Genomic DNA, 72,089 nt, shown 5'->3' on the forward strand with positions numbered 1-72,089 from the left:
AGCTGCCAAGCCTAGTACCACACGATAGAAGACATTTTCACTACCGGAGAAAATATATCATCAAAATCAATACCCTTTCTCTGACCGAATCCCTTAACAACCAATCTAGCTTTGTACCGTGGTTGTAAAATATGTTCATCTTGCTTCAACCTATATACCCACTTTTTCTTCAAAGCTCTTTTACCTTTAGGTAACTTCACCAATTCAAAAGTATGATTATCATAAAGTGACTGCATCTCATCTCGCATAGCATCAAACCAATTGCTTTTGTACTCATCTTCTATTGCTTCTGCATAACACTCTGGTTCACCTACATCAGTCAATAATACATACTCATCTTCAGAATACCTGGTGGAAGGTCGTCGGTCTCTAACGGATCTCCGGACTGGAACATCCAATGGAACATCTAATTGAGCCTCTGGTTCATGAATAGTATTATCTATTTCAACATGTTCAAGAACATGCGCGTTATTTGGAACATTGACTTCCTGCTGCTCTTCATCAACCTGTGTAGGAATTTTTGTAAGAGGAACTGGATCTAAATCAACCAAATTATCATTAACCTGTGGTGCTGAAATTATCTTTGATTTCTCAATATCCTCTATTGTTTGATCTTCCATAAACACAACGTCTCTGCTTCTTACAATTTTCTTTTCAAGTGGATCATAAAATTTGTAGCCAAACATATCCTGTCCATAACCAATAAATATGCACTGTCGCGTTTTCACATCAAGTTTAGACCTCTCATCTTTGGGAACATGCACAAATGCTTTGCACCCAAATACACGCAAATAATCATAAGAAACTTCTTTGCATGTCCAAACTCTATTAGGAACATCAAACTCTAAAGGAACGGAGTAAGATTTAATACATGCACAACTCGTAGTTAAAGCCTCACCCCAAAAGGATCCAGGTAGCTTTGACTGTGAAAGTAAGCATCTTACCCTTTCAACCAATGTTCTGTTCATTCTCTCAGCTAAGCCATTTAACTGAGGCGTCTTAGGAGGTGTCTTTTGATGTCGAATACCTTGTCGTCTGCAATATTCATCAAAAGGTCCAATATACTCTCCCCCGTTATCAGTTCTAATGCATTTCAATTTCTTTCCAGTCTGTCTCTCAACTGAAGCCTGAAATTGCTTAAAAGCATCTAACACCTGATTTTTAGTTTTCAAGGTATAAATCCAAATTTTCCTTGAAAAATCATCTATAAAAGTAACAAAATAAAGAGAGCCACCAAGTGATTTTGTTTTCATAGGACCACAAACATTAGAATGCACTAAATACAGTATACCTGACTTTCTTGAAGGAGGGGAGCTTTTAAATGCAACTCTATTATGTTTTCCTGCTAAACAATGAGCACACCTCTTTAGCGCTGAACTTTTCAATCCTGAGAGGAGCTTCTTCTTGGCCAATATTGACAAACCCTTCTCACTGATGTGACTGAGCCTCTTATGCCATAACTCAGCTACATCTTCTCTATCTACTGCATTAATTTTGTCTATAGACAACTTTGCCTGCATAATGTGTAACGAAGAATATTTTTCACCTCTAGCCACAACAAGAGAACCTTTTGTAAGTTTCCATTGACCATTACTGAAGGTGCTGCAATACCCCTCATCATCCAACTTGCCTGTAGAAATCAAATTCAAGCGGATATCGGTATATGTTTAACATTATTCAATACTAACCTCGTGCCATTGCTGGTTTCTAGGCACACATCACCGATGCCTACAGCTTGAGCTAGTCCATTGTTTCCCATCTTCACAGATCCAAAGTCACCTAACCTGTATGATGTAAAGAAATCCCTACGAGACGTAGCATGAACGGATGCACCACTATCAATTACCCAACTGGTCTCATGAGATACAAAATTCACCACATCACCATAAAAAATAGTGAGAAAGTCTTCTTTAAGTGCAGCGACACGATTGTCATCACTTTGTCATTATCACTTATCTTCTCTTTACCTTTCTCCTTTTGTTTCTCCCTTTTAACCGGCGACAAAACCTCTGAATATGTCCCTTCTGATGACAATAAAGGCACTCAACATTAGCAAATTTATTATACTTACCTTTGCTTTTGTCTCGACTTTTATCTCTATTTCTCGGACCTCGAGACTCACTTCTCCCCCTTTTCTCAACAACCAAGGCATCAGAATGTGAAGAGGATGATCCCCGTGTCTTCCTTCTCATCTCTTCATTCAAAATACTACTCTTGGCTAAATCCATGGTAATTGTACCATTCGGGGCAGAATTAGACAAAGATGTTCGGAACGTCTCCCATGAGTCCGACAAAGTACCAAGCAACCATAGTGCTTGTATCTCATTATCAAACTTGATTCCTATCGTAGCCAACTGATTTATAATTCCTTGAAAAGAATTTAAATGATCAGTCAAACGAGAACCATCATGATATCTCAGAGCCATCATCTGTTTTATAAAAAATAACTTATTATTCTCAGTCTTTTGAGCATATAACTATTCGAGCTTATCCCATAAACTGTGTGCATGTGTTTCCTCAATAATATGGTTTAAAACATTATCATCTACCCACTACCTGATATAACCATACACTTGACGATGAAATATAGACCATTCAACATCAGTTTTATTCTCTCGGTTTCTCCTCAAAGAAATACGAGGCAAATAAAAATCTTTCACATATAAAAGATCTTCCATCTTCCCTTTCCAGATATGATAATTCGAACCATTCAGTGTAACCATTCTACTCGTATTCGTTTCCATTGTTTAACACAAGGCAGAAAAATCAAGTAATAACATGTTGCTCTGATACCACTCTGATGGGAGAACGGTAATAATTTGAACAATATCAAATCAACGCAGCGGAATAAATAATCTCCTCTCTTGTGTAAACCTAATAGCAATTGATATAGTAGAGTAAAATAAATATCAAGCACGCGAACACAAGACGATTTTTTTACGTAGAAAACCTCCTCGATGTGAGGAGATAAAAAACCACAGGACCGGAGTCCACCCGAAAATCTTCACTATCAATAAAATTGTTCTTCTCTAGCAAATACTAGAAGTACATAGCAGCAAACACCTCAAGAACATAATTCTTGGCAATACACATGAACTTCACAAGAGATCAAGGATAAATCTGACTAAAAACGCAGGTTTGATCAATCCACGAAAAACCTGATGTATGGAGCTTCAAACGAAAATCAAACCGTTTAGATTCGATTAAATTGCGCCACGAACATGCTGACAAAATTTCAGCTCAATCGGACCACAAATCGACCTTCGACGCTAGCTTGATGTAAATCAGATATTGCCAAAACCCTAGATTTTCTCTTTCTTTTTCTCTTAATATCTTGTTTCCTTTTCGCTACTGCCTCTTTATATAGATAGTGAGAAACCCTATTTCCTCATATAACTTATTATATGGGCTCAAGTCCTTTTTTGGCTTACAGAATCATCGTGAAACTTCCTCCACATAGGAGTGAACCCAGCTAACAATATGTTGTGCAACTCTTTTAAATAACTGCCATAATATGTATATCTTGTACATGGTCGGATGTGCTTATAAATTCATAATGGAATATTATACTGAATTTTCTGTGATTTTGTTTGGTGGTTATAAATAGGCCACGGTTGTAATTTCGAATTAAGTAATTCATTTGTTCCATTATTCTTCTGACTTTTTCATAGCTAGGAATCGGTACACGCCCGAATACCCCTGCCAAGTCAATACAACTGTTCATAACATGCATCTGTCCTCATCAGTTCTCTCTAGCAAAGGCGCCAAACAAGTCCTCTAGGCCTCGCCATGTACTATATCAACCTTGTCGCATTGGCCCCAACACAACTTAATTTGGATCCTTGTCATGCAATTGACACCAAGAGATGTCCTTCATTGCATGCTTTTTTTAAAGAATGTTTTGCTATTTTGAAGGCTAGTCCAAATCGCACTCAATTTCAATTGGAGTCGGTATCATCTGCCTATAAGCAAAACTAAGTCGCGCTAGCTTTCAAACAGTGTTAGTTATCATATGTTCGCGTTGTTTACTAAAGGACTCATTAGGACAATGCTTACTTTTTAGACGATGCTATTGCATATTGACATGATCTATTGGAAAAGCTAATGTTGACTGCACTAGCAGAACAATGGTAGAACAATATTCATGAGGGATTTTGATAGAATTAAGGTTGACAGGACTTGAACATAGGAGGATGTGGAAGTTCCTTTTCGAGAGCTTTTTGGCTAGCTCTAGAAACGGAGCTATGTGACCATGAGCAAGCCATGGAAGCATGAGAATCCTAATGGATCTTCTTGTCGTAGCCATGCTCAATATAATTTTTCGCTTTTGTGTGACTCTCTCGGCTTATTATTGTTGGCTCCAAGGTTTGATTTCAAATGGCCATTTATAGAAGAATGCCGCATTTGATCATCTGTCATGGGTTTTTTTTCTTTTTCCTTTTACATTTCTTCCTCAACATATATATGACACATCAGATCGAGACACTTTTGTCTCTGTCCAAATAAAAAGGCCGAGTCCGAGTTGGATTTGGCATTTACGAAATGGCATATGCGGGAGAGATTTGATCGTCGCTCGTGATTCCAGGAGAAATATGACATTTTATGAAGTTTGTAAACTTCTTCATGCCATGGGAGAGAGGACGGCATTTATAAAATATCCAATGATTTCTAGACACTTTGATTCGATGGGTTCCCATTCCTGAAATCGCATCAGATGGATTATAAATGGAACTCAACAATTGTCCTAGATAAAAATGGTAAATAAATTCTAATCCACCACTAAGGACATGAGATTAGACTCAACAACGGAATAAATTATTTTGTACCATGTCAACTTTTGGAGTGAGCACAAGTTTTTGCCTCCGAACTAGAAAGAAGCTAGCTTCCTACGTAACTTGATCATAGTCCATCCAAGGCGATTTACTATATATGTAATAGCCACTTGCATATAGTCGAATTTATGTAGGAGCTCATGATGCATACGAACCCAATTCACATTTGTCCGTCAATACAGATGTGAGATTCCCGTGAGACTTACTGATTTGACGATGCAGTTGAGCTGGGTAAATATACATAGGTATTAGCCAATGCCACCTTCGTCGAAGGAAGAGGCTAGACAGCTTGCACTTTTTTTTGGGTCGAAGTGTAGTATATTCCTTTTGAAATGGCGTTGAGAATCAGATATTGTTGATGGGTTCACGAATTTTCATCAACGTGGCGGAAGTGATATATGTGTATAAATGCTTGATCTTATGAATTAATAAAGAAAGAGAGCAAAGCTTGCTCTTACGTGTATGTGTATATGTATATGTATATGTATATCTAAGACATTATGATACATTTTAAAAAGAGTTATAAAAAAATGAACAATCTTAAAGTACTAAAGTTCATAACTATCATAAACATTCTAATTATTATATTAGTATATAATTTTAAAAGATCAATGAATTTTTTCTCCACATGGGCACGGTGTCCCACGGGGTGTCGGTGCCCCATTAGGACATGTCCTACCCACCCTACACCCTACGTGGGGCAAAGCTCACCTCACGAGGTGTGGATAAGGAATATGATCCCAGGCCCCACAATAGGCTAATGCAGAGTGAGCCATCTCTATTTATAAGATGTTGACGCTAGAATTTTTCCCTCGAATCTAACATACATAGCCCATCTAAGTTTTAATGCATTGGTCATATGTGCATTCCATAACAATTGATAATTTAATTCATCATTAATAATGTAATTCGACCCCCAATTGAAATCGTTATCATTTCGTCATCCTACATTTATCTTTTTAGCCCGACTTCTTCTACACTTTTAAACTAGGGACATCGTAGTTTTGAGACTTCGGACCAACAACCAAAGTTTTGCCCGATGAGGCACGGAAGCCAATCAATCCCACAGCCGCCAAATTTCCAATCGCCTTAAGCCTAATTTCTTGACTCATCAAGCTTCCAAACTGGCCTAGGCTTAATTAGTACAAGATATAGGAAGCGCACTCGCTCTCGATCTTTCTCCTTTTTAACTTCCACCGACTCTCTCTATCTCTCCTTATTTTGTCTTTCATTTTTCACTTTCCCACAAGCTTCAAGACACACATTGCTCCCTCTCCTCTTCCTCTTCGTGATGGATGTAATATCATTGTGCAAATTAACAATGCATGGTCATATAGATAATTAAATTTAGGATCTCTAACATGAGCAAGATTGCATGTCCAAATGTTTTCAAAAAGAAAGAATGAACCCAAATCCCAGCGTTAAATAGATTTTAGCGTAACACAAAATCCCCTCATTTGAATCTTTAGAAGTACTGGAACAAATCTGTTTAATTAATATAAAAAAAACCTGAGTTATCATCGGTAGGGTTCAGGAAGACCCCTGCTAAATGTACGTATCACATTGCGTTGGGTAGGGATGAGCACGGTTCCTAGTTCCAGGGAGGGAGGTTCTAGTTCTCCGTTCTACTTTTTTTCAGAACCGGTAGTTCCTGGTTCAATTCTCGATTCCTATAGGAATTGAAACTGGAATCGGAAACCGAGATTCCTAAACCGAAAATCCCTAATTTCTTCAATCTTCAGGTCTTCATGTGACATCCTAAAATTTTCAGTTTTGCTTTCAATTAAATAAATCAGGCCTTTCATCGATGTACCTATAGTGCTATTTTTGAACTGATCACTCCTGAAATAACTAGACTATATAGAGAAGTCATTAAGGGATTTTAATGCAATAGACTTGAGAATTCGACTAGGAATCGACTACTCGACAGTGTTTATCTACAAAGATCATTACAGCACAATTAAAAATTGATTAGAGATCAAAGATAGGTCGGTTCGACAGAGATGTGTAGCTAAACGTGGGTGATTCTACAAATTGCAAAATTCTCGTCGATCGGTACTAGACTGATTTTTCTATCATTTTGATACCTTGTGTCCGTATTTGAAATCTCGGGACTTTCACAAACACCGAGAGTCGCTAATGTGTCAAAGAGATCCATTTTGGTTCGAAGAAAATCGATCACGGGTCAATTGCACTAAAAATTTCTGAAAGCTACCCCATAGCCTAGGTCACGCTAAAATTGTGTCAAATTAAAATTAGCCGCGAATTTGAATCCGATTTCAGAAATTGAAAATTCTATCATGACAGGAGTCATTTTAGGAATATCGACTCATCCTCCGAAATTTTTTTCGCAAACCAAGATTTTGGGCAAAATTTCAAAGTGAGGCCGTTTTCAACCGGAAAATTCAGAGAACCGTTTTTTATCGCATTTTTGGGATGCAAGTCGGTTCTATTGGCGAGGAAAAATACCAATTTAATCATGGACTTGATGGTGGAATTTATGGGGACCGAATTGAATTAATTCAAAAATGAATTGAACTAGTTTTGGGAGAATACTTGTGCAAATTCGTAGCCCCCATGCCCCTCAACCTTTTAAGACCTCTTAGGACTTGTTCTAGGGAGAATGGGGTGCACAAAATTGGCTGAGTGGTCTGTCAATGGTGGTGGGGTAGGGTCAATGGGACAAAGGGATAAGTAGAAGCCAAGAGGGCCCCTCCACAGTAGTTGTTGTGAAAGCTAGTATGAGTACCTAGAGGGGGGTGAATAGGTGTAAAAACAATTTTACGAGATAAGTGTGCAACACTAATCAACAATAGTTTATGAAAAGAAAATTCGACTTTTGTAAACAAAACGAGTTACGATCAAGGTAAAAGAGCGTAGGGAAGAGAATATGAACACAGAGATTATAGTGATTCGGTTTAATCCAAGCCTACGTCCACTCTTCCGCACTGATAGCCCACCGACTGGATTTCACTATGAACAAAAGAGTTGTTACAGAAAAGCTCTTCCTTAATTTCACAGTGTAGAGATTCTACTACACTTCCTCAAGGTCTCTCAAAGATATAGACTCTCTTTTGCATACAAGATTTCGCTCAACGGTTTAATTGACAAAGAATAAGGAGCTTCAGACTTTGGAATTCTTCTATCGTGCACACACTCGAATAACTAGAACGTCTTCCTTATATACTCCTTTATGCCATCATACTCGTTGGCACTTACCAAAGGAATTCTTCCAATCTACTCGTTGGACAGAATCAATTAGGAAGATTTTCGAGATATTTAAGGAACATGACGATAGCTCATCAATCCTGCTCGCTCATATAATCATGATCTAGGATTCCATAAGTAGATACTTCCAAGTATACTTCTCCAATCAACGGATCCATAATCCCTGAATCAATCTTGATTTGAATAATGAATTCCGGCATGCTATATCCAGCCAGGAAATCTTCTCCAGTCAATAAAGTCAAATCCTTAACGAAACATCCAGTTCTAGATAAGCCTTCTTCGACGGTCTAAAAACTGTTAATGAGGATAGACTTTGAGTCTTGAGTCTGGCAGTTCGGAGTTTTCAGACTTTGATGGAAGAGTCTGCAAGTCTTCATACTAGACTGATGGAAACGTTTTATCAACTTCAAAACACTCAATGAAGTTTTCTCCAACAATCTCCCCCTTTTTTATGGTGACAAAACTTTCCTGCAAATTTGGATAACTTTGACCTGCAAAACATTACTCAAGCAAATATGGATATCTTACAAAGATAAATGGCTTAGTAAAAAAAAAAAACGCTAGAATCTGCATCCACAGAAAATAGGTTAGTCTTGTAAATGAACAAAGCCATGAGATATCAATAGTACTTAAGATAAACAAATGTTCAAACAGTCAAATCCAAATCCAATTCAAATCCAAATAGCCAAACACAAAAGTCAAGTCACTCAAACATAATCGATACAAAAGTTTAAAAAAAAAATGAGTTCAAAGTTCAAAATCAAATCTGCACCACATCTCCCCCTTTTTGTCATCATTAAAAAAATATAGATGAAAAAAGAATGGAATTAAGATTGCTTGGGAATACGAACAAACTGAAAATCTCCCATTGACTGGATCCCTTCCAGCTTTTTCAAATCCTCCTTCAGTTGCGCCACATCTTCACCCTTAGCATTTGCTTGAACTTGAAGAGCAAGGGCATGTATTTGATCATTCAAATAAACTGAAGAATCATGTTCTGCATTCTGCAAGTTCTGTACTTCACATCCTAGAGCATATATTTGACCCCGCATCTCTAAGAGAATATCAAGAATTCTACAAAAATATGTTGAATTATCAGTTTAAGTACTAGCTTCTGCATGATCAGATGGAGCATAGGCAGATGATGGCAAATCAGCATGGTCACACAAATTGGGGGATGAAACATCATGTCCCTCCTCAGGAAATTGAGAGGCATAGATGTCCTTTGGATCTACTGGAGAACGACTTATTCCTTCACCGGTGGCAGGGAATGAGGACGTTCCTCTTTTCTCAAGATCTCCCCCTATTTCCATGCCTTTAGGTGGAGAAAAGTGTTTCTCATGCTCTGCTTCCGCTTGATCTCCTCCCTCCTCCTCTTCTTCTTCTTCCTCAATTCTTTCCCCCCTACTTCTCTCTCCTCTACTTCTTTCTCCAAAACTTCTTTCTCTCCAATCCTCTGTTCTGTCTCATCTGTGTCTTTTTCCTGTCTCTCCGTCGATTTTGGAACAGAACGACTCAAGTTCTTCAATGCCATAGCAGAAATGGTGATATCATCCTCATCCTCTTCATCCTCAATAATGAGAGCTCTTCTTTTTCGTGGATGGAACAACCATGGGCTCCTTCCCTTTCCTCTTTGCAGCCGAAGAGATTTGATGAGTCTTGACAGGGGTTTTCTCCTTGAATTGTTCCAACGCCTTGTTGAGTTCTTTCATACGCATTTTAGAGACAATTTTCAATCCCACCACCATTTGATCGCATGATCGAACACAGAAAATCCGGGGAAGCTGAACATTCAAATGTCTGAATAACTTAGTCACAAGAGCTGGATAAGGAAGTTGACCATTGTCCTTCACCACTGCTCTGTACATGTGGAACATAATAATGTGTGGAAGAGAGAACTTTACATCAGCTTTGCCTCCAAGTTTGAAACGTCGGTTTTTGAAGTAGATTTTCGTCTGAGGCAGTTAATCACTTAATCACAATCATGTGAAGCAAAATGTTGGACGCATTCATCCTCAAATAGGAAATCTTTCCTTCCGTCCTTCAATCATTAACAAGTTCCAACGTTGCATGAGCAATAGACACACTGATAGGTTGATATCCCCCTCTTTCAACCCCAATCACATCAGCCAATGTATTCATGTCAACCACATAGTCCTGATCTCGAACACTAAAAGAGAACCTATTCGCATCCAAGAAACTGAGATTCGAATAGAAATAAGCAGTAAGTTCAGCATAAGCTTCTGTAGTTTCAGAACAAAACTGTTTGAGTTGAAGAAAACTAAATTTTTCCCGCAGATTGACATTCATAGAGTCAAGAAAATCAAAGTCCACACTTCTAGAGTTTATCACCCCACGCTTCAGCAACTTAGAGTACAGTTGCTTGTGTTCCTCCGATCGAAATAAATCCATCATTTTGCTTCGGATTTTTGCTGCAACACCAATTCTAGGTTTAAACTGACTGTACATCCTATCATCGTCATTTCCATTTGGTTGACTCAGCCCTCCAACACGTGGATCGCTTGGGATATTTGCTAATGCCTCTTATGCCGACCCAGCATGGGCAATTCCCAATCGTTCCATTGTGTGTAAAAAGAAAATTTCATTTCTATGCCCTTTGTCTTTAAGAAATTCATCAATGTAGTTCAACGGAGTACCACCCCTCTTCAAAGCATGATAAAGCTTGTAGGTAAAAGTGGGCTTAAGAGTTCTTACAGGTTCCACGTCTTCAATGATTTCTTCCTCTTCTCGATGTTCAACATCCTGAGGTCTAGATGGAGGAGATGGACGCTACTGAGAATGTTGTGGGCTTTGCTACTGTCTAGGAGATTCTTCTTTCTCGGTGAGATCAAAGTGCGTAGGCCCCTCACGCATTTGCTATGGTCCACTGTTCGCGATTCTCAAAGACTTTCTTTGAGACGACACTTTTCACAGTCTTTGAGAGATTCCAAGCTTGTTTCCCAAGAAAGATGAAAACTTTTCGAGGATTAAACAAGAAAAAAAGACCGAAATGGAAGATCTGTGCTCTCTTAGGGTTTTTGTGAGTAAAACAAAGAAGAACCGACAATATATAAGGCAGTCGAAGCGAGGCATATGGAACGTCGTAAAAAAGAAAATATAAATATGCATTTTTGAAAAATAACTGCCTTTTAAAAAAAAATAGATAACTGTCATTTTAAATAACTTCTTTTTCGAAAAAAAAAAAAAAGGATTGCAATAAACAAGGAAACTGGAAATAACACCAATCAATTTCGGATAGAAGATCGTACCTTTTCAAGATTTGATTCGAGAAATAAATTTCTAAAATAGAAATAACTTATAGTCGTAGAGTCTTGATTGTCTGAGTCTGAGAGACTTTAGACTTTCATTCTGAGTCTAAACATCTTCAGATTTTAAGATATTGAGACTGGAACGAATAATTTCAAATTGACTTTTCTCCGAAGACTTTGTAAATATATCTGCCAGTTGATTCTTTGAGTTAATAAACTGAATTGAAACTTCTCCATTTTGAACATGATCTTTAATGAAATGATGCAGAATCTCTATATGTTTTGCTCTTGAGTGAAGAATTGGATTCTTGGTGAGATTGATTGCACTGGTGTTGTCACATTTAATTTGAGTGCATGAATCTTCAATTCCAAAGTCTCTTAACTGTTGTTTTATCCACAGAATTTGTGAACAACAACTTCCAAGAGCTACATACTATGCTTCTACTGTAGAAAGAGATACTGTACTCTGCTTCCTTGAAAACCAAGATATTGTCCAGCTTCCAAGTAGTTGACAGGTGCTCGAGGTACTCTTTCTATCAACTCTGCATTCCGCTAGGTCTGCGTCTGAGTATCCAAGAAGAGTAAAGTCTCATTCTTTAGGATACTAGAGACCCAAATTTGAAGTTAAGGTAATGTATTTGATAATACGCTTTGCAGCACTTAGATGAGATTCTTTAGGGTCTGCTTGAAATCTGGCACACATACAAACACTAAATAATATGTCAGGTCTAGAAGTAGTTAGATAAAGAAGTGAACCAATGATACTCATGTATAGCTTCTTGTCAACTTTCTTCCGTTATTCATCTTTGTCCATCTTCAAAGAACTTGACATTGGTATATCAGTCTTTTTGCAATTTTCTAATCCAAACTTTTTGACAAGTTCTTTAGCATATTTTTCTTGATGAATAAAGATTCATTCCTTCTGTTGTTTCACTTGAAACCCAAGAAAGAAGGTTAGCTCACCCATCATACTCATTTCAAACTCATCCTACATAGACTTAGAAAATTTCTTGCACAGATTTTCATTAGAAGATCCAAAAATAATATTATCAATATAAATTTGAACGAGTAGAAACCTTTTGCTTTCTCTTTTGATAAACAATGTAGTATCTACTTTACCTTTGATAAAACCGTTCTGAATTAAAAACTTACTTAGTCTGTCGTACCAAGCTCGAGGTGCTTGCTTTAAACCATATAAAGCCTTTTTTCAGTCTGAATACAAAGTCTGGTTTTCTTGGATCTTCAAAACCGGGAGGTTGTTTCACATAGACTTCCTCTTGGATAAATCCATTTAGGAAAGCACTTTTGACGTCCATTTGGAATAACCTGAAATTCTTGTGACAAGCAAAAACAAGTAATAATCTAATTGCTTCTAACCTTACTACTAGTGCATAAGTTTCATCATAGTCTATCCCTTCTTCTTGTGTATATCCATTGGCCACAAGTCTTGCTTTGTTTCTTACGACCTTTCCTTTCTCGTTCATCTTGTTCCTGAAAACCCATTTAGTTCCAATGATAAACTTACCTTTCGGTTTATGAGTCAATTCCCATACATCATTAATGCTGAATTGCCTGAGTTCTTCTTACATAGTTTCAATCCAGCTTTCATCAGTTAAAGCTTCTTCTATGTTTTTGGGTTCTATTTCAGAAATACGAGCCACAGCACTAGACTCTTCGCGCCTTTTGGATCTTGTGCGAATTCCTTCATTAATATCGCCAATAATGAGATATTTTGGATGACTGGACTTATGCTTCTAGTTGCTGATTGATTTGTTAGAATGTTGATCATTTTTCTTATTTGAATCTTCGACGATCATTTGATGTTGGTCTTCTGAAGTCTGAGCTGCTTCTGAAGATTTAGACTTTGTAGAGTCTGGAGGAGGTTCAGATTCTTCAGGTTGAGTCTGAATTGATTAGTTTTACATAAAGTCTTGAAATTTGACGTTCATTGATTCCTCCACAGATTGAGTTTTCTTGTTGTAAACTCTATAAGCTTTGCTTGTGATAGAATATCCAACGAAGATGCCTTCATCTGATTTTTCTTCAAACTTACCAACTCGATCATTAGCATATTTCAATATAAAACATTTACATGAAAATACGAAACAATTGGCTTCTTTCCTTTGAATAACTCGTAGGGAGTTTTCTCTAGAATAGGCCTTAGAAAGACTCTATTAATAATATAACATGCTGTAGAAACTGTTTCAGCCCAAAAACGTGAAGAAATGTTACTTTCAATTAAAAGAGTTCTAGCCATTTCTTGAAGCGATCTATTCTTTCTTTCCACGACTCCATTTTGCTCTGGAGTATATGGAGAAGAGAACACATGCTGAAAACCAGATTCATCACGGAATTTTGTAAAGTCTTGATTTTCAAATTCACCTCCATGGTCTGTTCGTATACTCAAAATAACACACCATTTCTCATTTTGAATCTTTTTAGCAAACTTTGTAAAATAAGAAAATGTTTCAGACTTACTTGCCAAAAAATACTCAAGTGAATCGTGAATAATCATCTACAATCACTAAACAATATTTCTTACCTCCAATGCTCTGAGTTCTGTTTTCCCAACACACATGGTGTGCATAGATCAGACTTTTGGTATGACAAATTGGGTAGACCATGAACAAGCTTTTTTGCTGAAATTTTGGCTATTTGCATCATGTTGATGTGCCCAAGTTTTATGTGCCATAATTTTGCTTCTTCTTGAATTGAGATTAGACATTGGGTTTCATCTGATTTAACATTCAAGAGGTAGATATTTCCATGTCTACGACCTGTGAAAGACTGAGAGGAGTCTTTACTGGTTCTTGAACATATTCCCTCTTGAAAATTGATTTTGAAACCGGTGTCGCACAGCTGACTGATACTTAGCAAATTGTAGTTGAGTCCTTCCACTAAGGAAACATTACTGATCGTGAGGCTTCCAATCTTTACAGTTCCGTATCCCACAATTCTTCCTTTGCTGTTTCCTCCAAATGAAACTTTTCCATCATTAACTTGAACAATCTTTATGAAGCAATTTGAATCTCCTATCATATGCCTTGAGCATCCACTATCTAGGTACCATTTAATCTTTTTCTTGATAGTGACCTGCATTTAGAAAAGAGACTCAATCTTTCTTTGGTACCCATATTTTCTTGGGTCCATTGGTGTTAGTGTAATATATGGTCTTTGCCCATACATTCTTAACAAGTTTCCAAACCATAGGACATTCTTTCTCAAAATGGTTTGAGCTATTGCACTTAGAACATCTAAGAGCACTTCAACCTACTGGTTTTATAAAAAAAAATTTGGAAATGATTTTGTAAACATCTCTTGTAGGTATTTGCTTAATTCTTTCATTTACTTTAGGAAAATCAATTAGATGAATGGTTTCAGCAGTCATTCCTAAACCTGAATTGTTAAATTAAGGTCTTTGTGCTGAAAGAATTTTTTCAAGTTTCTCAGATCCTATAAAAAAATCTTTTAGAAATATTTGAGATGTCATTTTTCAAGAATGCATTTTCTTTTGAAAGATTATCTGTATTTTCTTTCAAAGTAGTAACACTATTGTCTAGACTTTTGACCTTTTCTTTCCAAACATTTTCCTGTTGCTTTAGTGCAGAATTTTCTCTTTTGAGTTCGGAAATCCTTTTGAGAGAAGTTTTGAGACTAAGACACAATTCATCAATGTATCTGGAGACTTTAGAATGAATATTTAAATTACTTAACTCGAATTCATTGTCTGAATCTGAGTCTATCTCGGAGTTTGAATCTGAGTCTGATTGTGCCATGAGACAAATATTGGCATAATCATCATCACTTTCTTCACATTCTGTATCACTCCAAGTTTCTGCTTTGAGTACCTTTCGATATTTCTCAGCTTTTCCTTTCTTTTTCCTCATAAGGGGACAATTGGGTCGATGTGTCCATTTTTCTTATATTCATCCTCAACAGACTTAGTCTGTTACTTTTGAAAACTTTGTTTCTTTGGATTGAATCTTCTCACATTTCTATTTAGCTTTCTAAATCTTCTTATCATGAGAGCAAGCTCCTCATAATCCATATCGTATTGAGAATCTGTGACATCAGAATCATCATTAGATTTTAATATAATGGATTTCTTACCTTTAGGATCTTCATCTTCATTGATTCACTTCACTTCATAAGACTGAAGAGTCCCAACAAATTCATCGACAGAAAGTGGCATAATTCTTTGTGTCTCCCTTATTAAGGTCTTTATGTGATTCAAATCCTTAGAAAGTCCACGCAGTAGCTTGTTTACTTTCATGAGATCAGAAATTGGTTGACCTTGATTTTCAAGATCATTCACGATTTGTGTAAAACGACTAAACATGTCAGTGATAGATTCTCCTGATTTCATTTTGAATGCTTCGTATTGACTAAGTAGAATGTTGATTCTGGTTTCTTTTACTCGATCAGTTCATTCATAGGTGATGTGTAATCCATCCCAGACTTCTTTAGTTGTATTACAAGAAGATATTCCGTTATATTCAGAGGGTGATAATGCACAATATAAAGAATAAATTGCTTTTGCATCAAGAGCTTGTCTCTTGGTTATCTCTTCTTGAGTCATTTCACTAGACTCAACGGCTTCTTTTCCTTTTTCTGAGACAGATACAGCTTTAGGAATAATTCCTTTGTCTACCACATCCCATTCCAGAGGATCCTTTGATCTTAAAAATGCCTTCATCTTGTTTTTTCATATGATGTATTCATTTCCATCAAAATAAGGTGGTCTGGTATTGCTTTGCCCTTCAACCAGTCTTGGAGCCAACATACTAGCCATGGATCTTTAACTCTGAACTAAAACACTTCAACTTAAGTGAGTACACAAGCTCTGATACCAATTGTGAAAGCTAGTATAAGCACCTAGAGGGGGATGAATAGGTGTAAAAACAATTTTATGAGATAAGTGTGCAGCACTAATCAACAATAGATTATGAAAAGAAAATTTGACTCTTATAAACAAAACGAGTTACGATCAAGGTAAAAGAGCGTAGGGAATAGAATATGAACACGGAGATTATAGTGGTTCAGCTTAATCCAAGCCTACGTCCACTCTTCCGCACTGACAGCCCACCGGTTGGATTTCACTATAAACAAAAGAGTTGTTATAGAAAAGCTCTTCCTTGATTCCACAGTGTAGAGACTTTACTACACTTCCTCAAGGTCTCTCAAAGATATAGACTCTCTTTTGCGTACAAGATTTCACTCAACAGTTTAATTGACAAAGAACAAGGGGCTTCAGACTTTGGAATTCTTCTATCGCGCACACGCTCGAACAACTGGAACGTCTTCCTTATATACTCATTTATGCCATCACACCCGTTGGCACTTACCAAATGATTTTTTCCAATCTACCCGTTGGACAAAATCAATTAGGAAGATCTTCGAGCTATTTAAGGAACATGACGATAGCCCATCAATCCTGCTCACCCATACAATCATGATCTAGGTTTCTATAAGTAGAACTTTCCAAGTATACTTCGCCAATCAACGGATCCATAATCCCTGAATCAATCTTGATTTGAATAATGAATTTCGGCATGCTATATCCAGCCAAGAGATCTTCTCCAGTCAATAAAGTCAAATCCTTAACGAAACATCCAGTTCTGGATAAGTCTTCTTCGACGGTCTAAAAACTGTCAATGAGGATAGACTTTGAGTCTTGAGTTTGGCACTCCGGAGTCTTCAAACTTTGATGGAAGAGTTTGCAAGTTTTCAGACTAGACTGATGGAAACGTTTTGTCAGCTTCAAAACACTCAATGAAGTTTTCTCCAACAACTATCCCCTTTTTTTTCTCCACTTCAACCGGCTTTCTCCATTGTTGAGAGGTCTTGAGAGCTTGAGAGAACCACAGGAAGGTAGCTAGCAACTGTTCGACCAAGCCCCTTACCTGTCCAAGCCTGCCGCCACCGTCCAGTGCCGCCACAAGCTCATGCACTAGCCATACGCCTGTGCTCGTTGTCCCGCCTCTCTGCTCGACATCCGCGCGCCTTCGTCCGTCCTAATCGCTGCTCGAGGTCGTCAGACCACCATTCGGCCATCTGTTGCTCGCCTACACCGCTGCAACCACCGTCATCCCTCCTTCGTTGTTTTAGCCACCAGTTCAGCCTCTGTCGACCAAGATTAGAAGCTAAAGACCAGCAAGGGTCTTAAAGCTTCGAGGCTGCTTTGGAGCCTTTCCCAGCCTTGAAAGGTGTTGCCACTTCGGAGTTTATTGATCCTCTCCGCCTTGCCGCCATTGTGATCCCATCGGATCGCTAATTCAGTGAGTTTACTCACTAATCTCCACTTAGTAAGTTAATTATGCTTAAGGGTTGATTAGTTTAGGTTAAACTCAAGTTAGGTGGTTAGTTAGAACAGATTAGCAATTTAGTTATTTGATATTGCATGTTAAGTGGTTAGAGTAGTGCAATTAGCAAGTAAATAAGTCGTAGTATTTATTTAGATAAGTTTGAAAAATTTTCGAGCCCATCTCGGCTTTTAATTAGGCTTTTTTGGCCTACGTTGCTATTTTTGGTATTTATTGAAAATTAATAATTAATTTTGGTAATTATTTAATTAATTATTATTTTCTGGAAATTAGACTGAGATAGCTGGTGACTAGAATTTCATGTTGATTGCAATGGTGTGATTGGTTTATTTAATTGAGTGCTGGTTTGTGCAATTTGAGTGTGAATTGTGATTTTGGGTATTTGTCCCAAAATTTAATAATTTTGATATTAATTAGAAAATACCGAGCATTGATTTACAACGTCAAAAATGTGTTTATGGACTATTAGAAATAATGGGATTTTCAAAAGGAAAAGTATTGTATTTTGGCTAAGGCCAACCATGTACCCACACATGATTATTTTTGTCAAGAATGATAAAAATGATGAAATTGTTAGATGATCAAGACAATATACTATATCAACCTGCGGGCTTTGATAAGTCAGCTTAGCGCAAGAAGTATACTGGTGTACTATATTAACGTGAGAGCTTGATATGTCAACTTAGCGCGAGCAGTATACCTCAGCAGTTTCTGGTGAGCATCGTTAGTATACTATATCAGCCTAAAGGCCTCGATATATCAGCTTAGCGCGAGCAATGGCCTCGATATATTAGCTTAGCGCGAGCAATGGCTTCGATATATCAGCTTAGAGTGAGCAATTTTTGATGTGATCGAACTTAATAAATAGTATTGAATGAGTGGAACGAGAGATAGTCTTGATGACATGGAATCGACCAAGTCAATTGATTGATGACTCGATCTGATTTGATGCCTTGATGTGCTAAAATGATTCGTTGAATTTATAAATTATATTGACTTGCAAGAGGGAATGGAGGCAAAGGCAAGTCCTCTAACTTGTCTTTGTGCTTAAGCAGCCCTTAAGGCATATTTTCTTCCTAGTCGGGACTTAGGGGGTGAACTTGTTGAGACGTTGTCTCACCCCATTGTGGGATAACATTTTCAGGTCCCTAAATGGCAGCTCCTCCCGAGCATTTTGGTCAGCCAAAGAAGGTCACAGAATATATAGTTTATATTCCACTTCATGGGAACCCATGGGGATGGGTCTATGAGCTCGTAAAGTCCGTGGTCTGGGTTGATGCGGGTCTACCCCGTAAGATATCCCATCGATACAGATCATGGTACCGTTGTGAGCGGAATGGGCAAAAAGAGAGCCCCATACCGGAATCTAAGATACGTGTGTATGTGTTGGAGGTTGCTTTTGGAAAAGGCACAGCGGATCCTCCCGGTGATTCGATGATAGACCCGAATCTTTCGGATCTAGGGACTCTAGAGTATTCAGCTGAAGACTCCAATGAGGAAGAGGATTTGTAGTTCTCTGAAACCCCCTCCCCTTTTTGCAGACCGTGTATATATCAACTAGTATTGTATATGACATAGTTTGATATATGTATATATATATAAGTGTGTTGTGGTTTGAAAAATTTATGGTCTTGCTTTTTTATCCCATATTGTTGTTTTTTAGGGATTTATTATCCGCTTCCGCATGCGCATTGAAATGAATGGGTCGGCGACGCGTCTTGGGACGTCACTATTTAATCAACCATAGAGCGATGCACGCTCGACGATCGGGGTGTGACACTTCATGTTCCCTCTGCCATTACCTTCCTCTCTAGTCTCTGCTCTCTCCTCTCTACAACGCTGCGACGCCCCCGAACAACAACTTGATGCTGCTCACCGCCCTTGATGCCGCCGTCACAACCCATGACGTCACCGCCAACGAAGGCACAAGCAGCATGGGCGTTCTTGCTTTCTACCAGTGGCTCATCGATTGGTACCCGAGCTCGATCGCAAGCGTCATCGAGGAAGAGCCACCCCTCAACGCGAACGGCGTTGTATAGCTAATTGACCCCTACAGGCCAAACCCTAACACTTGTGTTGTCGAGTTCTTTTGAATTTTGGTGGTCTTGAGCTAGAATTGTGAGAGGATTTACGTTGAAGGTAAAGAGAGAGAGTGAGAGAGAGAGAGAGTTCGTACAAATTTTTTTCAGCACACATGCTCAAGAAGTGAAGTTACCAAATTATTGACACTATTTTTTATTGTCTTTTGTGCCGAATGACGTTACTTATGGGGCCTCCAGGTTCTAGAAAGACCACATTACTTCTAGCATTAGCTAGGAAGCTCAGCAAAGCTGCAAAAGTAAGTATAAAGAAAGTACTTACAGAGTTGTCTTACTTTAGTAGTGAAATCTTTTGTATGAGTCACACAAAGAGCTTCTGAATCTCAATTCTCGAAAAGAGTCGCGTACAATGGACATGGGATGGACGAATTTGTGCTACAGAGGACATCAACTTATATAAATCAATATGATCTCCATATAGGAGAAATGACTATTAGAGAAACTCTGGCTTTCTTAGCCAGGTGTCAAGGTGTTAGCCACCGTTATGGTGAGTTTGCTCTATTTTTCTTGTTACCATGATTCAAAAAGTAAATTCTAGAAAAGTGCAAGGATTTAGAGGTATGGTACTATCGTTGTTTTTCAGATATGCTAGCGGAGTTATCAAGAAGAGAGACGGAGGCAAACACTAGACCTAATCCTAATATAGATATCTTTATGAAGGTGAGATATGAGACCGCAACTAAGGAACAGTCGAACAGCTTTCTGATTGCAAATTTTTCATGCTTATTCCTTTAATCTGATATGGAAAATATGGTCAAAAACATGGATTGATGTCTTTAAGAGCTTCTATGTATCTTAACCTTCTACAGGCAATTGCCTTAGAAGGGCAGAAGACTAATATTGTTACCAATTAAATACTCAAGGTACGAGCAAGAAAAAATACCTTTAGCCCATTATTTTGTCTTTTTTCCACGAGGACAAGGAGAAAACACAAACTAAAAATTTCTATTCTTTTTGCCATGCTTAAAATTTACTTTCCGGGACTTGAAATTTGCACCGACACGATGGTGGGAGATGAAATGATACAAGGCATGTCTGGTGGACAAAAGAAACGAGTCACAACCTGTAAGACCCAGAAGGCCGCTTTAGTATCCCATTTTGTTGGCTGATTGCAATGACGTTCTATAAAGTTCAGTTGGTTTTGTTCAGTTTCGTGTTGATATAAAATAGGGGAGATGCTAGTCACTCCAGCCAAAGCACTCTTTATGGACAAAATATCGACCAGCTCGGATAGTTCGGTAACATTCCAAATAGTGAACTCACGCAGATAGTCCATACACATCCTCAATGGGACTGCTCTAATAACCCTCCTCCAGCCTGCACCAAAAACTTACAACCCGTTTGATGATATCATCCTTCTCACGGATGGGCAAATAGTGTATCAAGATCCCCGAGAAAACGTGCTTGAGTTCTTCGATCACATGGGTTTTAAATGTCCTGAAAGGAAAGGAGCAGCTGATTTCTTGCAAGAAGTTCAGAGCACTAGGTGGTCTCGAGCTGGAATGATCATCCATCCTAGAATTTGTGCTATATGGAGGTAATGTTGTTGAGTTATAATCCAGCCAAGAACTTCTTGCATGGGAAATAATCTGCTTAAATTGCTGATTTTAGTGTGATGGTAGATGACTGTGTAGTTGTAATTTTAGATTCGAGAATTGTTGGAAGGTGCCAATCTTGATCTATTATGATTTGGATTTTATGATTGTAATGTGTGTTTTCACTATGCTTGGCTTATTGATGGATGCTTTGCTTCAAAATTTATTTGCCAAATGTTTAAATTCTAAGCTGAGGGTACTTTGTAACTATAGAAAATTCCAGAGTGATGGCGTTGTGGGTCCTATTATGGAGAAGTACGTCTTGGAAGTAAAAGTGCCGTCATAAGTTGGTGTAGCTATTTCTCGAGATAAGTGTTATGAAAGTTTTGTTTAACTAAAGATTAAAAAAAAAAGATAGTTAGAATCTAGAACAGACTTGGAATCTGTAATAGATAGGTTCCAAGTTTCAAGTTTCAACAAGTAAGTTCCTAATTTCAAAATATGAGAAATTTATACTCAAAAATAGGTTTCAGATTTCAAATTGAATTTATAAAAAAAACCTGAAATCGCTCACCTTTAACGCTGGGCGTCGGTACCCATGGCAATTCATCAAATTTCCTAGCAGATCTCGCCTCGGGAGGGTTTCCATATCGGCCACCGTCAAATCTGGGCTTGAAAAGATCTATCAGCGTGGAAGTCCGGCAGAGGTCATTTTCTTAACTTGACGTGGACGGCTCTGGCATTTCCCATTGGAAGATTCCATCAAGAGCGGGGCAGTTAGGTGATAACTTGTACTACTATATTGAAACGATATATTAATCCCGGGCGTTGCTTAGCGATTGCGCTTTTAGGACAAGTAAATCAATGATATTAAAACCAAAATCTATAGTTCAAATTCTTATAATCCTTTCAGCATTTATGAATTTATAGGATCACCAAGTATGCACTCAATGCTAGAGTTTCGCATTATGATGCTACGCTTCATGACAGGCTAGATTAAATGCAATTGTAATTTATGCCCACTTGTACGTTGTCCGTTATACTTCCACTTTTTGGTAAGAAAAGATCATTGTTTGACAAAGGTAAACAGATGCAAGATCCAGAAATAATCGCAAACTCTTTAGTACATGCATACATATAGCATGGGTTCAGTCTCATTACTATTATAGGATCTCATAGAATGCAACTATTTCAATCAAAGTAATTAACGCCAGATTATAGCAAATACTACAGCACAGCATTGCAAGGACTACGATAGACGCACCCCATACCCATTCACATACACATTCACATGCCTATAATGTGGCTTCATTTGACGAATGTTATTCTTCACCTCACACAAAGTTGGACCAATGCATCAGCCACTTCATCTAATTCTGCCTCTCCTTTCTTCCTAATACTGTCGCTCATTTCTTTTGTCTTCTTCCTCATGCTATCTCCATCTTTCTCCACCACCACATCTTTGATCACCTTCGCTATCTCCGACCTCTCAAGCTCTCCGCTCTTATTTCTCTTCACCTCCAATCCAACCCCAACCTGCTCAACCAACCGAGCATTCATTGGCTGATCGAGTTGCATTGGCATCGCGATGATCGGGACCCCAGACTTCATGCTCTCCATGACGGAGCCCCATCCACAATGACTCACAAACCCACCGATGCTTGGATGCTCCAGAATCTTTCCTTGTGGTGCCCATCCATCTATCACCGATCCTCTATCTCTTACTCTTTCCAAGAAGCCCCCGGGCAATGCCTCTTCAAGCTCAATGCTCTCTCCTACAGGAAACCTAATGACCCAAAGGAAGTTGACATTACTGAGCTCCAATCCATGAGCAATCTCTTCTCTATCTTTCTCAGTGAGAAAATATTCAGTACCAAATGACACGAAAACTGTAGATAGTTTATCTCTCTTGTCAAGCCACTCAATGATGCTATCTCCATCTTCTATATTGCTAGGGTCTTCCACAAGTGGACCAACAGGCACCACTTTTTTCCCCGAGTAACTTGAGAGATAATCTATGTACTTCCCTTCCAGCTCTCTAAAGGTCTTCGTCAAGATGAAGTTGGAGGACCTCTCAACACATTGTGGAGCCCTATAATCCGCAGCATCCCGAGAGTCTTCTGCTGCCTTAATGATTTTCGCCAGCTCGTAATCATGGAGAAAAATTTCTCCAAACGGGAACTCATTGCAGGTGTTCTTCAACACATGGAGCATAAATGAAGACGACCCTGCACCAGACATGAAGAAGACGACCGACGGCACGCCATGAGATTTTGCTACTTCTGGTGCCCATGGTTGGAGAAAGTCATAGACGAGCAAATCGGGGCTGAGACTCTTGACGATATTGTTGAAGCCAGGGCTCGCCATGTCAAAGGCCAACATGAGGGTTTTCATGAGGTGGGGAGGCAAGCCTTTGGTTGTGTGATAATGGGGAGGGAGGTCAGGCAAAGAAGGGATGTGAAGCTCGACAAGTTCAATGGAGGATGAATATTTCTTGGAAATCTTGGGTTTGATGGAGCTGAGGTTGACTGGAGTGGAACACAAATGAATGTGGAAGTTTCTCGCGGAAAGCCTCTTTGCTAGCTCTAAAAATGGTGATATGTGGCCATGAGCAAGCCATGGCAACATCAAAACTTTAATGGGTCTCTGCATATTGTCCATCCAGATCTCAAGTCTCTCTCTTGTTTCTTTTTTCTTAACTGTCTATCTCCAATGGGTATATATAGCAGTGGAGAGAAACAGACGATACAGGCCAAACCACACTGTCTGACTGAGGTTGGAGAGAGAGAGAGAGAGAGAGTCGTGAAATGTCTGACTAAGGTTGGAGAGAACAAAGAGAGAGAGATGCCAAAAGAAAAACTAACATTTTTAGGCTTTATAAAACCGGCTTTGGCGATCGGAACTCAATAGGGGTGTGCAACGGGAACCGCCCGAACCGAGAACCGGCCGGACCGGACCGAACCGGCCGGTTTTGGGCGGTTCCCACGGTCGGCGAGTCCGGTTCCCGGTTCCTAATCTTGGAACCGGTGGCGGTTGGTCCGTTCTAAGGTGGGAACCGGACCCGAACCGACCGACCGGACCGAAACAAATTTTTTATATATAATTTATATACATAGAATTAATAAAATATATAAACATGATAACTTATTGCAACTAAAATTGCAATTTGAGGTAGCATCATCTTATGTGGCCAAGAGACCATTAAAACTATTTTTATTACTCTTTTATTTATAGAAAAAAAATCTCCTTGTTAGTTTTTGTTGGAAATATGATTTGTTTTTTTATTCTAATTATCTAAATACGGTTAATTGATTCTATGAATCCATGAGATTGGATATTAGGACAGTAGTATAGGAAACATCATATTTTGTATATTCTTTCCTATCGTACTCTTTTCTTGTATTATTAATAGGTGTGTAATACATGTACAAACACGGCAATACACAATACATAAAATTCCTCCAATTCCTTCTCAGTTTTTGTCAATTTTCTTTCTCATTTTCTATCAGTTTCATCTTCTACTTGATGTGGGACTAAGGTTCCAAGAGATCCACAAGGCACTTCAAGCCTCCAAGAGTCCCACGTTGACTAAACATTTAAAGAGCAGAGATTGTCTATAAAATCTAAGCCATGCATAACTTTTAGCCAAATTATTCACGGCTTTCATGGTTAAAGTTAAGTGTGAACCACATTTGAATATTTTGCACGTGGAAACATATGTGATTAGTTTTGTTGAATTGCTCGAAAACCGAATTTGATTGATCGGTTCGGAGCACGGTCACTCTTTAGTGCAAAAAAGTAGAGCCGATTTTGTTGGACCGGACCGGACCGGACCGGAACCGAAGGTCGGTCCAGTTCCCGGTCCTAGGACCAAACGGTCCGGTCCACGGTTCGCAATTTTGGGAACCGGTGCTCCCGGTCCGGTTCCCGGTTCCAAGGTGGAACCGGACCGAACCGGGAACCGATCACCCCTAGAACTCAATGGCTCCTGGAGTGGGGGCAATAGACGGCTTGCTGCACAAAGAGCAAGCTGAAATCAGTAGCAGAACAGGGACCGGTGCAGAGCCTTCCTCGATGAACCCCTCGAGAAAGCACTACGAAGGACGAACTGAGGGCAGAACCGGTGGATCTGCAGCTGGGAGGCCAAGTGACGTTCTAAGACCTCCAACCCGAGCGGAGAGCGTTAGCGAGGAGGAACGATCGGAGAAAGGAACAGAGCACAGGCGTCTTCGACCGAGCGGTGAGCTGAAACAGGGGTTTGTTGGGTTGGCCACCAGAGGCAACGCCGGTCCACGGAGCAGAGAAGAAAGAGAGGAGCCGAGATCTTGGCGCAAAGAAGGACCGAATCAGAGGGGTGCTGGACAGAAAACCCACGAAAATACCAGATCTGAAACCCACGAAATCGAACCACCTCAGCAATGGATTCCACCACACGAAGGAGCTTGGAAGATTTAATGTAGATGGGACGCACGAACCTGGTTTGTTGAGGAACTCCATAGCTTGTGTGCGCAGAGATTCGGAAGGGAGGTTGGTGGAAGGCATGGTTAAGGAGATCAAAGCTTCTTCTCCCCTTATGCCGAAACCCTAGCTTTATGGGAAGCATTGGCTTTTTCTACCCGAAAAGAGACGAAGCACTCATCTTTTGAGTCAGACAGTTTGCATCTTGTTCAAGCCATGAACAGATCAGATCAGCTGAGTTGGAAATCCAACTTATTATCAGTAAATGCAAGGAAAAATTGCGGGCTTTCACAAATTTTCATATAGCCTATTATTTTAGAGAGGCTAATATGGTTACAGATTGGGTTGCTAAAACTTATAAGAAAAAACACTTGCCTCTGGATTGGGTCTTATCCCCTCCCCAAACTTTGCTAGACCTATTATATAATGATGCCCATTTATCGGACCTCTCATTTTTGCATACTTAATGAAATTTGCATATTTTTGAAAAAAAAAAATTGGCTTTGAATTTGATTTGATTGATCCGGTGCCTAAGTGGTTCTTTACTCGAAGAATCAAACCATTTCCAATGAGGTAATAATTTATATCTAAATATTTTCATGATGATAAAAATATTTTCTTGTTCATTACAAATGATAGGAAAATATTTTTCAAATTAATCATTTTCCGTAAAATAAACATAACCTTAATTAGGTTTAGTTGGTTTTGGTGGATCGAAATAGAATGAAGTAAGCATTTTGATTTCGTGGATTTTTAGTCCCTACCATTCCATTAAAAGGTTTATTTGGGAACCATTTTCCGAATGAATTTTGGGCTCTAAAGGCCCTTAAGCAAATTTGAGTACCGTTTGACAAATCTTTTCCAAAGATTTCTCTTAAAAATTAAATCAAACGCATCAGATAAAGTGAACGATCACATGACCTAACTTAGGAGAGGGACCGTACAATGTGACTTGTTACAAGTGAAATATCACGGACCACCTTAGGAGAGGGACACTACCCTGTGACTTGTTACTTCACCATAGTTTTGACAGTTCATGAAGAATGGAGTGGTCCAAGGAGGGCGGCTAGCAGACAAATCTAATCTCGCCCTTCAACATCAATAGGTAATTCGGTAGCAGACTCTACTGCCACCTAGAGAAAACAAAAGATAGATGATTGAAACTTCATGATGTAGAGTGAAAACAGACGATAAAGCTCGGATAAAACAATCCACAGCACGCTTCCAGAGTTTAGAGAGAACTCTCTTTAAGTTATTCACAAATTCAATCTTCAAGGGATGAATTATAGCAAACTCAAGCCATGCGTGGAGACCTAAGGTAGGGAAGCAATAAAAATATTTAAACTAGGATATTCTAACTGATTAATAACTATCGCCCTTATTCGAATAAAATCAAGCCAAGATTCAAGAAATGACAAAGATAAGGAAATAAAGGTGAAATCACCCTTTCTAAATTATAAACGAAAAAATCATCAACATATTAAAAATTAAATCCAAAGCTAACTTCCGTTATTGCGTCCAGCAGCATATTCTCTCTATTTTAAGGAACCCCTCTTGAATTTCTATCCAAAAATCATCAACAAATCAAAAATTCTCGATTGCCCTCCGCATTATATTCCCTCTGTCGGGGAAAAAAAAAATCGACCTCGAGATCTAAAATGTTGGATCATTCCGTTAAGCAATTATTTTTCAATCCACATAAGGTTTGGATCAACATCCACACGGCCATCGACTTTTCCTTGCTTCGAGAAGATGGATCACCTTGGTTTTGCAAGTGAACCGTCAACTAAATCAAATCGATTTCGGGAGAAATTAGTGCCATGATGCTATTCTTGCTCGTGTCTTGTTGTCAACCCCTGCCATAAGTTTACTCTTATCCCTTAAGATGCGTTTCTTTGATGGAAAATAAATAAGTTGAAATTCTTAAAAATGATCATTTGTATCATTTACAAATTTGTCTAGAGTTAGTCCCATTTGGGTTTCCCTTAGACCAAGCCGCTCTGCAAATTTGTCTAGAGGTTGCCTCGAATCCTGTTTTATGGTCTGTTGATATGCCTTGAGACGAGTCCCCAAGGGCCGCATCCCCTGATCTTCATTAGCAGGACGGTTCGTCCCGTGACCCTCCAAACCAGACATGGCTCCGAACTAGGAAAGCTGATTTTGAAGACAAACGACGCGGTCCAAACCACAAAATCACACATTTGATGAACACGATTAACCAAATGGATAACAAAAACAATTCTAATATGCCAAGTATCTGTTCGATATTAGTTTTCTGCGGGGTTTCGACTACTAAAAAGGGTAATTAGTTTTAAAGGTGTTTATCCAGCACTTTAGCGCTACAACGCATCCACAGTTACAGCAACTTCCAGCAGCTTTTGAGAAGTTGCTCCACCTAGCTTTTAGGTACCGCGGTCGTTGTATTACCAATCAATCGTACACGTCACAAAATAACCACACGGCAACCAAGCTATAATTTAATCACCAATTATCCAAACGAGCTTTAAGAGATTGTGACACAGTTTGGATAGATATTCTATAATATATGCTTTTGTTTTCCTTTTAGGCTCCTTTAATTGCAAAAATTCAGTAAGTTGAAAAAAGATTTCGTAATTTTGATTTTTTTTAATCAATTAAGCATATGAGCTAATAAAAAAAAAATACTTCCACCACTTATATTTAAGTGTAAAAGAATTTCATTAATAAGGAAAACATTTTTGGTGAACTCATTTTCTAAATGATATAAACGATTAAGAAGCAGAAAATATTTTTGAATGGTTGATTTTCTGCTAAACAAATGGAGTAAAGATTTGTTTCTTTTCTTGACAAATAAAGCTTTAATATCATCCTTTTGAAAGGGCTTTCCTAGCATTATATCTTTTGGGCCACTATGAAAATAACGGTATTTTATGAATCACAAATTCTTGAAGTAGACCCCGTCATAATTTTTAATTATTTATTATTTATCTTTTTATGATTCAGAATAGATTGTTAAAACATTCATATAAGCATTTTTCCTTCCGAAGTTGTTGAATTGTGCATGTGCAAGCTTAAGTAGCTTAGATCGTTAGAAAGCCATGTGTTGTATGGAGTCATGGACCTTTGGGCCTTTGTTCTTGTTTAATGTAGGTGATAAAACGGGCCATTGATCCATATTTCAACTCGACTTTAATGGCTTCAGTGATATATGGATTGCCTAGGATTTAGAAAAAATAGGAATGGGTCTGACAAACCAAAGACCAACTAACGGTAGGTTCAATTTATGTTTGGAAAGAACCCACTTTCAACCTGTCTAATAGAAGAGTAACAATACTTGGGGCATCTTGCTCTTGCACTCTCTAATATAATAATAAAGAAAATCAGCCGTATTAGTTTCTTCAATAACATGTAGGACCAAAACATACATGCATACATATTGAGATATTAAATGTAAATCACATTGTTTTTCTATAGTCCAAATTTCTTATAATAAATACTTAAATACTCAATTATAGGAATACAAATGATAAAAGGAAGAAAATGAGTCAATGTTATAAAACAATTTCGTGTATATTAAGCCGAAGTAATGATTTTCATTTGCAGTAACAATGGTGGCAAAAACTCATAAGTGGACACGCTCCCTCACCCCCGGGAGATATTTTGTACCGAACCCATCACCACCAAAGAGAAAAGAAAAAATACCAATGCTCATGAATCAAAGCATGTAAGGTATAATGAATTGGTCAATGCAGATAAGGAAAAAAAACTTAAGGATGATAACGTCAGATTCCTACGTAAATATTCTCTGATCATAGGTTGCATGGCCTCATAATCTGTTGATCACATTTTCTCCCCTTTTTACTTTGCTACATAGCTTTCATTGCCGCGTGGCAGCATCCATATCACGAAGTTACTCAATGTCTAAGGAAGTTATTTAACCTGGACACGAGATTGTAAGGAGATCATTCTACCCATTCTCTATCCCTCCCAGAAAAAAAAAAAAAAACAAGCACTCTCATTTCGAATTTCACACACCAGGTGATGTCATAAACTATAAGTACTCCAGCGGCTCCTCTATAGTAAGATCATGGATCTGAAAGAATTCTAGTCTTGCCTGTAATGAGGAAAAAAAAAACATTAAAACGAGTTATTAAAATGCTTGTGTAACCATACAAACATTTATATAGTGCATTATCTCAAATTCAAGTGTTTCTGAATTCTTTCACAAACTCCGTACGTATAAAAGTAAATAACTGGAAATGTGAGAAATGGGTTCCATCTCAAGCACTCTCTGCTAGTCAAAAAGGAGAGGGAGTAGGCGTCTACTAGCTTCTTTCTGCATCTCTCTGTCTTTGACATGCTTAATGGCACATGTTATATCAATCAAGTTCAAAGTTTTCCTATTGACTGCCAGGAAAATGTACATCATGTCCTTAAACTAGGACTGAGTTTCCCACAATGACATTTGTCCTATCATGATAAAGCTAAGCGTAAGCCACAGACGACAGGTTTGAATTGCTAAAAAATACAGGCTCGACTTTGCAGGTTCGTCCCACTTGAATTTGCTCAGATACTTGATATTTTAGAGATCATAATCAAATGAGGATCCAACCTCATTGGGATTAAAACTCCTCATCACAACCACAGGGAATGGGTGGCTCCATACCTATCAATGGCCTTGACCACCACATTGGGATCGAACCTCCTCATCACAACCACAATATACACTCTAATGACAATAGTCCCAAGACAGATTGACGGGCCATTTATGTGAAAAATTGGCAGGACAACCAAATACACATTCTCGGAGTCTGGGTACTCGTATTGAGAGGTTTCGAACCTTGCAAAGAGCTTCCACATGGCGATGAAAGTACCATGTGTGAGCACAACCCATTTGCTCACGGCCATAGTGTCGGATGAGTACACTACAGCCCCAACACAGAAGCACCAACGATGAATGCAGAGCGGGATGAGGAAGCACCAGAAGCACTAGCGATGTGTCGGAGGCGGCGAATCTGAGCTCGGATGCAACGGGCAAGCTCTTGGGAGGGAGAGATTTTCGAAAGAGGGCGTTGTGCGGCTTGAGGGAGTGGCGACGGCGGAGGTAGAGACGGAGGCAATGTGCCAAAGGCGGCGGATCTGAGCTCAAACGTGACGGGCGGGCTTCTGGGAGGGAGAGATTTTTGAAAGAGGGCTTCGTGCAGCCTGACGAAGTGGCTCCAAGACAGCGGAGGCGTCGTGCCGAATGCGATCGGCGAGCTCTTGGGAAGGAGAGATCTTTCATAGAGAGATAGAGAGGGAGGGAGAGGGAGGGTGACTTCGTGCGGCTTGATGGAGAAGACAGAGAAGAGAGAGGGCGCTTCAAATGCGAAGGGCGGGAGAAGACATATAAAAGGACGTAGCGATTAGTGAAGAGAGGAAAAGAGAAGGCAAAATTTTTGGCTTCAAAAAAGTGGGACCTGGGCTCCACGTGGAGCCACATGGCAGAATGTGTCGCCTCTTGATTGGGCCGGCGCACGGTGACTTGGCGCGCCCGACCCATCCAATATTTTCTCATGACAAGCAGTAGTCACTAGACAAAAAGCAAATCGGAGAAGCAGGTGGAGATGCTTCGGGTTGATTCTATTGATAGCCGACATTCTTATGATAAGTCCTTTTATTTTACCGAATCTCACGCCCGTTGTTTAATTCAATCTGTGGATCAATATCGTTGGCCGGGACGTGCCCACATTATGCATTTATGCCCCACCACCTTCGACGTAGTTATATCATGAACATATTTTGACAGACATCTAAACATTTAAAAAACCTGAAATGGTTGATAAATGAAAGAAAAAAAAAAGTTACTGTTTTTATCTTTGCAATATTTCCTAGGATCTGTATTTAAATTTTGTAGTCTTGTATCAAATAGAAGTTATTTCACAAAATATGTCCTTTCTCTTTGCAATATTCACAATATTAACGTGAAACTTAAAATGAGAATATCTATGTATGATGTCACGATAGATTCTCTTTGCTTGGACTAAGTCGAATTGATCAAGTAAGGCCAAAGCAATGGGTCTAATAAACCAAAGACCTACTAATGATAGGTTCAATTTTTATTTTTATTTTAGGTAAAGGGTAAGAGATATATTGACTTTTAAACTAAGAAGCTATACAGCAGTACAGCAAGGGTTCTCAGCACCAAAAATCTTACACTCATGATGACATAACAAGTCAAGACAAGCGGAAAGGTGTCGAGAGCAAAAAAGAACAAACAGCAAAAGAACAGAAACAAAGTAGCCAGACAGCAACAAAGAGACAGCCAAAAACATTGGCCAACAACAGAAGAGGGGAGAGGCAAGCAACCACCAAAACAATGACAGCTCACACAACAAACAAGTCACAGACTAAAAGCAAACTAGGGGGACGACAACACCACATTTGAAGGTCACATGACAGCAACTTTGAAGGAGCAAGATAGCCAGAACCACCTCAACAGTGCCTCTGACGAATAGGAAGCAGCTGCTTCATCAAAGAATCCATAACCGCACCAGCAAAGAGAACCTCCGAGAGGAAAAGGAGGGTTGGGATAACCTCCTACTATGCCTGAAGAAACCGCGACCTGGCATCTTGCTCTCACACTTTCAACGTGTATAATCGAAGAACCCACTTTCAACTTGTATAATCGAAGAGTAATAAAACTAAGGGCATCTTGCTCTCGCACTCTCTAATATATTAATAAAGAAAATCAGCCGTATTAGTTTCTTCAATAACTTGTAGGACCAAAACATTCATACATATTGAGATTAAATATAAATCACTGTTTTTTTATAGTCCAAATTTCTTATAATCAATACTTGAACACACTCAATTATAGGAATGCAAATGATAAAAGGAAGAACATGACATGAGTCAATGTTATAGAGCGAAATTTCGCGTATATAAAGCCGAAGTAATGATGACCTTGATCTTTAACTTACACTTCAAAGATGAGATAAGATCCTTATTCTTCAGATTTTTGGGCCTATTGGGCTCTGGTTGCGCACCATGACTACTTCTTGTTTTCCTTCTTTATCAGGCGCAGAACATAAGTAGACGCGGATGTCTCTATCGGCGAATCGCTTGGAGAGCTCGAGGAATGGAGAGATGCGGCCATGAGCAAGCCATTGAAGCATGAGAATGCTTGTGAATGGGTCTCTCTGCGGGCTCATTTCTTGTTTTTTTCTAGTTCACTCTGTTTTTGGGTGTTTGCTCTAGGGTTGGTTTTTGAACGTTCAGCAAGTGTGCATAGTTATATGGGAAGAGGACGGTGATTCAGAGGCTATCTTTGCATGCGGTTGTGCGCGCATGAAACGTGGCCAAGAGGTGGAGGACAGAAGCGGAAACATTGCGTTGATGGACATGCATGGAAGCAGGTCTAAAGGGCTTAGTATCAGTATCATGAAGCGAGTAACGACCCAATAATGTTGGATACTCTAAAATTGATTTACTTCCCTGATGTATTAAACAACGTTACAAATTATAACTAGGGCTCAGTAATATCTTTATTTGTGATTTTGAATACCAACATGGCAAGACTAAATTATGCATGACCTTTTGTTGTCGGTAATATCAACTCAAGTCAACATTCGAAAAAGGTTGTAGGATTTCTCTGCCCTCATACGCGGGGACGTACGTATATATTGCAATCCGAAAACGAAGCTGCTCTAGGAAAAAAAAAATTCCCGGCAAAAAATTTGACCTTCTGCATACACGATTATTGAAAGCTACAACATAAACTCAACGAACAGTCAAACGCTACCAGTCGCTACTCCGCAAAGCTTCACGATCGCATCCTCCACTTCATCAATCTCTTCATCTCCTTTGTTCCTAATGCCGATGCTCACTTCTTTGACCTTATTCCTCACACGCTCCCCACCTTCCTCCACCACAACGGCCTTGATCACCTTCGCAATCTCCTTCCTCTCGAGCTCTCCACTCTCATTCCTCATTACCTCCAATCCGACCCCAACGTCCTCAACGATCCTTGCGTCGAGTGGCTGGTCAAGATGCATCGGCATCGCAATGATCGGGACCCCGAACTTCATGCTCTCCATGACTGAACTCCATCCGCAGTGACTCACAAATCCACCAACGCTTTGATGTGCTAGAATTCTAGCTTGTGGTGCCCATCCCTCTATCACTAGTCCTCTATCTCTCACTCTTTCGAGAAATCCCCTAGGAAGTGCCTCTTTAAGCGTGATGTCCTCTTCCACAGGAAATTTAACCGCCCAAATGAAGTTGACACTGCTAAGCTCCAACCCATAGGCTATCTCTTCTCTTTCCTTCTCCGTGAGGAAGTACTCCGTGCCGAAGGACACGAATATGGTCGACGATCTTTCTTTTTTATCAAGCCACTCAGTTATGTGATCCCCATCCTCTTGGACAGGATCTTGAACCAGCGGGCCGACGGGCACTACTTTCTTCTCCAAAAGATCACTTAGGTAGTCGATGTATTTGCCCTCCAATTCCCTAAAGGTCTTCAGGAAAATTAGGCCCGACGATTGGTCAATGCACCGCATGACCCTTTCCGTGTCGCTCATGCCATTCTCTGATGCTTGTTCCATTTGGTTCCTATACTTTGCCATCCAGTGGTCTTGAAGACGAATCGCCTTGAAAGGATACTCATCGGCCGGCCTCTTGATGGAGTGGAATACAAATGAACTCGCCCCTGCTGCCACGCTCGCGAAGTTGACCGCCGGGATGCCATGCGACCTCGCAACTTCCGGCGCCCACGGGAGGAGATAATCAAAGATAAGCATATTGGGTTGGCGATCAGAGATGATGTCAGAGAGGTTAGGGCCCGCCATGTCGAAGGCCATCTTCAGTTTCGGCATGAGGTGAGGCGGCAAGCCCCTAGTCGTGTGGTATTGAGGAGGGAGACCAGGCAAAGATGGGACATGGAGCTCCACGAGCTCAATAGCGGAGCAATATTCATGAGGGATTTTGATGGAACTAAGGTTGACAGGACTTGAACATAGGAAGATGTGGAAGTTCCTTTTCGAGAGCTTTTGGCTAGCTCTAGAAACGGACCTATGTGACCATGAGCAAGCCATGGAAGCATGAGAACACTAATGGTTCTTCTTGTCGTAGCCATGCTCGATGTGACTTTTCGCGTGTGCGACTCTCTTAGCTAATTATTGTTCGCCCTAAGCTTTTGATCATTTTGGATTCAGATGGCAATTTATAGAAGAATGGCGTATTTGATCATCTGTCACGGGTTCCTTCTTCTTTCTTTAATATTTCTCTCTGTCTTTGGCCAAACAAAAAGGCTGACTACTCCAATTAGGATTTGGTGGCATTTACGTAATGGCATATGCGGGAGAGAGATGGGATCGTCAGCCGTGACTCCATGAGAAATATGACATTTCAAAGTTTGTAGACTTCTTCAAGTCAAGTGAGGGAAGACAGCATTCGCATAATATTCAATGAACACTGATTTGACTAGTTTCCGCTCGTGAAATCCCAAAAGATGGCTTATAGATGGCATTCAATGATTGTTTTAAAAGAAAAATGGCAAATCAACTTGCATTATGCGACTTGTTCAAAAGTTCTTGTCATTGTTGACAGGTTCAACCAATTATCATCAACTTGGTAAAAGTGATATATGTGTATAAATGCTTGCTCTTATACATAATAATAATAATAATAATAATAATAATAATAATAATAATAATAATAATAATAATAATAATAATAATAATAATAATAATAATAATAACAATAATAACAATAATAATAATAATAATAATAATAATAATAATAATAATAATAATAATAATAATCATAATCATAATAATAAATAATAATAATAATCATAATAGTGATGATGATGACGACGACGACGATGATGATAAGGAATAAGGCTTGCTCATACATACATATATACATATACATTATATATATATATATAAAAAGCATGGTTTGATTTTGTGAATGCAAAAAGAAAACCTAATCCTAAAAATTTTACAATCTTAATGGAGAATTTTTAATATATATGTTTTTAAGGTACTACAAAGTACAAACCAGTTACCTACCTACACTATGCCGTATAAAGGTTACATTCGAACTTTGATGTCCACCTCCGAAATTATTACTATAATTTCAAATGTAAGTTATTACTATAACTTCTAGCTAGTATATAAGAATGAAATTTCCTAATTACAATTACGTTATTTATCTTCTTTATTTTCTTATGTTACCGTGAGTTTCTAGAAATGTAAAGATTAAGCTGTTGGGAGAGACTCCTCAATTTGTGCGTGCTACAAATTGTCATAGAATGAGATTCTGCCAGCCTCGTGACCTAGGTGGTTACGAATCCAACGTTTATTGCTAAAAGTTTTCAATTTTACCAGCAGAATGTCATACCATTCTTGTTCAACGCAGTCGAATTCAACAATCCTCGATGATCTAGGTGGTTACAAATCCAACGTTTATTGCTAAAAGTTTTCAATTTTACCAGCAGAATGTCATACCATTCTTATTCAACGCAGTCGAATTCAACAATACCTTTTTCATGGTCAAAAAGAGGAAGCTTCTGAACTTGGAACGAAAATTATTCCACACATGACCTCTGGTTAGTAATTTAAACCCGCCAAGTACATCCTCTGCTTCGATCAGAATGCTACCGGTGTCGAAAATCCGACTCCTGCTCTTGGGTATGTGCCGCCGGGGATTTGGTAGTAGTAACACATCATTCGAATCTTTAAAATTGGCCACTCAACAATAATTTCAAAGACTTATTTCTTTTTTTAATTTGAGTCATACAAATGAAATAATTACACATACAAATTGAAACTTATGAGAATCTAAAAATAATTACCTGAGTAAAATTATCAAAAAAGTTCCAAACATATTGCACCTATGCCAATTCAATTAGAAACCTTTTTAATTTGGCATAGTCCGTTGTATATCTTTTGACTATTTGATAATTTAGTTATAAACTTTTTAACTATACCAATTGAATTTTAAACTTTTTAACGATTTTTAATTTAGTTCTTCCAACTAACTTTGGTCGGAAATAGCTAATGCGATTGTCTAGTCAACACTGATCATCTTAAGTGGCAAGACTAGCGCATGGACATTTGGCAATTTAATTTTATCTTTAAATACCAAAAAAGGTTATATATTAGGCTTTGTCTGGCATCTCTTTGTCTGGCATCTCTTTGGAAGACTACGTAGAAAACCGAATAGGATAATAATGATGTAGTTTATTCTCGGACTCCATATTCAACCCGAGAGTTGCTTAACAGTTAAAACTTGCAGGACAAATTAATCATGATATTATAATCAAACTATCTTCTTCTTCAAATTCTTATATTCCTTTCAATTTGTACAAAAACTTATAGGATAACTGATTCTACAACTCAATTTTAATGATTTGCATCATGATGGTGCCACTTTTGAAAGGCTTGCAATTTATGATGGTACGTTGTAAATTCATCGGCATATGCATAATTCTGAACAGGGCTTCTTCCGCTGTCTCATTACTATTATAGAATCTAATTAAAATGCCACTACTACAATACAAATAATCAACAAGTTACTAAACATATCGAGAAAAACTTCACAGCATTACGATGGCAAGGTTATTGTCAGGGGACCATAGACGCACACGATAGCCATACACATGCCATTACATGGCCTTCATTTTGACACATATTCTTCTTTATATCCCACACAAAGTTGGACTAAAGCATCAGCCACTTCATCTAATTCTCCCTCTCCCTTATTCCTAACACTGTCACCCATTTCTTTTGCCTTCCTCCTCACACCGTCTCCATCTTTCTCCACCACCACATCTTTGATAACCTTCGCTATCTCCGATCTCTCAAGCTCTCCGTTCTTATTTCTCTTCACCTCCAGTCCAACCCCGACATCCTTGACCATCCGTGCATTTAACGGCTGATCGAGTTGCATCGGTATTGCGATGATCGGGACCCCAGATTTCATGCTTTCCATGATGGAGCTCCATCCACAATGACTCACAAACCCACCAATGCTCGGATGCTCCAGAATCATTCCCTGTGGTGCCCATCCATCTATCACCAATCCCCTATCTCTCACTCTTCCAAAGAACCCCTCAGGCAATGCCTCTTCAAGCTCAATGCTCTCTCCTACGGGAAACCTAATGACCCAAATGAAGTTGACATTGCTAAGCTCCAATCCATAAGCAATCTCCTCTCTTTCTTTCTCATTGAGAAAATATTCAGTACCAAATGACACAAAAATAGTAGAAGATTCTTCTCTCTTGTCAAGCCACTCAATGATGCCATCTCCATCTTCTATGTTGCTAGGGACATCCACAAGTGGACCAACAGGCACCACAATTTTCCCCAAGAGACTTGAGAGGTAGTCCATATACTTCCCATCCAGCTCTCTAAAGGTTTTCAACAAGATAAAGTTGGAGGACCTTTCAACACATTGTAAACACCTATCTTTGTTGCTCACGCTGCCTGTGGAGTCGTCTATCATGTCGGTGAGTTTTGCCTGCTCGTAATCATGAAGACGAATTGCTTTGAAGGGGAACTCGATGCTGGTGTTCTTGATCATATGGAACATAAAAGATAGCGTCCCCGCACCAACACTGAAAAAGACGACCGAAGGCAAGCCATGAGACTTCGCCACTTCTGCCGCCCACGGTTGGAGAAAGTCATGAATGAGCAAATCGGGGCCCAGGCTCTTGACGATATCAGAGAAGCCAGGGCTCGCCATGTCGAAAGCCACTTTGAGGGTGTTCATGAGGTGAGGAGGCAGGCCTTTGGTTGTGTGATAATGGGGAGGGAGGTCAGGCAGAGATGGGAGGTGAAGCTCGACAAGTTCAACAGAGGATGAATATTTCTCGGAAATCTTGGGTTTGATGGAGCTAAGGTTGACAGGAGTGGAACAAAAGTAAACGTGGAAGTTTCTCGTGGAAAGTCTCTTTGCTAGCTCTAAATATGGTGATATGTGGCCGTGAGCAAGCCATGGCAACATCAGAACTTTCATGGGTCTCTGCATATTGGCCATCCTGATCTCAGGTCTCTCCCTTAGCTATCTATCTCTGATGGTTATATATAGCAGTGGAGAGAAAACACAAGGAGACCACGTAATGGAGAATTTGACTGATCAGGATGAGGAGGAGAAAGGTCGAGCCGCAACATGTATTTAGAATGGGTGCTGGTGGCTTCAGGTTCTGTCTCTGTGATCAAGTTGTTCCAGTTGTCTGGCTTGTCGCTTTTCAAAGGGAAAAGCCAAGTTGAATTTGGACTCCTACTTGGCATTTTTGGATTTGCCATCATGGATGACGCAATGAACAAATGAGGCCCCAACTCCCTCCTACGAGTTCTTGAAATTTCGTGAAGAGGAATACAAGGAGTGGCGGCGAACAAAGTACAGACAAATCTAATATATTGTCAGTCAAACCTACGTGTCCTCTCGAGGAGCGAGGCCTCAAGACCATTAGGTGATTGACCCAAGACTACTGTCGCGCCGGAAAAGAGAAAAAAAAAAATTATTGGATTGCGTGGTTACGCAGCAAAAAATAGGCGATAAACAAGAATAAAGCAATTCTAATAAATAATACACACCAAAACGCAACCCGCTCGCATGCGTGGTTCAGACAATGCTCCCGACACTATCCTTAAAATCAATCTTCAAGATCTGAGTCATTTCCTACAAATGACGCATCTTGATATGCGTGAAAACTTAACTAGGAAAAACAGTCAAAATAATTTAACTTGGAAATTTTAACTATTTGATAACCGTTGCCTTTACTTAAATATGGGGATAAGAAAATAAAGTTCAAAAATGTCTATTTAAATTCTGTAGACGGGTGCCCATTAGAGACGGCAGATCTACCGACGCCAACCATCCATGAAACTATTAGGAACGTGAATTTTTTAAGGAAAAAAAATATAGAAGTAAAGACACGAATTTTTACTCATTGTTAGCACATAAATTTTCCCCTTCTATTGAGGACTTGATTGTATAAAAAATTAGGGATTAATTTCTAAAAAAAAATTAAAACAAGTAATTTTCATTGCGTATGTTTTCATTAAAATGCTTTGCACGCAGATGTTATGAGCATTTACATTACTATCACTAAATATTAAAATTCCAAAAAAAAAAAAAAAGGAGAGAGAGCGGACCGGGCTAGGCCCGATGCTTTTCTGTTCTCCTCTCCTTCGTATCTCTTTTCACCTGGGCCAAGCCTAGCTTCATTTCCCTTCCCCCAAGCCCAGCCCGCGTGGGCCTTCTTCTCCCCTCACGCTGTTTTTGCTTTTGCAGGAAAAGAAACGGACAAACCAGAGGCAGAAGGCGACGTGATCTGCGAGTCGGGGTCAGGCTGGCCAGCGAGCTGGCGGTGGCAGAAGCCAGGCACGTCGGTTTCTGGCCGTTAAAAGGAGAGAGGTCGAAAGAGAGAGGGGGGTTTTTTTCCTTTGTTCGATTCGGAGAGAGATCTGAGAGAGCTCGGGAGAGTTTTGAGCGAGCGTGAAGGAGCTAGAGAGAGTGAGCTCGACAGGGTGGCTGGCCGTCGCCGGAGGTCCGTTCATTGGCTGCCTTCCGCTGCAGCCCTTCCTCCCGAACCAGGTAGGTCTCCCGTGAGCGTGCCTGTTCCGTTTTTGGGCTTCGGACTGGAGCTCGAAGCCGACCAGTTCGCACAAGTTTTGGTCCCATAGAGTTTCTGTGTGACAAGTCCGTGCTAGGGTCGCTAGTAAGTCTGAGTCCCTCATTTCAGTAGTGAATGCCGGCCGTTCGTTGAAATGCTCGAGCGAACTTCGCGTCTCTTTAGTGGGTTATGGCCAAGGTCTGATGTTGTTGTTCATACTCATGTCAAATGCGTATGATACGTCTCCGAGTTAGTCCAGAATGCTGCTTGTATGTCTATATTCGAGCTTGATCCGAACCTGTATTCTTAAATGAGCCTAGATTTCTTTGTTAGCCAATGCAAGTGTTTGATGAAATACGTCGGAGAAGGCCGAAAGCTAGTTCGTGTTTAAACTAGATCAACCTATTTTACTTCCCCATGTTCGCTTTTTGTGTATTCGCTGTGCTTTGGTGTGATTTTCGTGAAATGGCCGTGCACCGTCGAGTTGGCAGGGGTTTTCGCTCGCACCCGAGAGAATTTTGGTGGCCGCCGGAGAAGATAGCCAGCGGCGGTCGACGCCGGTCGGAACGGATGATCGGCGGGTGGTGGTTGCCGGCGACGATCGACGCCGGTTACTCCAGCCGGCGCTGGTGTGTGGTTTAGATTCGGTGGAAAGCCAGCTTCAGGCGTGCAGAGGGTAAGTACGAAGGGAGGAGGAAAATAAAATAAAAAAGTGAAAAAATAGGGAAAGAGGAAGACAAAAGTGGGCTTCGGGAAGGAGGAGTTGTGGAAGAGAAGGTGCAGGGAATAGGACAAAATAGGGAAAAGATAAAAAGAGAAAAGGAAAGAAAAAATATAAAATTTTGAAAAATATAGAAAAGTTTCTTTCTCAATCCAATTAGGTCTAATCGAGGATTGGGTCGAGTCAGCGAGTCGGCTCGGCTTCATCGAACCTTTTCCACGAATATAATAATACTAAATATTAAAAACATATTAAAAATTTTAAAATTCAAAAAATTTCAGAAAATGAAAAAATTTAAATTTAAATTTTCAAAAAATGAAAAAATAATAATTTAAAAATTCTTTTCAAAAATTCAAAAACTTTCAGAGAATATTAAAAAATCAAAAACTAAAAAATTCAAAAATTATCAGAAAATTTCAAAATTAGGAAAAGTCTAAAAAATTTCAGTAGTAATTAGAAAAATAACAAAAAAATTCAAAAAGATTAAAAAAACCCAGAATTTTTTGGAAAATTTTGAAAATTCAATAAATTAAAAATTCCTCAAAAGGTTAAAATTAATCTTTTAGGTTGCTTTCTTCTAAAAAGTGGAAGTGTTTTTTTTTTTTTTCAATTTAGAATCATGCTTAAGGTTTACCGAGCCCTTAGAGCTCTACCTTAGGGTTTCAACTATCTTTAGAGATAAATGCTCTTGATCGTGTGATATTGATACGTTGATTTTGGCTTGCTTTTAATATAGTAGGATTAGTATTTATCTTTTCCTTAATGTTAAATATTTGCTCTCCCATGCAATTTATGTAACGCTTTCTTTGGCTACTAATTGTTGATTTAATGATTGTGTACCTGCATAATCACTTCATATGTTAGTAGATTAGTCTAAAATTAATCCAAATTACTTAACAAACTTTCTTTTTTTAAATGAACAACATTAGGTATCGAAATAGCACTAATTGGGTAATTAGCATAATCAAGTCCCCAACCCTATATTCTCTGATTGCGTAGAAAGTAAGGTATAATTCCATGCCTCACTTGATTTTTAGCGGACCCCAATAAGTTAGTGACAAATCCTACACCTCCCAATATCACTTGAGGTATGAGCTTGGCATAGTTCACACCTGATCATTAGCCATGGGCCTATCTTTTAGGCAACACTGCCTAAACCTATTACCTCCCCCGAGAGGTAGGTCGCACACTCATAAAGGGAAAAACCACAATATCGTATTAGCCAATCTCTCTAATATCCGTATTAACGTTCCAAAGTTAGAATGGAAAAATCAAGTTGTTGCACTAGGTAATCTCTTAATTATCAATATCAGATTAGCATTTCAATTATTAAAGATATTACCTCAATATATAACAGAAATTAAACCCATATATAATTATAATGGAAATTACATGTATGCCAATAACAACGATAAAAGTTATTTTCTATATTTTAACATGAAAATTACAAATGTCTCATTAGTTAGTTTTATGCTTGAATATTACTTTCTTCAATCTGATTCCACAGTTCCATAGGAAACAATGGACATGTCAAGCCAAAACACGGAGAAAAAATAATGTCTGCTCTTGTAGATCATTCTTCTTCTTCATGCTTCATGCAAAACATCGACCAAGGCATTTACCACTTCATCTAATTCTCTCCCTCCTTCATTTCCGATGCTATCGCTCATTTCTTTGGCCCTCTTCCTCACGCTCTCTCCATCTTTCTCCACTACCACATCTTTGATCACCTTCGCTATCTCCTCTCTCTCTAGCTCTCCGCTCTTATTCCTCTTGACCTCTAATCCGACCCCGACCTCTTCGACAATCCGGGCATTCAAAGGCTGATCGAGTTGCATGGGCATCGCTATGATCGGTACCCCTGACTTCATGCTTTCCATGATAGAGCTCCATCCACAGTGACTCACAAACCCCCCAATGCTTGGATGCTCCAATATTTTTGTTTGCGGCGCCCATCCTTCTCTCACCAGTCCTCTATCTCCAACTCTTTCCAGGAACCCTGCAGGCAATGCCTCTTCAAGCTCCATGCTCTCTCCTATAGGGAACCTAATGACCCAAATGAAGTTGACATTACTAAGCTCCAATCCATAAGCAATCTCTTCTCTTTCTTTCACGGTGAGAAAATATTCTGTGCCACACGATACAAAGACACTTGAACATTCTTCTTTTTCGTCAAGCCACTTAATGATGTCATCGTTGCCATCCTCTATACCAGGGTCTTGGACGAGTGGACCAACGGGGATGACCTTTTTACCCACCAGACTGGAGAGGTAGTCCAAATATTTCCCCTCCAGCTCTCTAAATGTCTTCATCAAGATGAATCCTGAAGATCTTCCGGCACATTGTAGAGCCCTATCTTTGTCCGTGATGCCACCTGCCGAGTTCTCAAACAATCGGTCGAATTTCCATTGCTCATAATCATGAAGGCGGACTGCCTCGAACGGGAACCCTTCGCCTACGTTTTGGACCGCGTGGAAAAAGAACGAAACCATGCCAGCGCCGACGCTCCAGAAGTTGACCGCGGGAACGTTATGCAATCGCGCGATTTCCGGAGCCCACGGTTGAAGAAAGTCGTAGACTATCAAATTTGGGTTCAACTTCTTGATGATGTTGGAGAAGCCGGGACTCGCCATGTCGAAGGCTGCTTTGAGGGTGTTCATGAGATGCGGCGGCAAGCCTTTGGTTGTGTGGTAGTGAGGAGGGAGGTCAGGCAAGGACGGGAGGTGAAGCTCAACAAGCTCAATGGAGGATGAATACTTCTCAGAGATCTTGGGCTTGATGGAACTAAGGTTGACTGGAGTGGAACACAAGTAAATATGGAAGTTTCTCTCGGAAAGCCTCTTCCCTAGCTCTAGGAATGGTGATATGTGACCATGAGCAAGCCATGGCAACATCAGAGCATGAACAGTGCTGTTCTCTCTGCGCATGATCTCTCCCCTCCGGCTCCCACTTCTCTCTTTGTGGATCCAACTTTGCACGCCCTCTCACTAGGGCGGCGGGGCAGTATATTGCGGACGCAGAGAGAGCTGAATAGGAGATAAGTCTGCCACGTGGCATGCTAGGTAGGCGAGTTTAGGAGAAGCTGGTGGCGTGGCACAGAAGAAGTGTTTAGAAGATATTCTTTTCTTTGGTTATGACAAGTAGTAGTCACTAGACAAAAAGCAAATTGGAGAAGTAGGTGGAGATGCTTCGGGTTGATTCTATTGATGGCGACATTCTTGTGATGAGTCCTCTTATTTTACCTACAATTTCTCAACCCTTGTTTAATTCAATCTGTGGATCAATATCGTTGGCTGGGAGGTGCCCACATTATGCATTTATGCCTCAACCATCTTCGATGTAGTCGAATCGTGAACAAATTTTGAAAGACATCTGAACATCTAAAAAAACTGAAATGATAGATAAGTGGAAAAAAATTAATGTTTTTATCTTTGCATAACCATTTAGATAACAATCTTCTTAGTTATTAGTACCGAAAAGGCACTAATAGATATTAGCCTAATTAAGTCCCTGAACTAAAATATGAGATGAACCTCCCGTTTCTCATTTGATTTCTAGTTGACTTCAAATGGTCAATGGCCACTTAGTATAAAGTAACCGTCATGCAAGGTGTGGACTTTGGAGATTCCATACCAAATCAATGGGCCACTTGATCGGCCTTTTTAAACAATATCCCTAAACCTATCTCTTTCCAGACAGCATCAGAAAATTTGGGTTGCAACAATATGATATTTAGAAACTTTCATCTTTCATGAAACTGTCTCTACATTCACTAAAAAACTTCACCAAAATATATCGTGGTTTTGTTATTGCAAAAAAAGAAAAAAAAATATTTATATTATCTGCTAAAGTGTGATGTAGACGTGAAAAAATTGACACCTGTCGTGACCGATGCATGAGGTAGCATATGGGATTAGGATTAAAAACAATTCCTCTCTCTCTCGTGCACGCAAAATAGGGAAGAGGTCAAGGCCTCAAAAGTTGCTGCAGGCCTCCACTAGAGTGCGCACCACCGTAAATAGTTGTACAATAGTAAATGTCATGCATATTTTACAAACAAATACAAGTTAGCATATTGTTGTATTCACGTCGCACGTCTGTAACATTAAGTACAAAAGATGTTAATAGCAAACTGGTGGACAGGTTAATACGAAATTAGTTGCGCGAAAACTAATAAGAAATGAAATACTACCTAAACTTCTATAAACCGAATTCTCATGTTGGCATGGTCGCTTGAAGCATTACGAGATTTCCAATTCAAGAGTTGGAGGTTATTTGTCTAATTTCACAATGAGTGAAAACTACTCTAGATTTGAGTTATTTACACAAACCAAAAATTTGACTTTAGCCTATTCATAAGGCTTGCAGGGTGTTTCATGCCCTACAAGCCGTTAAGTTTGATACGCACACTTTAAATTATTCTATTTAATGATGAAATGAGGGATTATTCTTAAATAATAAGATCGGATCTCTAATAATGAAGCACGCAACAACTCGAGAAACCAAAATAGAAAAATGACGGAAATAGAGGCTGCCTCTCGAGATAAGATGGGCCCAAATGAAGACTCTTTCACTTAAGGCCTTTTGTCGAACGGAAGACGTGGGGGCTAAGATCTCCCCTACATTCGTTCAACCGAAGACCGCCTTATAAAGTTTCAAAACTCGCAAGCAATCCTCTTCAATAGCAAAGTATAATTACACAAAGTCTGTAACACCAATCCATCCTTGACTAAATAGATGTTGCATATAAAAATTTTGTACAGGCCTATCCATACAATCTAGACAAAACTTGGAGATAGGCTTATAATATGTACATGAAACTTTCTACCCCATAAGTTGATTTATTGAAAATCTGGGATGTGTTATCTAGATTGGAATTGCGAGATTGACTGTGCATGATTCTACTTATCTACTTATGAGTACGTATAATTACTACGGCGGTGAGTTGCAATGTTTACATTGTAATGCAATGTTCCATCTAATTTTTTCATCTTTTTTTTTTTTGGTCGGAAATACTTCATTGATTAATACTAAGATGGTGGATTACAAGTAGTACAAAAATCTAAACATAAGATAAGATAAAGATCATGCGGGGGCTTTGAAACCCAATTACTAGGAAGAGACCCGTCTTTATGGGTTTTTGCGATCGAATTAGCAGCCCGGATTGTTTGACGCAATTCAAACAGCAGGTAGACGTTTTCCATTTGGGCCATCAGCTGTCTGTAGTTGAGTACGTGAGGAAGAGAAGCCTAGGGAATTTCTATTCGGCCCAAGATGGAGTCCACAGCTGGAAGGCAATCGCTGGAGATGTACACGGGTAGATCAGATCGTGCAGTTGGAGTTGTTCCTGTCAGAGCAATTCGAAACTGCTTCAACCACATGAGCCCCTGTAAAATAGCAGGGTTTCACCTGTGCAAGCCGATTGGGCTCGAATCTTCTGCACAAAATCGGCGATGCACACCCTGTTAGCTCCTCTGTAGATTTCGGCTATCGAGCCCTCCGATCTCCCTCCCTGCCAAGCGCAATCAACGTTTAGCTTCAAAGAGCCCGAATCTGGAGGCACCCATATGTTATGTTTAGAGGTAATCACTTTCTTTCATGGACTCCATTTTTCATATAGCTGCCGGGAGAGGAAGGCTTCGCTGATTATTTGAGTTTGTTGCAGTTTTCAACCTTGAAATAGCAAAGCATTGCGGGCCTTCCATATTAGCCAAAGAATATGCGCGAAGATCGCCTTTCAGCATGTCGAAATCCCAAATAGGAGGTAGTCGCTTACCCATTTGTCTATATCTTGTTATAGACGTTGGGGAGACATCTATATCGACACCGTAATTTAACCATATTCCTTTTGTCCACTGACACAACATGAAGAGATGCTCGGATGATTCTGGAAATTGATAACAAAATGGACATATAGGCTCATGTATGATTTTTCTCTGATATAGATTAGTTTTTTTAGGAAGACCTTCATTGCATAGACTCCACATAAAATGCCTAATTCTAGGATAAGTCTATAGATTCCATATTTCTGTCCATAAACGTTTAGGAGCCTGGTATGAAGAGGATGTCTGATATGCTGTGGATAATGTGTTAGCTTCCCGTAATCTATGATATCCACTTTTGATTTTGTAATACCCCGAATTATGCCCTGTCCAGATTAGACGGTCAAGTGTGGGAATCATGCTGAGGGGGTTGCCTAAATTTCCTCTGAAATATTGATGTCGAATAGATCATTGATGAGTTGACTGTTCCATACACGCACATTTGGGTCGATGATATCTGCCACCAGCTTAGGGTCGTTTTGATTCGCCAATCCTCCAATCTTGTCTGACATTAGCCAACGATCTTCTCTCAAATTAATAGATTTGCCATCCCCTACCTCCCATTTCATATCAGATTCTAGGACCTCTCGGCCTATTAGGACACTCTACCAACCCCAAGATGGTCTGGCCCCCCTTGTTGCAGTCCATAGGTCACCATGAGGGAAGTAGAGACCTTTGAAAATTCTGCTCCATAAGGCCTCTGGAACTTGACTTAATCTCCAAGCTTGTTTCCCCAGCATGGCCTTGTTAAATTCCACTAAATCTTTAAACCTCATTCCTCCTTGTTCCTTCCTCATCTTTAAGAAATCCCAACTCTTCCAATGGATACCTTTTTGTTTTGCATTCTGCTTCCACTAGAAAGCTGAGATTTTTCTTTCAATTGCTCGGCATATAGATATAGGTATTTTAAAGATATTCATGGCATATTGGGGTAATGCCTGGACAACCATTTTAATTAGCACTTCTTTATCCGCCTTCGATATTAATTGCTCCTTCCATCCCTCCAGTTTTCTGTCAACCCTTGCTGTGATCCAATCAAACATCTATTTTTCAGTTTGGCCCCAATCGGATGGTATCCCTAAGTATTTTCCAATTTTTTCCAACAAATGAACCCTTAATTCAGATGCAATATTTCTTCTCAATTCCTGTGGACAGCTTGCCCCGAAAAACACACCAGATTTATTGAGGTTGACTGACCGGCCAGAAGCAATTAAGTAAGTTGGCAAGGTTCTGAGCTTCCTTAATTGTGCCATCCAAGAAGAAAATGGCATCATCCACAAAGAATAAGTGGGATAAAATAGGACATTGAAGATTCAGCTTGATTCCTTTTAAACTTTCATCCATAACAACATTATTCACCATGTGGGATAATACATTAGCCAATATAATGAAAAGATAAGGTGAGAGGGGATCACCTTGTCTAATACCTTTGGTTGGATTGAAAGCTTCACTAGATTCGCCATTAACTAGGACACGAAATTTAGCTAAGGAAATGCAAAATCTGACCATGGTCACCCATTTATCACTAAATCACATCCTCTTCATACAATCACAGAGAAAGTCCTACTCAACTCTGTCATATGCTTTCTACATATCCAGCTTCAGCACAGCTTGGAATTTTCGGCGTCTCTTTTTAACCCTTAGCTGATGTAGGACTTCTTGAACGATAAAGATATTGTCTTGTATTTGCCGACCTCCTACAAATGCACTTTGTTCCGGGGAGATAATAAGTGGTAGCCAAGGTTTGAGTCTATTCGCCATGACCTTTGTAATAACTTTATAGTTGAAATTACACAGGCTGATTGGTCAGAATTCAGTTATATTTTTGGGGTTTGCTACTTTGGAAATGAGTGTGATATGGGTCTCGTTCAGTTCAGGGTCAAAGGTTCCTTCATTGACAAAAGATTCCACCAGTTTAAATACATCCTCTTGAATGATATGCCACTGACTTTGATAGAAGAGTCCACTCAATCCATCTGATCCAGGGGCTTTGGTTACTCCCATTTGAAATACAGCTTGCTGAACTTCCTCCCTGGTAATTTGTTTTGTTAAGGTCTCATTCATTTCCTCATAAACAACCAATGGATACTACTCTAATACTGGCTGATAGAACTGAGGCCCCACTGATGTATACAAGTGTTTATAATAGCCTGTGATGTGTTGTTTGATAATTTGAGGATCGTGACTCCAAACATTTTCCTCAAGCCTTAACATGGTAATCTTGTTTCATTGTCTCCTCTAAATAGTTGTTGCATGGAAGAACTTGGTATTCTTATCACCCCACTTTAACCAATTAATTCTAGATCTAATACCCCAATACATTTTTTCTTGGCGTCATAGTGTACCAATTTTCTCAACCGTGAAATTGTATTCCTCCCCCATATCTATTGTATCTATCATGTTCATAATCTGAGTAAGCTGGTTTCTGAGTTGGTCAATCTATTTTGATGCATTTTTGAAATATTTCCAGCTCCATTGTTTCAAATCTTGAGCAACATTTTTTGTCTTGCTAACCATATTCACCCGATGCCCAGTCTCTGCCCTCCAAGCCTTATCCACTACAGCTTCGCATTCAAGATGATCTAACCAGTAAAGCCTCAAATCTGAATAACTTTTGTTTCTCCGATTCATTTGAATTTAGGCATAAGAGAAGAGGACCATGATCAGAACCGATGGCTCAATATACAAACGCTTCAGCATTAGGAAAGAGAAGCCTCCATTCTAGATTACATAGTGCTCAGTCAAGGCGGTTTTTGACTAACTCATCTCATTCCCTGTTATTTGTCCACGTGAAAGCACAACCCTTACTTTCAATGTCGATTAGAGAGCACGTGTCAACAAATTCCCGAAACACCGTCATCCGGTATCTTTCCACTACTCGTCGACCCACCTTCTCCCAATGGTATAACATTTCATTAAAATCCTCTATACACAGCCAAGGTGATGTTGTAGTTCCATTTCTAGCTCGAAGTATATTCCAAAGAGAGACTCTCTCTTGGAAATTAGTAGACGCATGTAGGAAAGATATCTTCATTTGAAATCCATTTCCAGCATCTTTGCATGAAAGTTCAATCACCTCTTGGCAACTATATTCAATAGTAATCTGCACCGACTCATCCCATAATAATGCCAAACCTCCTGCTATTCCAATTGGATCAATAACAAACATAGAGGAAAACTTAAGTCTCCTTTTAGTATTCTCCACCACCCTATATTGATTCTTTGTTTCCATAAGAAAAATCAAATTAGGCCTCTCTCGAGCCATTAAGGCCTGTAGGTGTTAGACTGTCAAGGGAGAGCCTAAACTTTGACAATTCTAGCTTAACACCCGCATGGCTTCCTTGGTGGCTTATTAGGGCTAGCCACCAAAGCCCCTACTGTGCTGCCTTCCCACACTTGGATGGGTGTATCCAGGAGTTTCTCCATATCAACAAGAGTTGTCAGTAAACCCCTTTTCTCATAAGGAGCAAAGCGTTTTAACTTTTTAGGAACTTATTTCTTTGAGCCAAATTTTGCTGCCACCTGGATCCTCACCCCTGCATCATGAAGTGTAGATTCACCCTGCTGTTCCGGAAACTGTTGTATCCTTTTTCCTTTTTTTCTATGCAACAAGTTCTGGTGATGGTAATATTTCTGGTATTGGTTGTGTTGTAGGGTGATACATTGGCCTAACTACCATCTGTAGAAGTGTTGCTGTTCAAATCATCCCCTGATGGTATAATAGGAGTCTCGGGAACCATATCATCTACTTCTAAGGTAAAGTCAATCTCTCCATAGAAAGTATTCTAGCAAGGGCTTAGATCCTTCACCTCTGCTTTCAACCAAGAGCTATAGCGACCTGGTTTATCCTGAGGGATTCCCAACTCTTCATATGGAAAGCTCAAACAATAGTTTGCATAATGACCTATATAACCGCAAGAATAGCAGTAGTGTGGTAATCTTTCGTATTTGAAGTCAATCCACCAGTTTCGATCTCCCACATGAATAATAGTGCCAGTTTTGAGGGGATGAAGCAAATTCAGCCTCACTCTTGCTTTTCCTATTTTGCGTGAACTATTGTTTCTTGCTTCAATTCTAACTTCCTCTACCTCCCCCATTTTTCTAGCAATCAGCCGAATACAATCCTCCGACAGAGCAGCACGTGAAAGCTCCACAAGATGCACCCAAAATGAATAATATATGAATTCATAGCAGTGCTCGGGAACGGTAGGGTCACCTTCCTGTAAAACTAATATATTACTTGCAAATGACTAGAGGCCTGTATGTAGTACTCTTTTTTGCTCTTCCTCCAATTTAAATATGAAAACAAAGAGACCGGTTCTATCACCTCACATTTAACATCTTCTAATTTCCAAGCCATTTTCATTGTGGCCCAAAATGCTTGAAAATTGACGTTAGGTTTTGAGAATAATTTCTCATACAACAGATACTCATCAGCCTATTTGTGTACCTCAAGAATGTTGGCATTTTGCTCCGTGATATCATCCGCAGTCCATAAGTCCCCCATCCGTTTACAAAGCGCCAGCAATCGGAGTTGGTTTTCGTGGTTGCCCCCCATGGCTGAAGATAGTCTTGCCAAAGTACAAGAAATACTCGGTGAAGTTGAGATTGAGTTGTCAGGGAGGGTTAGGGATTTGGTTGGGAGAATGTATTGAGTTGGGAATGAAGGGAGCTCTGTAAATTGCAGAAAATGCTTGCTAGAGTAGCGGGAACAACCATATTAGGGCTTCAGAAATCAATTTTTCATTGTTAGGGCTCAAGGAGAGAAATGGTTCTAGTTAATCAAGTGGAGAGACTATGTAAAAAGTCATTTTCGCACAATCACAAACTGCGGTCTGGGTAATGAGACAAGGAAGCTATCACCGAAAGGGATAGAGGGAAACTCCCCTTCAGCAAGAGAGCAAGGCCACCGACAAGCAGAAGAGTTTGTCCGCAAATGGAAGATATCTAATTTTTTTCATCTGATCCTACATGAATTTGCTATAGATTGAAGAATGCAAGTACACCCGCCCTTTTAAGATTCCTTTTTTCTATATATTTAAGCTTTTTTTTCAGAATAAGTCAAGACACCTCGTTTGATTTATCTAAAGTTTTAACAGATTTTATATGCTGAAATCTAAGGTTTAGTCGTTGTTTGTTAGGCAAAGAAACGAATGTTCTCATTGACCAATTCTTTTCCTCTTCTTTTTTGTCTTGTTTACAATTTCAGATCAAGTTCATGCATTAATTTGACTTTTCATGCATATCTATACGATAATTGGTATTTTATTTCTTCATGCTTATCCATGCAATTACTTGCATGCTTTAGGGCATGGTGCCTGGTTTTTTATGGCCACCGCCTCATGTTTTCTTTCTTGGTAAGTATATTAATTTTTATTTATGCTAATAGATGATGTGATCTTTATGTATTTGTGACCCATTGTATATACACGGATAAATTTATAAACAAGTTCAGTCTTCATGATGAATTTGTGTTATTTATTTAGAAATGGTGGCACAAGCTTTCTTGCAATAAATTTTTTAAATTTATGGCAGGTCCAATGCACCCTATGTGATAAGGATTTAACTTTTCAAGAGGGCAAGTCAGTGCTCTCATCCATGGACGACAAGGTGGATGAAACAACCTGGAATGATTCACCACCGCCGCAGATTGGGACCTTGCCTGCCTCAGGCGACCTCTGATTGGGTCGTCCGAGTCCAATGACCTCAGCCGTAGCAAGGCCCAAAGCAAAGATGAGGCGACAGACGGAATCTAGCGAAAACAAGATGGAGAAAGGCAGGGGCCGAGCGCGAGGTGTAAGTGGCGGCCTTGACATGACATGAGGGGCGGGGGGTCGAGCGGTGCGGTGGCGGACAGCCTTGTGGCAATGAACGGAAGAGAGAGAGAGAGAGAGAAAGAGGGAAAATGTGGAAAAGGAGAAAAGTCAAAAAAGAAAAACAATTAGGAAATACATTTGAACCATGCAGGTCCTTATGATGAGGTGTCAACCTCTCAAAGAGAAATTTACCCTCTGAATTCAAAGGACCTCAATCTTTCTTATCACGCCTCAAACTACCACGCTTTTAACTTAATATGCCGGTCATGATAAAGCAAATGGAAAATGTAAATGTCAACACAGGTTCGAGCATGCAAATATTTTTGAACTTTTACCCTGTTAATAAGGAAGTAGTGAAGTAATGGTTTTTGGAATGATTTCTTCTTGTTGATTTCCATGTGATTTCCTTGATTCTTCTAAGGCCTTGCAGCCACTTTTATCTTGAACCTTAGAGCCAGATTGGTCTCAAGATTGGATTGGTACATCATCATCTTATAAAGTTGGTCAACCCTCACCTTTCCCAGCTGGCGTATTGTAAAATCAGGACAGAGAAAACGTGCGAATCAGCAACGCGTAGCTTAGTTGAATAAATGACGAAGTCGTGCCTTCATGGTTTTGTTCTTTGATCATTAATCATTTCACAAGCCACCCCACATTTTAAAACATATAAATTACATATACAAAACCCAAGCCAACCTCTCCCTATCTCAACCTTCCCAAGACAAAGAATTTCTTCATATAACCATTACCCTCCATTTTACCTTCTTATAAAGCTCCCTACTGCATCACAGAAATCGCCAATTCGATGGATCGCCACCGCAAGCCGGGGCAGATGAAGCCCAACGACGAACGGATCATCAATGAGGCCAGATCGTCAAGCGGCGGAGATCCCTTATTTCCTCACAAGTTTGATGATTTCTCCCTCCTCGAGAGCGGCCTTCATGGAAGGAGGCACGTCCACAATACAGGTGATGGAAATCATCACTTCAAGTATCGGCCAAAGCCCGGAAAATCCGTCGATCCACAGTTGCTAGCTGTGTTGGAGTCCTTCAGAGAACTATACGTTCGGAGGAGGGACTTGTTCAAGGAGCTGTTTCCGAAGCTTCACGACGAGTTCGCCAAGTTCTCGGAGAGGCTTGAGGAGTTTTTGTTTCGAGAGGAGAAGGAAAGACCAGGAGATAGATTGAAGCGGAGTCTGAGCGTCGGATCGCCAAGAATAACTTCTAGAGAGATAGGAGGCGGTGATCTGCCCTTGAAGCTCGAGAGGTTCAAAGTGAGGACGGTGGATTTGGACGACGATGAGCCACCACCTGGCGGCAGCGGTGGCAGTGGCGGCGGTCAAGGTGGTGGGCAAGGAGGAAAGGGTGGTACAAAGCCTTCAGGTGGATCCAAATCCAAGTGATTGTATTTATTTATTTTTGTTTTGAATTGATGAAGAAGATTTTTTTTTAGACACGTACCGTTAAATGGAAGCCCAGAATAAATGTATAACAATAGGTAAGAAATTTTTTCAGACAAAAGATGTTTTGGCATCTCGGTTGAATATTCTCTGTGAAATAGATTGTCCTTTTTTTTTCAATTAAAAAAGTGATAAAACAATTTCGTGCGCAGGCACAAGAAACATGGTTTGACTCGTTTATGAGAGTAACGTCGCCGGTTCCTTCCTTCACCAGTTGCGACACGTTTCTGCACAAAACGTGCTAATTATCAGGAATTGACATCATACCAATCAAATGACCAGAATAATTGCTTTTTATAACATGGAAGGATAAGCAAGGACGACTTATAAAAAGCGTTTCATTGGAGCTTTAGCAAGAAATTGTAAGAATTTACGAGGTGGATTCGACACGAAATTAGAGGCAGCCATATTAAAGGGCCAAATCATCGACCCTTTTAATGAAGAAAGTCTTTCATTTAACTCGCACGCAACACGGTACTAATGTCTTGTCGCATAAGCAAATGGTCATGAGTCTAAACCGCCATAATCGTTGACCAAATTCTTAGTGAGTTATTGAGCAATTCTTAGTTAAATTTCGTTAGGTCCAGCTAAACTGCCTGGGGAGTGAATTGGTTTTTCGAGTAAAGAAAAATTTCTTTCCATATAACCAATCCCTTTTGGAAAAAACTTTGCTTGTATACGCAAGTGACTAACAACGTAAATAATGAGAGTTTAAAGAGTCTTGGGAAAGAGAAAGTACAAATGAGATTTATAGAGTTTCTATTTAGATTTGCCAACTCCTCTCTCCCAAATTTAACGGCCCCAATAAGTTGAGATCCACTAGTTTAGTCAAGAGTGCAAATACCGCCTTGTTACAAATATGAAAACTCCTATTGCGCAAGGACCTACTTCTTCTACAACCACCCTGCTATAGATAACAAAATTGTCGTAACCCTTCAAATGTTGTTTTTACACCTTATACACACAATACAATAGATTCACTCCTCAAATTATACATTCACCTCTCAAGTGCTTACAAAGAGCCCTTCGCATACTTTCTAAATATAATCACTTATATCGTGTGTTTAAAATGTTTGATACTCTTGCTAACTCTTTGGATAAGTTCTTTATTGACTCTAAAGCAGCATTATAGAGATAGACTTAAGAACTATATAAAATTGCTTCGGTTTTGTTGGTTTTAAGCACTTGTCTACAGACACCGTTCTTCTCATCATTTAGTCGTCTTATATGCCTCCAAATTCAAACTTTCAGCTTGGATCTTTTAGTCGTATATCTACTGGTATAAAACCTCTCGGAAATTCCCTGGCAAGCACGTGCAAAACCTGCAATCAATTTGGTCGGTCGGGCATATATTCACATGGAATTAGTCCGTGCGCTTTTGCCGTAATATACTTGGATATCCATATTTTATGATATGAGTGAGTCTTCTAGGTTTACATTCTATGAGTAGGGTCTTCTGTTTTTACAATCTAACAGTCGCGAATCTACAAAAGGAAAGTCTGGGTCGTCATGGTTCGTCATTCCGGTGCGTAAACACTTGCTTCTACCGTTTGCTTCTCCATTTCCAATTCTTAGCACTTTTCTCTTGGTATAAGTATGGATTTGATTGCGAACGAATTCTTCACCAAAACATCCTCTGGTCATTTTTATATCCATGTTGAAAGAGAAAATGATGCGAATAATCTCTAACTTTTGGCCTAATGTATAATACTATCCTTAAACTTTTAATTTGTTCAATCCGGTATTTAAACTATTCATAAATGTTCAATCTAAGCCATAAACTTTCAAATTGTTCATCTAATTCCTCAACTTCTATAACAAAGTCAAGTTAATCCTCTGGTCCTATTCACAAATTATTATAAGTACTCTATAACCCATATTTTAGAGTATCTTTTTCATTTCAATCTATTTCCTAAATTAACCCAAAAAAAATGCTATTTTTAATTACCTTTCAGTTCTTTTTAAATATTACTATAGTTCCATCTAAGTATTATTTTGAAATTTTGATTTCTATAATAGTAAAATTATAACTTCATTTAGAATTATATCGGATTCACATTCCTTTTATTGTAAAATAACTCTTTTTGTAAGAGTATTTAATGGCAATATTAATTTATTTGTAGAATTCTCATACTTATATTAATCTAAATATTGTTCCTAACTTTTTAGATAGAATTTTTAAGTTTTTGTTTTTCATGTTTTTTAATTAAATTCGGCAAATGCCACAAAAAAGCCTAAATTATGTCCACTGTGCTACAAATAGCTCCAACTTACTTTTTTTGGGTCACCAAAAACCCTAAACTTACTTACTGTGACACTAATATCCTCAACTTTTTTTGTGTCACAAAAAAATCCAAATTTATACATTCATACATGCGTGACATATATACAATTTATTACAGTTCCATCCAGAGTATATTTGTCATATCGGTTGTCACGACCTCAACTCCATCTCTAGGGTCTTGAGTAGTAGGGTTTATTTTTGCAATGTCCCAGGCTCATCGCTATCCTAATTCTTTTTTATCTTGTTAATAAGCAGATGCAAAAGCGTGAACAAATAAACTCCCCAAACAAACAACAGCTGGAAGATTGAGACATACATCACACATAACACACTAATTTATATTATAAAAGTACTTTTACAAGCCCTTTTTCTACTGTCGCGACCAATTTTTCGCGGGTTCACCACCTAAAACTAGGTTAATGGATTAATAAGTCTTTAAGCTTAGCTCGGGCTCTCCCAAGCCCATACCAATTCGCGACTTAGGTTTGAATTTTTAACATGCAAATGATTTTTAATCAGGAGTCGCCATTAATTTATTTTTGGTGGGTCGATTAGAAACTCAAGTAAAGTAACGGGAGATTTATTTTACTCCTACGAACCAGAGATTTATGAGTTCGGGGACTTGGTTACACCAGACTATCCTAGTGCCCTTTCGGTACCTTTTTATTTCATTTTTCAAAAATGTTTGGCAATTGAATTGATTTTAATTTAACTTCCTAACATGTGAGGTGATCATACATGTGCGCATACCATCAATTTAACACTCAAGAAAGCAATTAAATATTGCAAAAACATACCTAGAAGCAACGAAAGCATCTGCATTGTTAAATCAGAATTCACATCAGAAACCCTAGATATGATTTCTAATTAACACGTAATTTCAATTTTTGTTTTCACTTTATTTAATGAAAATCATGACTTATGCAATGCATCTAATATGACATGGTAGTATGACCTAAACTATATGACATGAAGAAATGCAATAATTAAATGCAATCTAAATAACATAATTCTAATGACATGCAATGCGATGCAATGACATACAAAATTATTTAAACTAAGATGACATGCCGCATATAATTTAAATGATTTAGTCTAATGATGAGGAAGTTCTAATTAAATGAACCTAATAAAAACTAAATGACGTACATTTGATATTTCTATTTAAAAATGCGAAAATGATCTAGCTAGATTAAAATTCTATCTAATTTAAACTAAGGATTAAGTCACATTAAATCCTAATTTAAACTAAGATATTATCTTAATCTAACATGTAATTAATCTAATATGCAATGACGTGCGGAGCATGCCCTAATTCTACATGACATATGCATGATATTTTTATCTTTTATTTTTTTATTTAAAATTCAAAATTTAAAATTGCCACGTAATTAAACATGCAACTAAAATCCTAAATGAATGCATTATTTTTGTTTTTATATTTTCTAAATTCGGAATAAAATCCCTATCCTAGATATGCAAGATAACAAGAAATATTCTAAAATAAACTGAATCTTAATTTAAATATTTTTAGATATTTTTTAGTGGTTTTCAAAAACAAACAATTATCAACTAAACATTAAATTTAAATTAATCAAGGCATCCAATCAAGTAAAGAATTACAATAATCAAAAAAATAACTGTCATCTCACAAGTCAAATTAACGATTACTATAATCTTGAATGTCACGACAAGAATATCAAAATAACTAAAAATCTTATCCGAATTCTTACGGATCAAATTAATAGTTATATTGATTCAACAATTAATGTGCTATCGACAAAATGCCCAAAAATTAATATAATTAAAAAAATGATCCGACGTCTTACGGACCAAATTAATAATTATATAGTTTTGGGCAAAACCTAAGGATAATGCCTAAACTATACAAATAATTAAAATTGACATCCCATGCTCTAACTTAAGCAAAAATGACAGCACTTAAAATAACTAGATAAAAAAAAAAAAATAAAAGGATAAAAAGTAAATCACCTTAAAAGGAAATTTAAAAAAGGCAACAATGGTGGACGGCGCCGGGCGGAGGATGGCCGGCGTCAGAGCTCCGGCGAGGGCACAGCAGGTGCACGGTGAGGAGCTCCGGCGAGGAGATTGTCGTGGGTCGGTACGGGCCTGCGTCGCGGGGGCTACGTCGGGGCGCTCGGTTCACGAGCTTTAGCCGGCGGGGCGCTGCAGGGACGGCGGGAGGCCTCTGGTGGCTTCGCGGGTTGCTGGTGTCGCAGCGAGCAGGCGAGGCGCGATGAGATCAAACGGAAGCGGCGTCGCTGCTAGGCTTCAGGGACGGGATGGCCAAGGGATACGCGCAGGCCGGCACGGGGACTCGCAAACTGCTGGCGGAGGCGGTTCCGGCGTCGGCTGGTGCAAGGCGGTGGCTTCATCAGGGGGTGGCTCGGGCAGAGAGGGCGTCGGATCGTCGTGGCTGGCGGACGCGTTGCCGGCGGAGTGACCGGTGCGAGCGCAGGGCCTGCCTGGCTTCGGACAGAGCAGCAGCGACAGGTCGGATCGAGCGGCGTGGGTCCGCCTGGCTTGCGACTTGGGTCGCTGATGGAGTTGTCCAGCGGTCAGGTGGGCGGCGGTGCAAAGACGGCTTTGCGGGCTACAGGCGAGGCGCGGCTCGGCAGATCTCGGCAGTGGGTCGCGCAAGGGAGACGGACCGACAAGGGAGCAGCTGCGTGCGTCGACGGCGGGGCCGGATATCGTGGCGAGACTGGCGAAACAGCGGTGAAGACTCGTCGAGGAAAGGCTACAGCGGAATAGCGGCGGTGTGGGCGCCGGAGCAATGGCGTCGTGGCTGGAGGAGCAACGTGGGCAGCAAGTTGGGAAGACGATGAACAGTGGGGGTCAAATCACCCCTTTTTCTTCTGCCTTTACGCTTCTCCTCTCTGCAGCCGCACTCCCTTCGTACCATCTCCCTTTCTTTTCCTTTTCCTTTTTGTCTTTTCTTCTCCGAAAGCCAGAACCGAACCTCCCTTTTTCAACCTCCGTCCGCACTCTTTTATAGGCCAAAACGAAATGTGATCTTTTATCAATATTTCCTCTAACAAAAAGATTGCCGATAACCTCTTGATTACAAAAAATATTTTTATTTTCCTCATCTCTCGAACATCTCTAATGATTTTATCGCCTATTGATAAAAAATAAGATTACAATGCGATTTTTTTTAATTTTCAAAAACCATAATATCACATCAAATCTTAATTTTTCGCAAGATAATCAATTAAAAATAACGACGGGCTTAGGTTAATTTTATCCTTTCATGGTGCTAGCCCGGCCTACCGAACTAGAGCTCAAAAACATAAAATTTGAGCTCATCCACCACCGGTCCTAAAAATAAAAGTAAAATGCAAAACATGTAAATTAAAAATAAATGCACCTAAAAAATTATATGCGATTGAATTATAATATTTTTTTAGGGGTTAAAAATTAATCACCAATTTTTATGCAATAAATGACTAAATTGGGTTGTCAAAAATTTAGATGTCAACATCTACGGAACATCTTTTCATTTTACATTACAATAAAGTTTCCGCATAGACCAAGGGAATTTCTTACCTCCTCTAGCATAACTGCAGCTCCCAAAATTGACATGGGACTTCCATTCTTACAAGATTGAAAAATGAGGGAGTGAGTCTTGGGAACTCGATAAGTAAAATTCCTAACTCTCTACTAGGAAAGCATCTCATCATCAAAGCCTAGCAAGTATAACACTCGCAAATAGTGTCGATGGCAAATCAATAACAAACCAATTGCTGTCTCTTGACTATTTGCATGTGATCCACTTTCAACTTACCAAATAAGTTATTTCACCAAGCTAGCTTATCAAAGAGTACATAGTAACATGCACAATAAATTCATTAACCGTATTAAACGGTTCTTCCCATACTTTCAGGGGCTTCTAGCTTCAAGGTGGCATCCGGCTTTAGGCCAGGCATCCCTTACTCTCGAGAACTTCCAACTTCAAGCTAGGCATCCGGCCTTAGGCCAGGCATCCCATACTCGCAAAAGCTTCCAATACTTTCAGGGGCTTCCTAGTTCAACTAAGACATTCGGCCATCAAGCCAGGCATCACATACTTCCAAGAGCTTCCCGGCTCAATTAGGGCATCCGGCCATCAAGTTAGGCATCCCATACTTTCAAGGGCTTTCCATACTTTCAGGGGCTTTCTGACTCAACTAGAGCATCCCGTTCAATGAACTAGACATCATCCCCAATGCTGTATGGCGACGTGCGCTTTTTCTTCTAAGTGCAGAGCTAATGCCCTAAAATATCGCAAACTAGTATGCCTATGATAAGTACCAAAAATTCCAAACTAGTACACATTTGACAAATTTATCCTAAACCGGTATAGTTGTAACAAATTTACCTATGTTAGTTTCTGTTAAATTTTACTATCAAATTACTAAGTTGAATTACATTGATAGTTAACTAGTGTACCAATTTTGGATTTTATTCTCTATTTGTTACAGTTATACATTTTTTTGTGATTTTTCATGGTATTAATCTAATTTAACGGGTAGTATATTTGTCACAAATGTACCAATTTAGGATTTTTGGCTATCGAATAAATTTATTTGGGATAAATTTGTCATAAGTATACCGATTTAGGATTTTTTATAATCAATTGGGATAAATTCGTCACAAGTACTAGTTTGGGATTTTTCATGGTTAAAAATTTAGTTTTTGGTAAATTTGTCACAAGTGTACTAATTTAGGGTTTTTCACGGTATTAAACCTTAAATGCATGCATGTACGCTTTATACAAGTTAGTTCTTATATTTTCTCTTAGCTGACACATGTATGGCGCGAAGGCGTTCTCATTCGTCATGTGTGTCATGAGTTATGTACGTCACTAATAAGTGTGTTAGGAATGATTCTTGATTTGTAACTTGAATTAATCACTTAGCATTGATCCATGCACTAGTCAACGCTTGGAACAACACGCCTTGATTGCCGATCCAGGACCTTGAGGCTTGGGTACACCTTGCTTTAGTGAAGATCCTAAGCTTGACAAACCTTGGCCTTGACTCGATGTGAATATACTTCATGCCACGAATGGCCCTTGGTTCGTGGCTTGATTCAATCGCCAGGTACAAGGTCCCCACATTGATTGAGACTTAAAATCGGCACGCTTTCATACCTCACCAAGACCCCGTGAGTTTAGGCGATCCCCGTACTGATCAAGATTTGGAAACGGCATGCCTCAATGCCGTTCCAAGACTTCGTGGCCTTGGGTGATCCCAACGAGACTTGGGATCGGCACACTTTAATACGATCCAAGGCCATATGGCCTTGGCTGACCTTGCTTTGTGTTGAACTCAACCCGAACGAATCTCAAATTCATTATGGGAGTGAACGACTCATGCACACGTTCAAACACAATCATGAGCAAAACCATACAAAAGGTCCAACATCTTACACAAGGCTTGACAAATGAGCACCTAACTAGACTCGACAATGAAGTCTACCACCCTAGAGGAGAAATAGGGATTTTACTTACCTAGATGAACCTCAAGAACTAGCTTGAATGACTTGATGAGCGGCGATGGTGCGAGGTCAAGAGAAATAGAAAAATGGCATGTAAAGGGCAAGAGAGAAGAAGAGGGTTCAAGGTGAGAATGAATGGGGTGGTTCCCTCTATTTATAGGCTCAAACCTCATCATTACCTTTCCAAGTGACCCAATCATCTTTCTTGAAGTGGCATGACTATAACATCGAGGTGGCATTACTATAACATCGAGATGGCACGCCTCTAGGAGAATACTTGACATCTTCTTATTGGACCACCTATTCCACGTCATTATGACTTAGTCTACTTGTTTTCTAAGGAGAATCTTATAATAATGATGACCATATCTTCAATGGACACTTAAGTCAAAGAGTCACCAACTTCTTCTCCAAGGTAAATTTTTTTGCTATCATTACAAAATCTTCAAGTAGACATCTAAGCCAATAACTCATCATTCTCATTAAATGCCTAGATTTGGTTAATCATGAGGCTTGGATATTTAGCATATGCCTAAATTAAAGAACTTACTTTCTAAGTTTTGGCTTTCTAGAATATTCCACAAACTTCTCTTCTAATTGATCTACTTAAGCCCTTGAGTCATTCGCTTCTTCCTCAAGGAAAATCTTGAGTCATCATTACCAAATTTTCAAAAGACACCTAAGCGGGATGACTCATCCTTGCATTTTAATAAGGTAATCTAGAATCTTCTATTACGTCTTCTCTTGATTGGTCTATTTGTCCAAGAGTCCCTTACTTAATTCCCAAGGAGAATCTTTGATAATCATTATCAAATCTAGAAATATCTACTCAAAGTGGTGAGTCATCTTTCTTCAAGAAGAATTTAGGATATTCTAAAAAAAATTATTTTGTCCATTTCCATAGAATATGGCAATCATGGGAAATAGGCCATTGAAAGTGCAACCGGAACCAGGCAAGGGCTTTTTGTGTACATCCCTAATCAACCACTTCGACACATCCAAGGTTCATGGCAAAGCCACCCTTGGTGTGGTTGTCATAGGTAAAATTGCCTACTCCGACTAAGTCGATGACCTAGGGCATGGGCTCAAAAGTCGGCACTTGGGTCAGCTCTGGCCAAGCATATTGGGCCCGTGGCTAACTGTGAGCCTGGGGTAGGCCTAGGTGTAGAACCTAGCACACAACAGGGTTTCTAACCAGATCCAAATCCATCACAAGGGGTTCATGGCCAGTCCACAACTGGTCCATGGCTGAGCATACCTGGTCCATGGTTGACTCTCAGTTGTTATGGGGTTGCATAGGAGTGGTCGATCCATGACCAATGTACGATTGCACCAAATCGACTCATGGCCATTCATGGTTGGTACATGACTGAGCGGAATCACCTGTGATCGAAACATGACCGCTCTGGATCGATCCATGATCATCCATCAATCTGCGGTGGTAAGTGACCATCAAATGACCAACCCTTATGGTCGAGCAACCATTCCATGACCAAATGGCTTGGGTCCACTTACATGGTCAGTGGATTGGTTCACGGCTAATCCCTTAATCAATCCATGGCCAATCCTTTGCCTCCCTTCTAGTCGGGCCAATCAGTCCATGGTCGATCCTCTAAACGATCCATGACCAATTCTAATCATCGGCATACCGAACTTATAGTCATTTCTCATGGGTCGGAAACCAGGATGTTACACTGGTAAAAGTTTAGAATTTTTTATGAGACAAAAAACGTTTAGTGTATTTTTGCCACAATGGGTAAGTTTAAGGCTTTTAGTGACACAAAAAAATTTGAAATATTAGTGTCACAATAGGATAATTTTGGATTTTTGTGGTGTTGACCTAGTTAAAATTAGTTAAATTTGTAGATTAGGTCCGTAATAATAGAAATATCAATCTTATATAACTTTAAATGAGTTTCTACTTCCACTATCATAGTGATCATAAGCTTACGTCCACTTAAATGTAACTATCTGCTATATATAAAGATTTAAAAAAAATGCAAAGTTAGTAAAAAGATAGCCATATCTCTGCTGGTTTAGGAGATGAATTAAAATAAAAAGATACTCTAAAATCTAGGTAATAGTGTATTATGAAAAATTTTAACTTATCTATGGAAAGTTGAGGAACTAGTTGAACAAATTAAAAGTTTAGAGACTAGATTGAACAATTAGTAAAGGAGTACATTAAACAAATTAAAAGTTAGATTTAGAGACTATTTTTTGTCATTTTCCCTTAATATAATATAGCTGCACACTTAATTAAATATATTAAATGCTCGACTACTTTTTCTTATCATCAAAGTCAATTTAGGGATGTTTTTGAACAGATTCAATGTCTATGTACTTAAAAGACAATTACATATGGAGTTCGAGACATTTTTGTCCCTTTTTCTATTGTACTTAGTTCTCCATGGATGTTGTTCTCAACCCAGGACACAGGATTGAGTGTGATCAGATTACGTCAATCTTGCGGTGTTGATTGTCTTTGTTATATTCTTGTCTCACATTGGATTTTTTTTGTTTTATTTGCATTATATACATTTGATCTCCTTCTACCAAATAATTTAAATTTTTGAGATATATTATCACATAGTATCGTAGCACAACTTCGACATCCTCCATGCCTAAGGTTTATTTTGCCCAGAGTTGGCTCCTCTTTCTTCAATTGCACATGCCTTCCTTGCCTTCTATATGGATTTAATCCAGTTTGCACAGGAGGGAATGTGTTCAAATATTATTTCATATTTGTCGACCAAGATGGCAAGGGGGCTTGCCCATCTCCTTGTGGTCTTGAGTTCAAGTTTAGTTAAGAGCATTTCCAGAATAAAACTCAGAATGCACCAAATCAATGTGTGAGAGTGCCTCCTTAAAATCATCAGGGAAAGTGAACCAGTCGAAGTATATGAAAGTTGGCTCGGACACCACTTAATTATATATATATATATGAAACATCAGTTGACTACTGGAATTTGACTGCTTAAACTTTTGATGGTTCCATCGCACGAGCAACGTAAGTTACAACTTACAAGACCAATTAGAGATTTATTGCTTTACCTGAAGTATTATTTTGTTGTATTATGATTTAGGTACGTGCTACGTGACCAATTCAACATTTATTTTTTTTCACGAAATCTCTGTTGCCTTGGGCTTCACCCCGAGCCTATTTAGATCGAGTTCTTTATTTGTCAAGCCCGTCTTGGTTCCTTAATGGCCCAAGATTTGCGAGAACGTTTCGTTCGTTGGGCAAGGCTTGGGCTAAAAAGCAGCTGTGGTCAGAGGCTCACATCAGTAGCACGAAGAATATGTAGACTATCTTGTTAATGGAAGTGGGAAATGCTTGATAACTATAAATAAGCAAATAAAAATCTATATACTAGTGCAGTTGGAATGGTACATTCACCTAGAACATGGTAAAATGCGTCCTCTGTGTTATTTATGTGAAATGTGATAAATAAATCAACTTTCGTGAGAGAAAGTTATTTGACAACTCAAACAATTTAGGTGTGTTTGTCATCCGAGAGAATTGTGTTTTGGGCCTTGTGTGGACATGCCCTCATATAGAAATTTTGTGTTAATGTATTATGTACTTAATTCCCGTTATATGTCATCAGAGATCCCTCACAAGATGAGACATTCATTTTACTTACGGCTACTTCATGCAGAAACTTGAATAGAGCTGAGCTAACGATCAATCTTTTGAGCATGGAATGTCTATGGCCCAGTGGGTTCAAGAGACACAAACGGCGAGCAACTATACGAGCACTTCGAGGCGGGTGCTAATAGTATTCACATCAAGTATTTACAAAGGGCTAATAATGTATGTGAATATGTATAGCAATTTCTATTGCATGTATATCGGGTCTTTCATCTAAAACACTTACTATATGTAACCACATCAAAGAGATAATGGAGAGAGTCCCAAAAAAGTTTTAAATATATTATATTGATATCAATTTAGTTCTAAATTTTTTAATTAGACCAATTGAGTCCTAAATCTATTCCCATAATTTTATCTATTTTTCTTTTCTTTTCTTTTTTTCATTATGCATGACTCACCCAGGACATTGCCGACTACAGGCAAGTGCCTTCGAGCCCTCGTCGGATCTAGCGATGTTGGGCCTCCCTTGCCCAAGCCACAAGGGTCGAGCCCCTATGTCAAACAAGGGTGACCCTCACTACAACTTGTGAGGGTTGCCCCCATTGAATTTGGCAAGGGCTTGATCCCCATGGCTAAGCAAGGTAGGCAAGGGCCACCCTCGCCGAATCTAGCAAGGGCTCGCCTAGGCAAAGGTCGTTGGCTAAGTAACATCAACACTAACACGTAATACGCCACACAACATGTCAACATGTCATTTCTCAAAAAATAAAAATAAAAAATAAAACTCTGACACATTAGGATATGTTGTATATTAAATATATATTTTTATATATACATGATAAATTATCATTTTTGTGATTATTTCAATCAAATTAATTTAATTCAAATTCACAAATAAATAAATAATAAAAAAAAAGCCTAGAATGAATTCATACTAAAAACATTAATCCACAATTTATTGATATCATTCATTGTTTCAATTTGACAAATTCAATTACATTCCATTCTAGTAATTTACAAAACTTGGAGGAAATAAAACAAGCAAATCCACTATTAAATTTAATATTTAACAAGTCGGAAAAAAATCCACATTTCACCATCAAATATAACAAAAAGTGTTTCTTTCCCCTTTATTTTTTTACATATTTATAATTTGACCCATCAATTACTGAAGATATTTAAAATTGACCCTGTACATGTTGGAATCATGTGTTGGAATTCCGAACTCACATTTCAGAGTATGTTAGGAGAGTTGATCACGTATCGGATTTTCCAACACCTTTTGATTGCATGTCAAAACATGTCAGAGCATGGCAGACATATGTCAAAATGTCCAACACGACACAAAAGCTCCTAAAGAGTATCAAAGCTTCTCAGTTTGTCAATGACCCTCGCCGGCTATAATGAAATAGAAAATAAAAAAATAAGGAAAAAATATTAAAAATTTGTCAAATTTATCCATACTTGTAAGACAACTGACATCCATATCAGCAATTTTCGACCAAAATAGAATAAAATAAATTGGCAATTTGTCAAAAATAAATTGACATCCATACTGACACTAGTTTAGGATTGAGTTAATACTAATGCAATAGGTTTAGTGCATTTTCGGTACTCTTCTCAAGAGATAAAAGAGCAACAAAATTCTTTAAATTTATACTTAAAAATGTGATTAAGCCATAATACTTTTAGATGGTGCAATTAACTAATTAACTATGCCATCTCCATTGCTGCTTAAGATTGATGTCGTCGTTGACACACTCAATGCGAAGTGTCGTCGCCGCACCCGTACAACAAGTTCCATCATTGCAGCTTATCACATCTAGCTCACGAGTCCTTTCTCTCTCTGGTCCCTAAAACAGTTTTTAGTCGCTACCAAAATCCAACATCTTTACTTCATCGTGGCCCCAACTCAACTCTGTCGCCACTTCCACTACCCACCACCACCTTCAACTCTTGCTCACTTTGGTCGACCTCCAACGAAGGTCACTAGGGTTTAGCATGGTTTCAAAGTAAACCCTACATCGAGAAGAACTTATCCAACTCCAGGTTTCAAGATATACAAAATAAGTTTCAAATTTCAAAAATTAGGGAACATATTTCAATAGATATGTTATGTATTCTAGGTAGGTAAAGCCCGAAACTTATGACAACTTTTTAAGTTTTTTCTTAGTCTATGTCTACGTGCAATCCTACCAAAATTCACTATCGTTACTTCATCGTAGCCCCAACTCAACTCTGATGCCACTTTCCGCTCTCCATTGCCACCTTCGACACTTGCTCACTCTGGTCGACCTCCAACAGAGGTCACTAAGGGTGAGCATGGTTTCAAGGTTAAACCTAGAGCATAGGTGAACCTCTCCAATTTCAGGTTTCAAAGTATACAGAGTAAGTTTCAAGTTTCAAAAATTGGGAAACTTATTTTGACTAGTATCTTTTATATTCTAAGAAGGTGAAACCTAGAATCTGGAACAAGTTTTTACGTAGCATATATCTTCATGCAATCCTGCAATATTCCATGACATCCGATAATGAGTGTCTAATCTGGAATCACTAGTCTAAATTTTCATTTTTATAACTAAAACTTCTACTTCGTTAATGTTTTGTATTATTTATGTATCTAAATAAATTATGATCAGTGAATTGTAGTAACAAGTGGAGGTCATTAAAAATAATTATTTACTACAATCATTTAATTAAAGTTATAGGTAGAAGTTGAGCCAATAGAACTTGAGTAGACCATGACATCCGATAATGAGTGTCTAATATGGAATCACTAGTCTAAATTTTCATTTTTATAACTAAAACTTCTACTTCGTTAATGTTTTGTATTATTTATGTATCTAAATAAATTTTGATCAGTGAATTGTAGAAACAAGTGGAGGTCATTAAAAATAATTATTTACTACAATCATTCAATTAAAGTTATAGGTAGAAGTTGAGCCAATAGAACTTGAATAGACCATGAAATCGACCCTAAAACTTGTGATAAAGTAAAAAACAGGTTTCAAGTTTATCTAGAATTGATTTTAGGTTTCAAAAAATGAGAAGTTTTTTCAACGAGTAGGTCTCAAGTTCTACATAGAATCTATAAAGAATTTGGAACCGCTCATCATTAGAGGTCACCGCCACCACAATCTCTGAGGTTACACAACTCATGACCTCAAATCTAAGGACAAATGCTCAAATTTGCGGATATTCACACTGTTTAAGCTTGCGAAAACGGGAAAACAAAATATCAAAAGCCTTAGCTGAGCTCGGTCCCTTTGTGGCTATTCATAAGGTTGCGAAGTTAAAAGCAATCTGAACATTCACCCGCTGATGTTGGACATGTGAGAGAATCTAAACAAGTAAATCATGTCCAACACGATCGTCATTCATTATGAGTAATTTCATGACAAATTCTCTCTCTCACAACATTCTCTCTCTCACAACCTAGTTTTCGAAATAATTTGATTCTTGAGTTGGTGTTGAACAAGAACGAAAATCCATCGGTATTGGGCAAAAGTTTGAGTAGATGCAAAAGTCACTGCAAAACTGCCTCTTAAACCAGAAGCTTGCGATGCATGAGCAAGCGCTCTCGGTCCGCCCTCTGTCAAACACTGTCGATCAGTTTTGGCCCAATCGAGAAGAACAGATGATGAGACATATGGCCATATAGGCGCACACAGATCATTCCAACAAAAGCATGTGAGACTGTTTTGTTCCTTGTTTGGTCGGGCCGGAAAGGACTGCTTGATAACTCCCTTGACCGACGAGAAAGGGCTCTCTGCAACTGCTTCAGTTCTCGGGACCCGTCCACACTTCAGGAGCCTGAAAAAGTGAAAAGGGCCATAAATGATATCACAGTACCGTTCAGCATGAGCTCGTTCCGGTAGACCCGCGTCATCAATGCAGCTTTGAATTGCAAGGGGCTTTTCGGAACCCGACATTTGAGTCACAGGGAGGTGCTCAAATGAGTAATGCTGCCTCTCATCTTACCATCCACCTACCTATTAATGATTCCCCATCTCTATCCCCAATTATGCGAGCCACCTACATGCTTAATCACCGACCAGAAAAAACCTACATGTTTAATCCATACTTTAAAAGATAAAATTATTTTAAGGAAAGCCCTAGAGAGTGTCACCGGGACACTTGTTAAGAATTATTAGTTATACCTCGGGAATATCGACATGTCTATTGGAATTATTCTTTAAATGCGCTGATTTTCAAATTTTCAAATATATCGATATGTGTTTTAACAACTTTTAGTGTTTTTAACCAAAAAAACCCTAGCAAACTTGCTAAAAGACCCCGTTCTAATAGATATTGGTTGCTCGTTAAAACGAGACCTTGTTAAATGAACACTCCTTGAGTGGTCTCTCTTTCCAAAATAAAACAATGTTCCTCTTGCTTGCAGCCTGTTGGTTTTGCTAGCCATGCGAAAGTACATACTTACCACAAAACGAATGACAATGCTTAATTAAAATATATTCTAAGTTCATTTTGCATAAATCATGCAGTCAGATAATCATTTTATTATATTTATTTTCAATTGTGCGTACAAAAATTGATAGTATCACGTCATACTCATACTTGAAAATATAATATTTGATTCCTTATTAGAGAAGACAATAAAATTTATCGACAAGACCCTATCATTTAATTACGTGGTCCTACTTAACTTCATCAATGTAGATTTAGAGTCGGTCTATTATGACAACATTTCTGTATCATAGAAAAGTTAAGTCATTGTACTTCGCAAGAAAAAATAGGGATGTTATGTACTCTTTTCTCTTTTTTCCACCAAAAGATGTAAGTTGAAAATTGGCCTTTTTTTTTTTTTGGGTGGGCCAAGCCCCATTTTAATTTTATTAAAAGTAAATGCTGTTTTTCAATAGAGTGGCAGAATTCAAACAGGGCATGCCCATGGGAAGCAACAGTCAGCCATATTAGTAATGAGCTCCCTGTTGTCCCAATTAATGCTTTTTGCCTTCGTTCCTAAATAACAATAACAATGACATTTATCTGACATGGAAAAACTATCACGATAAGTTTTCTACCTAGAAAATAGATTTTTCTCGGATGGAAAAAAGCAAAATTCTCCTTTTGCACATATTTAAGTTGTCAAATCAACGTGTTTTCATAATTGTTAAAAGCCGTCAATAGTTGTTGAGCATATACAACACTCTATTTTTCAAAGTACCTATTACGTATAACAAGAAAATTTATAACTTGCAGTGCATCAAAAGTTGCGAAATCTATTAAGGATCTTGTTACAAAGTGCCCCAAGAGCACCAATTGATGCTATTAAGAACTAATAAAAATTGCAAATCATTACTTTTTTTCAAATTGAAAAAAAAAAATACATATTCAAAAAGGATAGCATGTTTCAAAATGAAATGTTTATATTTTTAAAGCACAATTAGTAATCTTTAACCATTGCCATTCGGGGCACTCTTTTATATTTTTATTTTTTTAATTATCTAATTTACTTAGCAAGTGATTTGGTGGCTCGCGAGTAACATGTCACTCATTGGTTTTGACTTACTTATTTAACAACAAAAAAGATTACAATTTTTAATTTATAGACGTTTCTCGCCGCCCATATGATCAACGCTTTCATATCAAATATCCTCAAGCGTTAAGCATCATGATGGGACTGAAAATTGGAGATATTATCAGCGTACGATTTATTGAAGATCCGCATGATTTTTGTTACGAAAGAAGGAAGAGTAACTTTTCCAACGGAAGCTTTAGGAGCCAATAAATGATAATTCTGATATGGGAAATGATACTCCTTTCTAGGTAACTGTCTAGATTGATTTGACTACTCCTATTATTTTTATATATTTACTATTTTATTTTATTTATTTTTGCAAATTGTCGAGTGGTTGTTGAGCAGTCATACGAGTCAAAAGAACTGATAGGGAGACGGCCTTAAATGACTTGGCTGATTAGCTCATCTAGAAAAATTGGCTTTTTAGTCGCCTCAAAAGCAATTCAATGCATTAATGCCGTACAACAATCCCATGAGCTTTCTTTTGGGAAAGCCAGTGGACCGATTAGCCTTGTCATGTGATGCGATGATCATGGGTCTCTCTCTTTTCTAGAATGACAATGATTCTTGTCTGTTGGCTCGTAGGCATCATGTGGAAGAAGACCCCTCAATTTCTCATCCACAAGTCTTGATTTGGAAATATCCTTCCTAACTTAGGGATATAGTGATCTATGCCCAATAATCACAATTGGCAATCGGGAAAATATTGACAATTGCACACTATTTCAAGTAAAATTGAAAATACACACTATGTACTCTTCTTAGTCTTGAACCTATTATATAGATATCAATTCAATCTCCCTTTCTAGTTTTTTCAATATGTTCTTTAAACCTTTGTATTAAATTTTCATATAGTCATTCCGATCAAATTTTGTTAAAAAAGATTGATGTGGCGGCTAACAATGACTGAACAACCATATCAATGATTTTTTTAGTGAAAATCGATTGAAATAACAATATTGAAATTTCACACAAAGATTTGATTAAATTGGCAAAATTGAATATTTTAGA

At 38.8% G+C, this 72,089-nt stretch overlaps 5 protein-coding genes across 5 annotated transcripts; 1 reads left to right on the forward strand and 4 right to left on the reverse strand.

Annotated features, from left to right (window-relative positions):
• Nucleotides 1-22,410: 22,410 nt before the first annotated feature.
• On the reverse strand, nt 22,411-24,188 carry LOC120288923 (UDP-glucosyltransferase 29-like). The gene has a single exon (XM_039303199.1). It carries the CDS (start codon nt 23,945-23,947, stop codon nt 22,616-22,618), a length of 1,332 nt encoding a protein of 443 aa, XP_039159133.1. The 5' UTR covers nt 23,948-24,188; the 3' UTR covers nt 22,411-22,615.
• A 9,238-nt stretch (nt 24,189-33,426) lies between these two features.
• LOC104422882 (UDP-glucosyltransferase 29) lies at nt 33,427-35,011 on the reverse strand. Its single transcript, XM_010035335.3, has one exon. The coding sequence runs from the start codon at nt 34,798-34,800 to the stop codon at nt 33,496-33,498; it is 1,305 nt and encodes a 434-aa protein (XP_010033637.2). The 5' UTR covers nt 34,801-35,011; the 3' UTR covers nt 33,427-33,495.
• A 2,189-nt stretch (nt 35,012-37,200) lies between these two features.
• LOC104421730 (UDP-glucosyltransferase 29) lies at nt 37,201-38,848 on the reverse strand. The gene has a single exon (XM_010033796.3). The coding sequence runs from the start codon at nt 38,750-38,752 to the stop codon at nt 37,391-37,393; it is 1,362 nt and encodes a 453-aa protein (XP_010032098.2). The 5' UTR covers nt 38,753-38,848; the 3' UTR covers nt 37,201-37,390.
• Nucleotides 38,849-42,462: 3,614 nt separating this feature from the next.
• Nucleotides 42,463-44,110, reverse strand: LOC104423526 (beta-D-glucosyl crocetin beta-1,6-glucosyltransferase). Its single transcript, XM_010036006.3, has one exon. It carries the CDS (start codon nt 43,980-43,982, stop codon nt 42,642-42,644), a length of 1,341 nt encoding a protein of 446 aa, XP_010034308.3. The 5' UTR covers nt 43,983-44,110; the 3' UTR covers nt 42,463-42,641.
• Nucleotides 44,111-53,385: 9,275 nt separating this feature from the next.
• On the forward strand, nt 53,386-54,238 carry LOC104421731. Its single transcript, XM_010033797.3, has one exon. It carries the CDS (start codon nt 53,499-53,501, stop codon nt 54,093-54,095), a length of 597 nt encoding a protein of 198 aa, XP_010032099.1. The 5' UTR covers nt 53,386-53,498; the 3' UTR covers nt 54,096-54,238.
• Nucleotides 54,239-72,089: the final 17,851 nt, after the last annotated feature.

The sequence above is a fragment of the Eucalyptus grandis genome, chromosome 10, assembly GCF_016545825.1.
Source record: "Eucalyptus grandis isolate ANBG69807.140 chromosome 10, ASM1654582v1, whole genome shotgun sequence".
Lineage (NCBI taxonomy): Eukaryota > Viridiplantae > Streptophyta > Magnoliopsida > Myrtales > Myrtaceae > Eucalyptus > Eucalyptus grandis.

What these genes read in the sequence shown, in the direction of transcription:
- LOC120288923 (XM_039303199.1), bottom strand. Translation starts at nt 23,947, where the DNA reads ATGGACAATATGCAGAGACCCATTAAAGTTTTGATGTTGCCATGGCTT.
- LOC104422882 (XM_010035335.3), bottom strand. Translation starts at nt 34,800, where the DNA reads ATGGCTTGCTCATGGTCACATAGGTCCGTTTCTAGAGCTAGCCAAAAG.
- LOC104421730 (XM_010033796.3), bottom strand. Translation starts at nt 38,752, where the DNA reads ATGGCCAATATGCAGAGACCCATGAAAGTTCTGATGTTGCCATGGCTT.
- LOC104423526 (XM_010036006.3), bottom strand. Translation starts at nt 43,982, where the DNA reads ATGCGCAGAGAGAACAGCACTGTTCATGCTCTGATGTTGCCATGGCTT.
- LOC104421731 (XM_010033797.3), top strand. Translation starts at nt 53,499, where the DNA reads ATGGATCGCCACCGCAAGCCGGGGCAGATGAAGCCCAACGACGAACGG.